The sequence below is a fragment of the Pinus tabuliformis genome, chromosome 2_2 (genome assembly GCF_031772625.1).
Source record: "Pinus tabuliformis cultivar Carrire ecotype Pingquan chromosome 2_2, CPIR1, whole genome shotgun sequence".
In the NCBI taxonomy this organism is placed as follows: Eukaryota; Viridiplantae; Streptophyta; class Pinopsida; order Pinales; family Pinaceae; genus Pinus; species Pinus tabuliformis.
This window is the reverse complement of record NC_142300.1, coordinates 4,580,740-4,652,828: the sequence shown is the minus strand read 5'-3', so window position 1 is coordinate 4,652,828 and position 72,089 is coordinate 4,580,740. Positions and strand designations below refer to the sequence as shown.

At 38.5% G+C, this 72,089-nt stretch overlaps 2 pseudogenes; both read left to right on the top strand.

Moving 5' to 3' along the window:
- Nucleotides 1-40,259: 40,259 nt before the first annotated feature.
- Nucleotides 40,260-40,844, top strand: LOC149191263 (inositol hexakisphosphate and diphosphoinositol-pentakisphosphate kinase VIP2 pseudogene; annotated as a pseudogene).
- A 1,074-nt stretch (nt 40,845-41,918) lies between these two features.
- LOC149191262 (inositol hexakisphosphate and diphosphoinositol-pentakisphosphate kinase VIP2 pseudogene) lies at nt 41,919-42,550 on the top strand (annotated as a pseudogene).
- Nucleotides 42,551-72,089: the final 29,539 nt, after the last annotated feature.

Here is a 72,089-nt window from a genome sequence, read left to right as displayed (position 1 = left end):
CTACCCCCACCTCTGCCAAACTTGCCTACATCAGTGCCTTTGACTCTGAGTTCTGTTTGCTGTTGAGAGAAAGAAGATGTGCCACCCTAGCTGAAATGTAGGATGCGGCACTAGAAGTCGAATCTAACATTATGGCTGCAGAAAAGCTCAAAAGTCACGCTGATAGAAGGAGGCCGAGAGGGGAGGCTTCTTCTGCTTCATCCTCAGATACCAAACTTGATAAAATGACTAGAATGATCGAGTCACTGTCTGCTAAAATTTCTAAGCTGGAGATTGAGCAGAACCTTGGGAAGACAAGGCTCCCAGGCACATTTGCACCAAGAAATCCGAATCCATTCAGAAGAGCCAACGAACAATCACAAACCATTCAGAGGGGTAAAGAAACTAACGAAGATCAAAAGGTTAAGGCTCCTTTCCAGAATGTGGTCATGGAGGAGGAATAGATTGAAGATGAGGATGAAATTCTTTGTATGGAAGATAAAGGCAGTGATGCCTTTTTGACATTGGCTGCATACGAAGAGTCTTTGCTGCAGGAGCAAGACAGTCAAAGGTGGGACAGAGGGGCTGTTCTGCAAACGGGGGAGCAGAAAAGATATAATCTAAGGTCAAATGCAAATAATATCAAGGAGAATCCTGCCCAAAAAGTTGTCGTCCAAACAGAGACCCAGAATAGCATACAAAGAAGACCAGCAGCTGATCCAGTCACCCTCAAAGCACCAGTTCAAGAGGTAAAAAGTCCTGACAAGCTACCTCTCTCTTTTAGCTTTGAATCAGAAGTTCAGAAGTTAAAAATAATCGTGCCTCTGACAGAACTGGTAAAGAGTGAGATGTTTAGAAAGCCTATCCTTGAGGCTCTTGAGCTGAAGATCACATGAAGCTCCACTGACTTTGTCAATTTGCAAGACGATAGGCCTGCAGTTGTGCTAAGCCCAATGACTGAACCTGCCAAGGATAATTCCCCATATTTTTATGTCTCCTTGACCATTCATGACAAAATTCTCCACAACTGCCTCCTAGATACAGGTGCCAGTCACAATCTGATGCCTAAAACCATCATGGAAGAGTTAGGCCTTGACATCACCAGACCATATCATGACCTATTCTCGTTTGATTCAAGGAAGGTGAAATGTCTGGGATTGATTAAATATTTAGCCATTTCCCTAACCCAGCTACCCATGAAGAGCATGATAATGGATATTGTGGTGGCAGATGTCCCTCCTAAGTTTGGCATGCTGTTGTTCGGAGGGTGGATTAAGAGACTAGGTGGAACATTGCAGAACGATTTATCTTATGCAACTGTCCCAGTGTTCGGAGGAGAGAGCAGGAGGTTATATAGAGAAGCACAGCTGGCATATATCATTAGCGCTGAGAAGAATCCTACAAACCATCCCATATATGCAGTGGACACTCATTTTAGAGCTTGCATTCTCCAAATAGAAGAATCTCAGAAGGCTGCATTGCAAATCAGGAAACCAACAGCTCAGGCTGAGCATAATACAGGAGGTCAGATTTGGGAGATGTTCTTTGATGGAGCATGTACCAAGGAGACTGCAGGAGCAGGGGTGGTGCTAGTGTCTCCACAACAAGAAACAGTTCAATTGTCTCTAAAGCTGGTTTTTCAGGTGACAAACAACATAGCAGAATATGAAGCACTGTTGTTGGGCCTTCATGCCGCCAAAGACAGAGGAATAAAGAAGCTGAAGGTATTCGGAGATGCTGATGTGATAATTCAGCAAGTGAACAAAACATTCCAAGCAAAGCACCCAAGGCTAAAAGTGTACAGAGATGAGGTATGGAGAACCAAAGAGTTCTTTGAATTTTTCTGCATTTCATATATTCCTAGAGCCCAAAATCAGCTTGCCGACTCCCTTGTTGTTTCAGCTAGTTTGTTTATACCTCCTGTTGAGCCTCGAACCTGCACTTTCCTACACACCCTCTCAGCCTTCTTCTTCCACTCATTTCATCCACCTAGCTGATTAAATCATTGTATTTTAGTTTAAAAAGGAGCTTTTGACATGATTTTCTAACTACGCTAATGACTGTTGTTTGGTTTAGAATTTTGTTCAGACAGCTGCGGAAGCTTCTCAGTTTCCGCAGCTGACACAGGTTTCCGCAGCTGACCCAGGATTCTGCAGCCAGCACAGGATTCCGCAGCCGTTTTGTCAAACACCATGCTACAGGTGTCCTCTGAAGGGATGAGCCACATGGGCAAGTTCCAGGAGTCAAGGACATGGATCGTGTCCCTCCAGATCATCCAGCACAGCCATGAAAGCCCGCGGTCAAACAGGGGGCAAAGGATGGTCAACGGAAGTGTCCAACGGTGGCACGGCTCTGCGTAGCTCTGTTTTTGAGCACGTGAAGCTACGTGGCACAATCCTTAGCCACGAAGACATCCTGGCAGCACAAATCCAACAACCATACCTCTCGGATTTAATAAACATGATGATAGTTACCTAGATCCGGGCTGAGGAGGATTCACGTGTCTCTGGCAGCGTGGTTAATAGCGTAGATTTAGTTAAACTGTTTAGCTCTCTTTCCTTATAAATAACGCGTCCATGAACGTTGTAAAGTTAATCGTTGTTAATGTAATTTGAAGACTGTTGTATTTCCCCAATGCACTTTTACGTTGCTGTTTAATATATGAGAAGACTGGTTTAAACTTCCGCGTGTAGCTATTCGTTGAATTGGTTGAAGTGGCAGAGGGACCCTGCTTACTGAAACCTTGTACAGTTGTCTTTTAACTTTTGCATTGCTTTATTTCTGTTCATGTATATTAGCTGTACAGTTGTCATTTAAACTCTGCGTTTTATTTCATCATGTATATTAGCTATACATAACAAAGCTTTTGATTTCTGTTGATTTACATTTTCATTGTTGCTCTTTCATGGTTACAACTGATCAGTGTTTTTGCAGCCCGGGGCAATTTTTCACCTTTTCTTTTTATCACTATTGGCATACGAGATCATCTTGTCTTTGTCGCTGACTTTTGTTTTCTAAAGTTTGATTTTCAAGTACTGTCATTTCCTTGAGGAGTACATTTATTTTCTGTTCTTAGATATCATGCTATTCATCTGTTAATGGTTCCTTTCTATAATCAAATAACTGTATTAGGAAACAGAATATCACTCTTTATAGCTTGATTTAGTTTGCTTTAGATCTCACATTGCTTGACTTGTTCATGACTGTTTCTCACAAGGTAAATTAAGTTGAAAGGCAAAAGGTCAAGAGAATTAAAGTAGTGTGATTAGCTTCTTTTATGCAGTTTAACTTCTTTTAGATTTCACATTGCTTAACATTTCATGATATCTTTTCATAAGGAAGATTGAGTTGAAAAGTTGAAATAGTGTGGATTAGTTGTTCTTACTTTTAGTTGAGTTTAGTGTAGATTTCACTTTCATTTTCATTCAGCAACAAAGATACTGGGCCGATGTCATTAGTTCATTGTTTGATGTCTTTATTTCTTTTTAAGAATTGAGTTCATTTCAGTCATTTTAAAGCTTGCTTTCTTTTAAGTTTTAGAGATCACCACAATCATCCATATTTCACTTTCTTTATCACCTTTTCATCATCTCACATTAGGGAAAGATAAAACCAAAAACAAACTTTAAAAAAAAACTAAAAATGACAAAAGACTAAGGAAATGGTTATCTAGTACATATAGTACACTTCACTTCGTCAGTTTACGAACCCCGGGTTGACATTATAAATAGAAATTTAGATCACACTAAATTGACCAAACATTTTGGCACCGTTGCCGGGGAAGTGAAATTAGGTAGCCAATTTCTAAAAAAAAAAAAAAATTCAAGAAAGGAAAATTGATAACCTCTCAAAGTATGCTCTCCTCTTGCACTTAGTGTGATCTGGAGGATCAGAAAAGAGAAAGTTATTGGTTTAATAGTTTCTTGAGTATGCTCTCTTCTTGCACCTAGAGTGACCTGGAAGATCAGAAAGAGAATTATTAGCCTGACTTGAAGAAAGAATAAAAAAAAAAATGACATGCATAGAGCAAGAGATTCTAGGGGAAGGTTTTTAGCTAGAGCCAAAAGTTTGATTTTTACAACTTCCAAATCAAAATCCACAACTATCATTGCCATTTCCACAACAACCTTCTCAACAGAATCCAAATTCTCAACTCTTGCTTCCATTCCAACAAAAGTCAAATCAACTTCCCTCTTAGCCATTGCCAAACCCCAATAATAAAAACCCTCAAAATGCTTACATGATGGAAGGTCAACAATTTCCTACCTATATGATTGTTCCTCTCAATGATGTACAACTCATATCAGGTAGAGTCCTAGATAAGCCTTCTATAAATGCTCAAAAGCAAAGCATTTTTGAGGAAGATTCTCTTGAAGCCAATAAGGGTTCTGAAGCATCTCTTCAAAACCCAAGTACTCAAAAAGAAAAAGAAAAAAAATTAACCCCCACAACTCCCATAGTTGAGCAACCTGCATCTTTATCCACACCTCCTTTTCCTGAAAGATTACAAATTGACAAAGGAGTGGAAAAACAAATTTGGTTGCCTGACTATAATTTTATAGATGAATTGAAGAATGTCTGTATCAAGATTCCCTTGTTACAAGCCATTAAAGAGATTCCTATTCTAGCAAAAACAATAAAGGAGTTGAGTCTTAAAAGACCAGGAAGGAAACCAAGAGATACCAGAAGAATCCACCTGGTAGGGAAAATTGCAGATATCATGATGGGAAAAATTACTATGCAGAAATATGTAGATCCTGGTAGTCCAATTGTCAAAACACATATCAATGGGGTAGAAATACCAAATACTTTGATTGATTTAGGGGCTGCTATCAACATCATGAGTAGACAAACTATGGAACAGTTAAAACTTCCTAATCTTCTTTTTACACCTACTTTATTGCAACTTGCAGATCGATCAATTATTAAACCAGATGGTGTATTAGAAGACATTCCAGTCTCCTTAGACTCTTGGGAATATCCAGTGGATTTCATGATTTTAACTCCCAAGAGTAATCTAGGAGGACATCCTCTTATTTTAGGAAGACCTTGGCTAGCCACAGCTGATGCTTTCATAAGTTGTAGGTCTGGGGATATGTATATTTCTGATGGTAATTCGACAAAGAAGTTCAATCTGTATCCTCCAGCAAAAGCAATTACAGAAATAGGAGATAATGAGTGGGTTGATGATGAAGATACTATACAACCTGTCTTTACCATTTCTGAGATCAGTGAAGATAGTCAAATTCTGAACACATTAGAAAACTTTGAACCATCTTCAGAATATGGCCACACACAATTTCAGTTGGATTCTGACATCGAGTGTCTATCATCTAGACAAATGTGTCTTTTCTCTATGGAAGAGTTTGGTAGTTTTGCCATTGAGATTTTTCCAGGAAAAACATTGAATATCAACAAAAACTTGGAAAAATCACAACAGGAAGAGCTAACCAAAATCTTGCAAAAACATTCTACTGCATTTGCATGGGAGTATACCGATATGAAAGGTATTGACCCTAAGACTTGCATTCATCACATCTACATTGAGGAAAACAGTAGGCCAATCAGACAACCTCAAAGAAGGATGAATCCAAACCTTAGGGAGATAGTGAAAGAAGAGATCCAAAAGTTACTTAATGTAAACTTCATTTATCCAATTTCAGATAGCCGATGGGTTTCTCCCTTGGTTATAGTACCTAAAAGGAATGGTAAATGGAGGGTTTGCATTGATTACAGGGAATTAAACAAAGCAACTTTGAAGGATCACTTTCCTTTACCCTTTATTGATCAGGTATTAGATACTTTAGCAGGCAAAAAGTATTTCTCATTTTTGGATGGCTTTAGTGGTTACAATCAGATTCAGGTAGCACCTGAAGATCAGGACAAAACCACATTTACTTGTCCATTGGGAACTTTTGCTTACCGAGTACTTCCTTTTGGATTATGTAATGCACCCGCAACATTTCAAAGGGTAGTACTAGGAATTTTTTCTGATCTAATTCATGATTGTGTAGAGGTCTATATGGATGATTTTACAGTTTATGGTAATTCATTTGAAGAGGCATTAGAGAATTTGGAAAAAGTCCTTATAAGATGTAAAGAAACAAATCTTTCATTAAGTCATGAGAAATGCTTTATGATGTTTACTGAAGGGATTGTTTTAGGACATCATATTTCAGGAGATGGGATTAAAGTTGATAGATCAAAAGTTGAAGTCATCTCCAAGTTACCTATTCCAAATTGTCAAAAAGATGTTAGAAGTTTTATTGGATTTACTGGATATTATAGAAGATTTATTGAAAACTTCACTAAGATAGCATCTCCGCTCTTCAAATTACTTACAAAAGACTGTGAATTCAATTGGGATCCTGACTGTCAATCTGCATTTGAAACTTTAAAAACAAGAATATCTGAAGCACCCATTTTGAGAGGACCAAATTGGAAACTTCCTTTCCATATTTCTACAGATGCTTCAGATACAGCTCTAGGAGTTGTGTTGGGTCAAAAGGATTTAGTTCCTTATGCCATTTACTACACCAGTAAAAATTTGACTCCCACTGAGTTAAATTATATTGTGACTGAAAAAGAGTCCTTAGCTGTTGTGCATGCAATCAACAAGTTTAGACATTATATAACAGGCTATGAAACTTTTGTCCATACTGATCATTCTGCAATTAGATATCTCATGAACAAACCTGTTACTAATGGCAGCGTTACAAGATGGATTTTACTTTTACAAGAATTCAATATTACTGTATTAGATAGACCAGGGAAACAAAATACAGTAGCTGATTTCTTGTCTAGAATCCAAAATACTAACGAAGATTCTCCTGTAGAGGATAAGTTTCCAGATGAATATTTGTTTGCAGTAACTACTAAAACTCCTTAGTATGCAGATATTGCTAACTATTTGGTTACAGGGAAGCTACCTCCACATTTATTTCCTAATGAGAAGAGGAAAATTATTCAGGAGAGTTCAAATTATTCATGGATTTCTAATGAATTGTTTAAGACAGGGCTAGATTGTGTGATCAGAAGATGTGTTCGGGAAGATGAAATGCCTGACATCCTCAGGGCATGTCATGATGAGCCATACGATGGGCACTTCGCTGACAAGAGGATAGCTTATAAAATCCTTTCTTTAGGATATTATTGGCCTTCTCTCTTCAAAGATGCAAAACAATATGTCAGGAGGTGTGACAGCTGCCAAAGAATTGGGAGACCAACTCTTTCAAATGAAATGCCATTACAGCCACAGGTACTCATCGAACCCTTTGAAAAATGGGCTTTAGATTTCATTGGACCTATTAATCCACCATCTAAACAAAAGAAATATATATTGGTTTGCACTGATTATGTTACTAAATGGGTAGAAGCCAAGGCATTGCCTTCTGCCACTGAAAATTCAGTTGTTCAATTTCTTTTTGAGGATATTTTTACTCGTTTTGGTGTCCCAAGAGAAATTGTAACAGATCAGGGAAGTCAATTCACATCTAATTTGATGGAGAAGCTGATGGAGGAATACAAAATCAAGCATAGAAAATCTACTCCGTACCATCCGCAAGCAAATGGTCAAGTGGAATCCACAAATAAAGTTCTTGAGAGCATCATCACCAAAACTGTTCATCTCCATAGAAGAGATTGGGCAGAAAGGCTTCCTGAAGCCCTATGGGACTATAGAACTACATGGAGGAATACAACAGGACATTCTCCCTATGAACTTGTTTATGGGAAAGAAGTCCTGCTCCCCATTGAGTTTCAAGTCAAGACCTTCAAGATGGTAGTTCAGTTGGGGATGAATCTATCAGAAACCCAAAAGCACAGAATGGAGCAGCTGAATGAGCTAGATGAAATAAGACAAGATGTAATTTTAAGGACTGATCTAGTTCAGCACCAAAGAACTAAGTGACATGACAAATATATCAAAGAGAAAAAGTTTCAAAAGGGAGATTAGGCGTTACTGTTTGATTCCAAGTTTAAAGACTTCAAAGGAAAATTTCAGACTCATTGGCTTGGACCATATGAGATTGACGAAGTCTTTAGCAATGGAGCAGTTTGAGTCAAGACCATTGATGAGTTTCAAACTCCTCTTATTGTGAATGGCCAACGATTGAAAATTTATCATAAGCCACTCTCAAAAGAGGACTTTGTCAAAATGTTTCAAGAAATTTCTGCAATGAGGCTGGTGGAGAGGAATCCTTCTCCTCCATTAGCCTAGTCTTTGTTTCTTTCAATTGAAAAAAAAAAAAAAAGAGAAAAAAAAAAATCTTTTGTATAAGCCTGAAAACCAATCATAGATTGGCAGTCTTATACAGAAAATGTAGAGTGAAAATCAGGGACACCTGACACTCTATATTTTCCAAAAAAAAAAATCTTTCTTTCTTTCCATCTTCACTCCACCTCACTTGTCATTTCCATCTTCACCTCCATCTCATTTTCATCTCCATTCCACTTCACTCCACTTCATTTCCATCTCATTCCACTCATTTCATTTCATTCCATCAATAAAAGTCCCTCTCAGGACTATTTTATTTAGTTAGTTCTTCTCTAACTATCTTTGTGCAGTAAAAAGGGGTGTTGTCTTAGTTTCTGCAGCTGGAAACCGTTTCCGCAGCCAGAACCAGTTTCCGCAGCTCGAAACGATTTCCGCAGCCAGCATCACTCTGTCTTTACAGCCGGCATCACTCTGTTTTCAAAAAAAATCACAGTCAAAGGTTAGTGTCATCATCACCAAGTGCAGCAAAGGCATGGGGCATCCTCAAGATCAGAGAACAACAATGGGTCAGAAACCTTAATCAAGAAATGATAAACTTCCAAAGGTATGATAAAAAATCTCTACCAAATAGCAATTTAATGTCATTATTTGCATAGTTATTAAACCATGGCAAGTTCCACTAAATGCAATGATTTGATACGGCAAGCCCCATACCACTCCTCTTCCACGATGTCATTCCATATACACCCTATTCATTTCTAACGGTCCCATAATCATTCTAAATCTATGGACTGCTCTCCCATTTATTGGCCGTACTTTGGAGACGTGACCGACTGCACTACGACTCTCCTTCACCATAATTCCCGCAGCCGTCTGCTGAGACGTGTACGCAAGCCAGCCGATCCAAAAGGACTCAGCCGTTATTCTGCCCATTTATCACTTCACTCCCGCATGCATTCGATGCTAAACCCATGACTGTTGCTTACCTCGGTGCTCATACCATTCCCTGTTCTCCATTTCTGCTGCGTCCACTACAGCTTACTCCAAACCCTAGCCACAGTCACCACATACATTCTGAACTTTGATTACGGCCACTCCAGTTACCCTAAGAATCCCATAATCAGCTGTTTTTTTTCCTGAACTATCACACGCAGTAGAATTTCCAGTCGGAATTTGAAGCCGAGAATGGGAAAACTGCTAAGAGCTGAACCGAAAGGCCCAAAATATCTGGAGGGTTATCCTCAAACAAAGGAGTCGTTGAAGAAAGCAAGGTGGCTGAAATTCATTCAAAAGTTCAGGGGCTATAACAAAGAAGTGACTAAATCTTTTGCGAGGTCTTTTAATGGACAAACAGCGGAGGTTGGAGACCTGAAATTTACAGTGACCGAGGCCACAATAGCAGCTGCAACAAGTCTTCCGCAAGAAGGTGAAAGGTGGTTCAAGAACAGAGGTGTAGAAGATCAAATATGGAAAACAATACTACAAAACCCAGGTATGGATACCTCTATATTTACCAAAGGAATCCCTGTGCATACAATAAAAGAAGAATGGTCCCCTCTGCTATTACTTATTCAGAAATTTATCACATGCGAGGGTCGTTTTGGCTCCATGTACATGTATCATGCCAGGCTTATGATGAATTTTATGGAAGGTTATACCCTTAATTTGCCTTATTTTCTGTTATCAAGCTTGAAGAAAATGAGTTTTACTGTTCAAAAACACGTAGGTAATATTGAACCCCATCTTTACCATCACGGGTTCATAAAAATCCTTATTGAAGAACAGTTGAAAAGCACTAAGGATACTTGGGAAAAGTTTTTGACAAGAAACCACTTCCAAGAACTGACTGAAGCCTCTGGAAGCAGTCCCCCAAAAATTCCCAAGAGAAGTAGGAGGAAAGAAAAGAATATTACAGCCCAAGACTCTCCTACAATAGACATTCAGGAAACTATTCAGGAAGAAGAAGAGGGAGCTAAAAACAAGAAACAGAAGAAGGACAAGGGCAAAGTAATCATTCAAGAAACCTATCCATCCACTGAACCATCCATAGAGGAAGAATCTCAAACTTTGGCAGAAAGATTAGCACATCTTCAAGCTGCTGCCTTAGCAAAGAAACAAAAAGAAAAACAGAGTGCACAGAAAAAGAGCACTAGTCCACATGTGAGGAGGAGCAGTAGGCTAAAAGGAAAGAAAAGTGTAACCCAAGAAAAACAATCACACTTTATTGATTTAGGTGAAGGAACACCTGAAAAAGGTCCAGCTCAGCCAGACATTGAGTCAAGTCCTCCACGTGAGGAAAGCCCTTTTCAGCTAGAAAGAGAAAACAGTCCTCCTTTACCAGAATTTGAGTTCAGGCCGAGAAAAACACCTGAGGTAGATTCCACCCAGAAAGAAGCATATAACTACCTAGAGTCCTTGGAACAATCAGCTGCAGGACCAAGCACTACCTTGCCACTTGATGCACAAGTACAGTCTTTAAAACAGGAAGTGTTCGAATTGGAAGTCCTAAATAGGCACATTAAACAAGAAAACGAAGCACTCAAAGAGCAGAGTAAGGTAGACAAGATTGTCCATGATAACACTATGCTCCATTTAGGACTGTGGCAAAAGAAGAACAGGAAGCTGAAGAGAAAGTGTAAAAAGTTGAGCAGGGCATTGATTAATCTTAAGTTCAAATGTCTAGTCAGGAAACCAAGGACTGTTTTAGCATCAAAGAGGAAAAGAAGAGGGCTAGATGTTCTTGCAGAAGCCTCAGAGCACATGGATTAAAGAAAAAAACTAAGTTTTGGTTGCATGAGGACATGCAACACCTTCACAGTGGGGGTATGTTGAGCCTCGAACCTGCACTTTCCTACACACCCTCTCAGCCTTCTTCTTCCACTCATTTCATCCACCTAGCTGATTAAATCATTGTATTTTAGTTTAAAAAGGAGCTTTTGACATGATTTTCTAACTACACTGATGACTGTTGTTTGGTTTGAAATTTTGTTCAGACAGCTGCGGAAGCTTCTCAGTTTCCGCAGCCGACACAGGTTTCCGCAGCTGACCCAGGATTCTGCAGCCAGCACAGGATTCCGCAGCCATTTTGTCAAACACCATGCTACAGGTGTCCTCTGAAGGGATGAGCCACATGGGCAAGTTCTAGGAGTCAAGGACATGGATCGTGTCCCTCCAGATCATCCAGCACAGCCATGAAAGCCCGCGGTCAAACAGGGGGCAAAGGATGGTCAACGGAAGTGTCCAGCGGTGGCACGGCTCTGCGTAGCTCTGTTTTTGAGCACGTGAAGCTACGTGGCACAATCCTTAGCCACGAAGACATCCTGGCAGCACAAATCCAACAACCATACCTCTCGGATTTAATAAACATGATGACAGTTACCTAGATCCGGGCTGAGGAGGATTCACGTGTCTCTGGCAGCGTGGTTAATAGCGTAGATTTAGTTAAATTGTTTAGCTCTCTTTCCTTATAAATAACGCGTCCATGAATGCTGTAAAGTTAATCGTTGTTGATGTAATTTGAAGACTGTTGTATTTTCCCCACTGCACTTTTACGTTGTTGTTTAATATATGAGAAGACTGGTTTAAACTTCCGTGTGTAGCTGTTCGTTGAATTGGTTGAAGTGGTAGAGTGCCCCTGCTTACTGAAACCTTGTACAGTTGTCTTTTAACTTTTGCATTGCTTTATTTCTGTTCATGTATATTAGCTGTACAGTTGTCATTTAAATTCTGCGTTTTATTTCATCATGTATATTAGCTGTACATAACAAAGCTTTTGATTTCTGTTGATTTACATTTTCATTGCTGCTCTTTCATGGTTACAACTAATCAGTGTTTTTGCAGGTTTTCTTAGGCAGCCCGGGGCAATTTTTCACCTTTTCTTTTTATCACTATTGGCATACGAGATCATCTTGTCTTTGTCGCTGACTTTTGTTTTCTAAAGTTTGATTTTCAAGTACTGTCATTTCCTTGAGGAGTACATTTATTTTTTGTTCTTAGATATCATGCTATTCATTTGTTAATGGTTCCTTTCTATAATCAAATAACTGTATCAGGGATCAGAATATCACTCTTTATAGCTTGATTTAGTTTGCTTTAGATCTCACATTGCTTGACTTGTTCATGACTGTTTCTCACAGGGTAAATTAAGCTGAAAGGAAAAAGGTCAAGAGAATTAAAGTAGTGTGTGTTAGCGCTTGAAATTTCACCTCAGGCTGAGAAAGGTAAACCTCAAGGCAACATCAAACCACTTAGCCTCGTAGCTAGCCCTACGGGACAAGAGAGGGCTCTCTCCGGTCTATCTCGGTAAGGATCTTCAATTGGTGAGATGAACAATAGGGTAACACTGATTTTAGGCTAGTAAACTGATCAAAAGGGTTGATTTGGGGTTTTTAGGGTTTTTGGTGGCAAATTGGGGAGATGGAAATTTTGGGTGCGGGGATTGGACACAGTTTCTGCAGGGGGTTCTTTGGGGCAAGGTAGGAGACAGTATTGATGCCTTTGATTGAGGTGGATGATTAAGAATGACAGATGAGGAGTTAAGGAGAGCAAACAATAATTTTGAATTCTCCTTAAACAGTAGAAAACATTGAAATTAAGCAAACTTAAAAGCGGAGCATGACAGTCATGAGTTCTACTTTAAAACTTCATTTGCCTAATGTGCAGAAGGAAAAGTAAGGAAATGATTCACATAACACACTTACAAGTACAAAGAGAAACACACCATCAATACATGTGACCACAAGAATCCCAAAAAGGACTGCAAAACCCTGGTCTTCCTTTGCCAAAAATTGCAGAGATACAATGAGTAATACAATAAGAGCTTCTCCCTCAAGAGTCCAACCATGAAAATGAGCAAGAGAGTACATAATATAGATCATCTAACATCTTTCCCTGCCTCTAGGGGTCGAGCTCACTATCCTAGGAGCTGTTTCAACCAATTCTAAACTAAGCACTGAAAACTAGGCAGTCAAAACAACTTGCCTCTATAAACTAGGAAACCAATTCATTCATTTAATTTTCACCTGTCTCATGAATGAATCTTCCAGAAGAGATACATAAGTGTAAAAGTGTCATAAATTTACATCATTTACAACAAGAAGGATAAAAATCAACTCCAAAAAGTCAAACATAGTCAAAACTGCGTTTTGCTGAGCTGTAGGCTGAAATCCTGAGTAATTTGACTGACGGGTCACGCGCCTTTGAGAGCACTTTTGGGGCACTTTCAGGTGTCCAAATGAGGCAAGAGTAGGCTTGTTGGAAAGGTCTGTGAGTCTAATTTCCAACCCAACTAGAATTTCTGAATTTGGTTGTCATTTGCCCCTCCAAAATTGCAATCTCCCAAGACTGCTTTCTGTGTGTCAAAAATGTGGCAGAAAGTCATTTTTTGCTTGTTTTTTGACTTTCAGGAGGCCCAAAACTTCATAAAATCTCTTGGAAATGGGTGAGCATGTGTAACTTTTCATGCCAAATCCAGAAATGTTGAGTTTTTTGAAAATAGAGTTGCCAAGTGAAAGGGTCGCGCGGGGGGTGAGACCCGTCAAGCGGAAAAACCTGTTTTTTGCCTTAAAAACCAAAAATCACCCAAAATGCTCAAAATTTCTTGGAATTTGTGCTGGGGCTGAGCTATTTAGTGCCATGCTCCTTCAAGGAAACCTCAGCCAAGATGTGGAGGGGATCGGGCCTTTTTCTCCGTTTTTGTGCTTTGACCAACCGCCTTTGGAGCACCTTCATCTTTGCCTTGCACACATGCATCTGTGCCCAATAATGATTCTTCATGTTTCTCAGCAATTTCTTATCTTGGTTGGCCTTAGCCAACAGCCTCTCTAAATGAGCATTGAGCCGGATAAGCATAGCCTCTCGCTCAACTGGCACTAAATCACCGGGTCTTCTTCGATTCAAGTTGTGGTCACTACGAATCCTCCACAACTCATCAAGAGTTTGCTCATCCTCCAACTGCTTGTTGCACTGTTCTAGATATGAGATTGTCCATTCTGCCCCTTCTAATCTCTTCTGCAATGCATCATTTTCAGCTCTAAGGTGCTGAATGATCTCCTTTGACTCTAGGCTAGGAGAACTGACATCAAGATCAACAAGCTCTATATCCGGAACACCTGATGGCCCCTCATCAATCCTAGGCTGCTTGCCCCTCTCTGATACCTGTGCTGATGTCGGAGACGAGGCCCCTTCCACCTGGTGTGGAGATAACACTCGTGGTGCTGATGAAGAAGGCGAGACCCCTTCCACCTGGTGTGGAGAAAATACTCGCCTAGCTGCTGCAAATAAGGCCCTGTGGCCTCTCTGATAAGTGACCAATGGAGAAGAGCTGACATGGCTAGTCCCGGGGATATCATGCTGCTGTGATGGTCCTCCCTCCTCATGAACAATCTCCGGATGTGGTGGTGGTGTTGTAAAGAACTCACGAGAGATGAACTCCTCCCATGTGATGCCCTGCTGAGCCAACTGATGTCTGACCACAAGCTGAATCAAACTGTAATGATAGAGGCTCCTATACTGCTGTGCTGGGCTCTTCCTCTGCATCAAGGGCACCATCCTCTCAATGTTCTGGCACATGAAAACAGGGATGTTCATCATCTGTACCCGTGTGAAATGCATCATCAAGCGAATATGGTAGGAATATATCTGTGAAAATCTGCCCTCACAGGTGAAAAAGAGCATGATAAGCCTCATCATGGGAGAATACTCACTCCTCAAAAATCTGAAAGGAAATACACCCGTCAAATGTCTCATGAATGCAGGTCTAATGAAAGGCTCAAACTGAACACTGTCCAACATCCTGCGCTTGTTCCACACCTCTCCGACATTCGGTATCCCTGTGGCTTGAGCAATCATCTCGGGTGTCAATGTAAAATCCACCCCAGCAAGGTTCACATGTCCATCATGCAAATGCAAAACAAATAAGCGAGCCAACTCCCTGTGATGCTGAATCCGAGAGATCCTCTTGCAAAACTCATAACAAGACATATAACGGAAACATGATACTGCTATTGGACAAGCATGCAAATCGGTCAAAGAGGTGGGCTCCTCTCTCCTATGATGACCACCCTTTCCACCCTTATGAGGCCTCCTCTGTACCTCAATCTCTGAAGCTGATGCATGGTCATCACTTTTCTCATAATTGGTTTCGGTTTCTAACATTGTTTTAGGAGCAAAGTGGCTGAAATGTACTGTTGTTTCTGCTTTGCAAACTGCTGATTAAAATGTTGTTTCAAGGGGACAAGGAGCACAAGGGAAATGTTAGGGAAGGGATATTTTAAAGGGAAACTGGGAATAATAATGAAACAGGGAGTTTAGGGAAAGGATTATTGCATATACATTATTTTCCAAATTTATTTACAATAATGATATGGGAGGAAGGGCTAGGGTTTAATTTTTCTTTTGATTTCTTGGGAAGAAGGGTAGGGTTTAGGGCTCTTTAACAAATTTGGAAGGGAAATTTACATAAAATGATAAGGAAAATGTAATGGGAGGTGGAAAAAATGAGAACAATGGGATACCTCAAAACAGCATAATAAACCCTAGCAATTTTTACAACTTCAAGCCAAAGCATAATAGAGACTTCTACTTGCAAATGGAGACCTTTACAAATATAATCATGACCTTCTTGAACTGTAACAAGCAATAATTTTTTATGATGGAGGGCCTACCTTGCACAATTTAGCAATTTGTGGCTGCTTGGAAAATTTGCTGGCGGTTTTGCAGAGAGAGCGCTGATGGGTCGCGCGACTCACCCAACGGGTCGTGCGCCTCTGCGGGTCGTGCGCGTTGTAAATTAACACTGGCGGAGGGTGCCTGACGGGTCGCGAGCCTGGTTCGGCGGGTCGCGCGCCTTCCCAACTCACACAATTCACTCAAACTCTCTTGGAAACAATTGCTATATCACTTGAATGCATAATGAGGCTTGATGGAGGGAGATTAGGGCTTTTATAGCCTTGTTTGAATTAATTTCATGTCATAACCCACTTTATAATGTTTTTCCAATGCACTTTATAAACTTGACTTTTTTAGTTTCCTTTTGTCCTGAAATTGATTGATTTGATGCTTTTCTTTGATAATTTTTGCAGGGATAGCATCTGAGGGATCTTGACAAGGGAGCCAGGGTTACATGTTGTCCTTTGAATCATTTTGAATTTTTACAGTTTTTACAAAATTTTGAGAAATGACCTTGGCAAATTTTGAGAAATGACCTTGGCTTTAAAAAACAGGGTTTTTAAATCCAAGGTGAAAATTAACTGTACAAGATAGAATCTTTTGAAAAAACACTTTGAAAATCATCCCTCTGGCTTGCTGGGCGCTTATTGACCTTCAGAGACGTGACCTTGAAGATAAATTTGACCTAAACCCTAGACCTAGAAATTTTGACCTCAAGACAAAGACAAGTAACCTTGAACAGTTTAATGACTGAAACAACTTGATCTAGCAGTGCCAAGAGGGGGACAAAATACCAGCTCCTCCATCAGGGTTATGGCATGCCTAACGGAATGCAAAGAATGACACTGATGAGACACCTATTTATGCAAATGCAAAGAGCTTTGATCGCTGATGGAGGGCTACTAGACCGACTCTAACATTGGCTCCAATGGGGATGGTGGCTCCTTGGAGGTACCAAGAACCTTAGACCTCTGGGAGAGCAGACTAGTGCTTTATAGTCATTGGGTGATGGAGTCATTATTTCGGCAAATGACACAAGACTTTAACTCATTTATTGAATGAAAACTTGATTGAAAACTGACTGAAGCTTAATTGAAGCTTGACTCAAACCGACTCGATGTCAAACTGAAATAACTTGAAAAACTCACTCAACAGACCAAACACAAATGACTCATGACTGACTTAACTAAAACAAGAACTTACAAAGCTTTTTGAAGGGCAACAGTCCATCAAGATTTGAAATCATGATGACAACCACCTGTGTTTCTTACAAGACAATATACATCAAACTATATCAAAATGCCAATGCAACCAATCAAGCAGATGCCTTCTTGATTGATTCTCCTGATTAGATCTTCTGGTCAACAATACAAACCTATCACTGGGCATCCAAAAACATAGCTGACCATGATCTCCTTCATCACTGAACACAACAATAATCACTTTCACTGCTGTCTGCAACAAACTTGCTAGAGGATCGTAAAAAGCATGAAGATTTGCCATTGCCACCTCTTGCTGAAAGATCAAGGTGTCCTTTGTTTCAATTTCTGATCTGCCTTCCTCATGTGCTTCGGTGAAAGTATGCTCATGGGCTTCAAAAAACTCTAAACAGGTAGATGAGCAGATCTCCTCTTGTAAAAACATTTCAACACATGAGACATATGAAGAATCTGAAAGGTAATCCTGTATGCTATGATCTTCTGTAGTCTGACAATATGGTAGGTCATCCTCATAGGATATGACAGCCAGATTCTCATTACATTCATCAATCATGAGAAAAGAATTTTCAGATGTTTCGTAAAACCCAACACTAACATTTCTATCAACTACCATAGATTCATCCAGAGAAACCTTTTCACTTACTTGAACGAAGATCTTGTCTTGTTTTTCACAGAGGCAATGAACTATCTCCTCATGAAGATCTAGTGCTGGTGAGATGAGAGCATTTAGGTCTGCTACTTCATTTTCTTCATTTGAGGCAGCCGCGACAATAGAACTCTCTTTTATGAGATCCGGAACAACATGTTTTGCCTCATCACAATTTATCTCCCGATCTGATTTATCATCATCACTTTCTGAGATTGGAACATTACTTTCCTGCGTTACCTGCATGCTGTCTTCTTCTATGGATAGAACTGAAACAACATTTGCTCTTTCCTCACTTTCAGCCATATGGAAATCTTCAGCCTGCTGATCTTGACAAGTATCCTCTAAGATTTCTGTGTGCTGCTGAAATGGATTTTCATACAGAGCCTCCATGATCTCAACGTCTATAAAATTATCATCTTCATAATATTCCTCAAGGCTTTCAATAAAACTATAAGCATGCTTGCAATAGTCATGAACCAAATTTAATGATGGATAAGATGCTTGATATCTTTCAATGAACAAAGCATGAAAATCCTTTAAACAGTAAATACAGGCCTGCGGCAAACTTTCATACCATGATTGGGCTTTACCTTCCAGAGTGGCCAGGAATATCTTCATCAAGCAATCTTCAGGAAAATCCACCTTCAACTTGCGAATATGCATATGAAATCTAACTAGATGTAAAGCAGCATCCTTCTTACCATCATCATTAAATATAGGCAGATTCCTTAACCAATCTACCTTTGGAATTTTATTTGGAAAACCAGGGATGTGATCTCTGCTCAAGGGAGCATATCTTCTTGCGATCCGATCCATCTTGAAAAGCTCAAAGCTATTGATCTCTCTGCAGTGAAGTCACCATGAAGCATTGATCTCTGGAGTTTTCAGTGAAGGAGTCGCCAGTGAATGATTTCAGCCTTGTCAGTGTCTGATCGTTGTCCACTATCAACAATTAGATCTGAACTTGATACATGTACTGGGGTAAAATGCAAATGAAGTGCTATATTCACAAGCTCACGTAGATGGACTGAAGCAGCGTTTATCTACTTCCGCTTATGCAAAGCAAAAGCGTTTCGAAGGCTACCTGGCATAACTTCAGGCTCCGTCTAAGACTTATGAAACAAACACATCAATCCACAGACAAGTTTGTTCTCCCCAGTATGGTCACCAGTATGTTAGCGCTTGAAATTTCACCTCAGGCTGAGAAAGGTAAACCTCAAGGCAACATCAAACCACTTAGCCTCGTAGCTAGCCCTACGGGGCGGGAGAGGGCTCTCTCCGGTCTATCTCGGTAAAGATCTTCAATTGGTGAGATGACCAATAGGGTAACACTGATTTTAGGCTAGTAAACTGATCAAAAGGGTTGATTTGGGGTTTTTAGGGGTTTTGGTGGCAAATTGGGGAGATGGAAATTTTGGGTGCGGGGATTGGACACAGTTTCTGCAGGGGGTTCTTTGGGGCGAGGTAGGAGACAGTATTGATGCCTTTGATTGAGGTGGATGATTAAGAATGACAGATGAGGAGTTAAGGAGAGCAAACAATAACTTTGAATTCTCCATAAACAGTAGAAAACATTGAAATTAAGCAAACTTAAAAGCAGAGCATGACAGTCATGAGTTCTACTTTAACACTTCATTTGCCTAATGTGCAGAAGGAAAAGTAAGGAAATGATTCACATAACACACTTACAAGTACAAAGAGAAACACACCATCAATACATGTGACCACAAGAATCCCAAAAAGGACTGCAAAACCCTGGTCTTCCTTTGCCAAAAATTGCAGAGATACAGTGAGTAATACAATAAGAGCTTCTCCCTCAAGAGTCCAACCATGAAAATGAGCAAGAGAGTACATAATATAGATCATCTAACATCTTTCCTTGCCTCTAGGGGTCGAGCTCACTATCTTAGGAGCTGTTTCAACCAATTCTAAACTAAACACTGAAAACTAGGCAGTCAAAACAACTTGCCTATATAAACTAGGAAACCAATTCATTCATTTAATTTTCACCTATCTCATGAATGAATCTTCCAGAAGAGATACATAAGTGTAAAAGTGTCATAAATTTACATCATTTACAACAAGAAGGATAAAAATCAACTCCAAAAAGTCAAACACAGTCAAAACTGCGTTTTGTTGAGCTGTAGGCTGAAATCCTGAGCAATTTGCCTGACGGGTCGCGCACCTTTGAGAGCACTTTTGGGGCACTTTCAGGTGTCCAAATTAGGCAAGAGTAGGCTTGTTAGAAAGGTCTGTGAGTCTACTTTCCAACCCAACTAGAATTTCTGAATTGGGTTGTCATTTGCCCCTCCAAAATTGCAATCTCCCAAGACTGCTTTCTGTGTGTCAAAAATGTGGCAGAAAGTCATGTTTTGCTTGTTTTTTGACTTTCAGGAGGCCAAAAACTTCATAAAATCTCTTGGCAATGGGTGAGCATGTGTAACTTTTCATGCCAAATCCAGAAATGTTGAGTTTTTTGAAAATAGAGTTGCCAAGTGAAAGGGTCGCGCGGGGGGTGAGACCCGTCAAGCGGAAAAACCTGTTTTTTGCCTTAAAAACCAAAAATCACCCAAAATGCTCCAAATTTCTTGGAATTTGTGCTGGGGCTGAGCTATTTAATGCCATGCTCCTTCAAGGAAACCTCGGCCAAGATGTGGAGGGGATCGGGCCTTTTTCTCCATTTTTGTGCTTTGACCAACCGCCTTTGGAGCACCTTCATCTTTGCCTTGCACACGTGCATCTGTGCCCAATAATGATTCTTCATGTTTCTCAGCAATTTCTTATCTTGGTTGGCCTTAGCCAACAGCCTCTCTAAATGAGCATTGAGCTGGATAAGCATAGCCTCTCTCTCAACTGGCACTAAATCACCGGGTCTTCTTCGATTCAAGTTGCGGTCACTACGAATCCTCCACAACTCATCAAGAGTTTGTTCATCCTCCAACTGCTTGTTGCGCTGTTCTAGATATGAGATTTTCCATTGTGCCCCTTCTAATCTCTTCTGCAATGCATAATTTTCAGCTCTAAGGTGTTGAATGATCTCCTTTGACTCTAGGCTAGGAGAACTGACATCAAGATCAACAAGCTCTATATCCGGAACAACTGATGGCCCCTCATCAATCCTGGGCTATTTACCCCTCTCTGATACCTGTGCTGCTGTCGGAGACGAGGCCCCTTCTACCTGGTGTGGAGATAACACTTGTGGTGCTGATGAAGAAGGCGAGACCCCTTCCACCTGGTGTGGAGAAAATACTTGCCTAGCTGCTGCAAATAAGGCCCTGTGGCCTCTCTGATAAGTGACCAATGGAGAAGAGCTGACATGGCTAGTCCTGGGGATATCATGCTGCTGTGATGGTCCTCCCTCCTCATGAACAATCTCCGGATGTGGTGGTGGTGTTGTAAAGAACTCACGAGAGATGAACTCCTCCCATGTGATGCCCTGCTGAGCCAACTAATGTCTGACCACAAGCTGAATCAAACCGTAATGATAGAGGCTCCTATACTGCTGTGCTGGGCTCTTCCTCTGCATCAAGGGCACCATCCTCTCAATGTTCTGGCACATGAAAACATGGATGTTCATCATCCGTACCCGTGTGAAATGCATCATCAGGCGAATATGGTAGGAATATATCTGTGAAAATCTGCCCTCACAGGTGAAAAAGAGCATGATAAGCCTCATCATGGGAGCATACTCACTCCTCAAAAATCTGAAAGGAAATACACCCGTCAAATGTCTCATGAATGCAGGTCTAATGAAAGGCTCAAACTGAACACTGTCCAACATCCTGCGCTTGTTCCACACCTCTCCGACATTCGGTATCCCTGTGGCTTGAGCAATCATCTCGGGTGTCAATGTAAAATCCACCCCAGCAAGGTTCACATGTCCATCATGCAAATGCAAAACAAATAAGCGGCCAACTCCCTGTGATGCTAAATCCGAGAGATCCTCTCGCAAAACTCATAACAAGACATATAACGGAAACATGATACTGCCATTGGACAAGCCTGCCAATCGATCAAAGAGGTGGGCTCCTCTCTCCTATGATGACCACCCTTTCCACCCTTATGAGGCCTCCTCTGTACCTCAATATCTAAAGCTGATGCATGGTCATCACTTTGCTCATAATTGGTTTCGGTTTCTAACATTGTTTTAGGAGCAAAGTGGCTGAAATGTACTGTTGTTTCTGCTTTGCAAACTACTGATTAAAATGCTGTTTCAAGGGGACAAGGAGCACAAGGGAAATGTTAGGGAAGGGATATTTTAAAGAGAAACTGGGAATAATAATGAAACAGGGAGTTTAGGGAAAGGATTATTGCATATACATTATTTTCCAAATTTATTTACAATAATGATATGGGAGGAAGGGCTAGGGTTTAATTTTTCTTTTGATTTCTTGGGAAGAAGGGTAGGGTTTAGGGCTCTTTAACAAATTTGGAAGGGAAATTTACATAAAATGATAAGGAAAATGTAATGGGAGGTGGAAAAAATGAGAACAATGGGATACCTCAAAACAGCATAATAAACCCTAGCAATTTTTACAACTTCAAGCCAAAGCATAATAGAGACTTCTACTTGCAAATGGAGACCTTTACAAATATAATCATGACCTTCTTGAACTGTAACAAGCAATATTTTTTTATGATGGAGGGCCTACCTTGCACAATTTAGCAATTTGTGGCTCCTTGGCAAATTTACTGGCGGTTTTGCAGAGAGAGCGCTGATGGGTCGCGCGCCTCTGATGGGTCGCGCTCATTGTAAATTAACACTGGCGGAGGGTGCTTGATGGGTCGCGCGCCTGGTTCGACGGGTCGCGCGCCTTTCCAACTCACACAATTCGCTCAAACTCTCTTGGAAACAATTGCTCTATCACTTGAATGCACAATGAGGCTTGATGGAGGGAGATTAGGGCTTTTATAGCCTTGCTTGAATTAATTTCATGTCATAACCCACTTTATAATGTTTTTCCATGACACTTTATAAACTTGACTTTTTTGGTTTCCTTTTGTCCTGAAATTGATTGATTTGATGCTTTTCTTTGATAATTTTTGCAGGGATAGCATCTGAGGGATCCTGACAAGGGAACCAGGGTTACATGTTGTCCTTTGAATCATTTTGAATTTTTACAATTTTTACAAAATTTTGAGAAATGACCTTGGCAAATTTTGAGAAATGACCTTGGCTTTAAAAAACAGGGTTTTTAAATCCAAGGTGAAAATTAACTGTACAAGGTAGAATCTTTTGAAAAAACACTTTGAAAATCATCCCTCTGGCTTGTTGGGCGCTTATTGACCTTTAGAGACGTGACCTTGAAGATAAATTTGACCTAAACCCTAGACCTAGAAATTTTGACCTCAAGACAAAGACAAGTAACCTTGAACAGTTTAATGACTGAAACAACTTGATCCAGTAGTGCCAAGAGGGGGACAAAATACCAGCTCCTCCATCAGGGTTATGGCATGCCTAACGGAATGCAAAGAATGACACTGATGAGACACCTATTTATGCAAATGCAAAGAGCTTTGATCGCTGATGGAGGGCTACTAGACCGACTCTAACAGTGTGATTAGCTTCTTTTATGCAGTTAACTTCTTTTAGATTTCACATTGCTTAACATTTCATGATATCTTTTCATAAGGAAGATTGAGTTGAAAAGTTGAAATAGTGTGGATTAGTTGTTCTTACTTTTAGTTGAGTTTAGTGTAGATTTCACTTTCATTTTCATTCAGCAACAAAGATACTGGGCCGATGTCATTAGTTCATTGTTTGATGTCTTTATTTCTTTTTAAGAATTGAGTTCATTTCAGTCATTTTAAAGCTTGCTTTCTTTTAAGTTTTAGAGATCACCACAATCATCCATATTTCACTTGCTTTATCACCTTTTCATCATCTCACATTAGGGAAAGATAAAACCAAAAACAAACTTAAAAAAAAACTAAAAATGACAAAAGACTAAGGAAATGGTTATCTAATACATATAGTACACTTCACTTCGTCAGTTTATGAACCCCGGGTTGACATTATAAATAGCAATTTAGATCACACTAAATTGACCAAACACCTCCATCGCCTCCCAAACTAGTTTATGAGGTACAAATGAAGTATAGACCCTCCGTGCCTGATAATGTCCACCATTGGAGGGTTTTTGATGATGATGATGAGCGAAATAGGTTTCTTCAAGTCATTGATGAGTTTTCTGAAATGCAAATTGACCAAAATAATGATGCTTTGTTAGAAGATCCCGAGTCCAAGCTTAGAAATAAGATTGGCAAAAATAACATAGTCCAACTCCCTAGCAACCATATTCCTAAGGGTCTAATTCCTCTTGAGAGATTGTTTGATCACAATGATGTGCCTTACAAAGCTGCCCAAAAAGAAGATCAAACTGCAGTTTGCAAACATGATATAGGAGGTCCAGGCCACCCTAAATTCATAAATCTGTCCACCAATCTATCTGTTGACCAGAGTGCTGAATACTGCAAATTAATGAGGCAACTTGCTGATGTGTTCGCTTGGGAGTACAGCGATCTGAAGACATATGATGAAAATATAATTTAGCATAAAATTCTGCTTGAGAAAGACACTATTCCTTTCAAACAGAAGCTGAGACCAATGAATCCTATGCTCCTTCCTCTGGTTGAGAAAGAAATTAAAAAGTTGTTGGCTGCTAAGATCATAGTGCCTCTCAGATATTCTAAATGGGTGGCCAATCTAGTTGTTGTGAGGAAGAAGAGTGGAGAAATCAGACTATGTGTTGATTTCAAGAATCTAAATAAATGTTCCAAAAAGGATAATTATCCTCTACCAAAAATGGAGCATTTGTTGCAGCAAGTCTCAGGTGCCAAAGTAATGTCTTTTATAGATGGTTTTTCAGGTTATAATCAGGTTGCTGTGCATCCGGATGATCAGGAGAAGACTGCATTCACCACTCCTTGGGGTACCTTTATGTATTCCAAGATGCCTTTTGGGTTGATGAATGCTGGAGCCACCTTTCAGAGAGCTATGGATATAGAATTTGTGGGAGAAAAGGATAAATTTGTCCTTATCTACCTGGATGATATAACAGTATACTCCAGTAGCCATCAAGACCATGTGCAACATTTGAAGAAAGTGTTTTTGAAGTGCAGAAGGTTTGGGATTTCAGTAAATCCTAAGAAGTCACAGTTTGCGTTAGAAGAAGGCAAGTTGTTGGGACATATTGTTTCTACTGCAGGTGTCCGAATTGACCCAGAAAGAGTAAAAGCAATACAGACCTTGTCTGTCCCGAGATCGAAGAAGGACATCCAGTCTTTTCTAGGCAAGATTAATTTTGTAAGGAGATTTATCCCAAATTTTGCAGAACTTGTGAAGCATATTACCTCTATGTTGAAGAAGGGGTCAGAGATCAAGTGGAATGGTGTAGCGAGAAAGTCATTTGAGTCCATTAAAAGGGCAATTATGGAGGCCCCCACTTTAATCAGTCCAGATTATAGCAAGGAGTTCCACATATTTTCTTTTGCCTCTGACGACACCCTTGCAGCAGTCTTATTGCAAGCAGATGAAGAAGGCTCAAAGCATCCGGTGGCATTTTTCAGTAAAACCTTAAGGGATGCTGAGCTGAGGTATGATATTATTGAGAAACAAGCATACGCTCTTATCAAATCTTTGAAAGCTTTCAGAATATACATCTTGCATTCCAAAATAGTTGCATATGTGCCTTCTGCTGCAATAAAGGATGTCTTAACGCAACCTGATGCTGATGGAAAAAGAGTGAAATGGATTGCAAAAATGATAGAATTCAACATAGAGCTGAAGCCTACCAAGCTGGTAAGAGGTCAGGGGCTTGCCAAACTGTTGGCTAAAGAAAATTGCAAATCTTTGGACGTCGATTTCTTGTTCAATGTAGAAGGAAATGGTCTAATGAAAGAGCATGAAACAGCTGAATCGCAGAGAGGGCAGTCAGTGGTTGAGAACCTAGCTTCATGTAATTGGTATGCTGCAATAATTAAATTCCTTTTAGAGTTAGAAGTTCCTTCAGAATTTTCTCAAAGTCAAGCAAGAACGTTAAAGCTCAAGGCAATGAAATATTGCATCAATGATAGCTCGCTTTATTGGAAGGATCCATCTGGAGTGCTTTTAAGATGTCTGGACAAAGAACAGTCAATAGAAGTTATGCAGCAGTTCCATAACAGCATGTGTGGAGGACATCATTATTGGAGAACTACAGCCCAAAAGATTCTCAGAGCTGGGTACTATTGGCCATCTTTATTTTTTGATGCATTTGCTTTTGTTAAATCTTGTGACAGGTGCCAAAGATTTGAAGGAAAGCAGCAGTTAAAATCCCTGCCCCTAAAGCCAATAATTGCAAAAGGACCTTTTCAGCAATGGGGCTTGGATTTCATTGGTGAAATCAACCCGCATTGTAGTGGCCAGCACAGGTGGATATTAGTTGCCACTGATTATTTTACAAAATGGATTGAAGCAATCCCAACAAGGAAGGCTGATCATAATGTGGTAATGAAATTTTTATCAGAAAACATTTTTCGCAGATTTGGTTGCCCACATAAGCTTATAACAGATAATGCAGCAGCCTTCAAGGCAAAAGAGTTGGTGGAAATGTGTGATTCAATGGGCATTAAGCTTGTTCATTCTACCTCCTATTAGCCCCAAGGGAATGGTCTAGCAGAATCCTCTAACAAAAGTCTGATCAGGATTATTAAGAAGCTGTTAGAAGATAATAAGAAGAATTGGGATGCAAAGCTCAAATATGCACTATGGGCAGACAGAGTGACCATCAAAAGATCTACAGGTTGCTCTCCTTTCAAGCTGGTATATGGTACTGATGCTATTTTTCTAATTCAGCTTACTCTTCCTGTGGCAAATTTGCTCCAAACAATGCAAAATGAAGAAGATGTTATGGCCAATAGAATCACTGATTTAACAGAATTATATCAGATCAGAGAGCAGCTGATTGAAAAAGCTACAGCACATCAGCAGAGGATCAAGGAAGTCTTTGACAAGAAGGCAAAGAGAGACAACTTGCAGGTTGGGGATTTGGTTATGAAATGGGATGCATTTAAAGAAAAGAAAGGCAATCATGGGAAATTTGATGCTCTCTGGACGGGCCCTTTCATCATTTCACAGATTCAAGGGAACAATACCTTCATACTGAAAAGTATGGAGGGAGAACCAGTTTTTGATGGCCCAATTAATGGGCGGTTTTTGAAAAGCTATGTGATTTAAGGTCTTTAGGCCTTAAAACTGTAAATATTTTATTTTTTCAGTTTTAGTATAAGCAAAGTAGACTCCATGCCCAATGGAACACTAGGAAATTTTGGCTAATTTGTTTTCTACAGGAAAGGCATTGATCTGCAGTTCTTGAGACCTCACAGGGAGGATCTCATCCCTAGAAGGAGCCAGTGTTAGCTTTGCTATGAAAATGGATTAAAAATAGATTCAAAAAGCTCCCAAAGGCTGCAAATATGCTTATAGTCATGCCCAAAATCCATGTTTGCTGTTCAAATCATCAAGACATGACAAAAGCTACCCACCGATCAAAGAGGTTGCAAGAGGGAAGCCCTTTGGAGGGTAGAATTACACTATTGGAAGGTGAAAATACCCAAAAAATTACATAAAAACCAAATTTGCAGGCTTAAGGGTCCGAAATCATATCAGCCATTGGATCTAGCCGGTCAACGGTCCAGATCGCGTCGGCATTTCGCTATCGGTGATTACGAGGGGCAGGCTTTAACATAAGTTATGCGCCGATGCAATGGGCCGAACCCGATGGCCCTTCAACACTCCATTTTATAAAATATCGGGTCCGCGGCAATATCGGCGATCGGCGGGTCGGCGGTATCGGCAGTCGCATTGCGATTGCGGTCTAGCGATTTGATCAGGGCCGTTAATCGCGTGCACAGATCAACGGCTCGCATCACGTTGACATTTCACTATCGAGGCTGCCAAAGAGTACAGGGCCTTCACATATGTTATGCACCGATGCGATGGGCCGTACCCGATGGCCCTTCAACACTCCATTTTATAAAATATCGGGTCTGCGGCAATATCGGCGATCAACGGGTCGGCGGTATCAGCAGTGGCATTACGATTGCGGTCTAGTGATTTGATCAGGGCCGTTAATCGCGTGCACAGATCAACGGCTCGCATCACGTCGGCATTTCACTATCAGGGCTGCTAAAGAGTACAGGGCCTTTCACATATGTTATGCACCGATGCGATGGGTCGGACCCGATGACCCTTCAACACTCCATTTTATAAAATATCGGGTCCGCGGTGATCGCCGATATCGCATCGACACTTTCAAAGGGGCGGGGCTTTAACACAAATGATGGTGCATGCCGATGGGCCGGACCCGATATATGCACAACACTCCATTTCATATTTTTTAAAGTCCGCGCCCATATCGTTTTCAATGTATTTGGTGTATTTTCTTTGTATAAAGAAAATATAAAGGGAAGCCCTGGGCAGATGCCGATTATGATGGGTTTTGGATCCGATGGGATTCGAAAGTAAAATATATATATTTTTCAAATCCGCCAGAGCCATTTTTCATGATTTTGCAGTTGTTTTATGTATATTGTTCAAATATTAAAAAAACAAGGGACCGGTGCAGGGATTTCATAAGAACGGCAGCCACTCCATTGCAGGTTCAAGCGGCAAGCCATCCTTGAAGGAACCGTGTAGTTATGTTATATACCAGAAGAAGGATTCGGCGGAGGGACAGCGGTCGGCAAACAGAACCCAGAAAGGGAAGGGGAAGGGCCACTACACACCTCAACCCAAATCAAATAAAATCATGTAGCATTAACAGCCCTGCCAGTGCAGCAGTCATCCTAACGAACTTAATGCGGCATCTTTGGCACAAGGGAGCTCCTATGCATCACAGCAGGCCACCCAAAATATCTGAGTATGGTTATTTCTCTGTCAGAAGAGGAAAACCGCCGAGCCATGCCTACCTATTGAGGGAATCAATCAATCAAACAAGACAGAAGGATAGATTAAGACACTTGAAGCCTCAAAAGGCTGAGGACCATTGTAAACAAGCTATAAATAGCTGAAAACAAGATGTAACAAGGGTTCAACTTTTGGAGATTATTCCTCCCCTGTTTTCTCAAGCTTCTCATCTATAGTCTTTAGTAATACAAGCTTCTTTTGCTGCTACATGTTTAATGTCCATTTCTCTTATGTTCTATGCTTGCACCTGAACAGTTTGTTCAGGTTTTCTATGTGTTCGAGGCCAGATAACTGTCATCTTATCTCTGCTTTGATATATTAGATTTGCAAGTTCATTTGCTGCCTGTAGCTAGCCATTCGTATAGGTCCATGTATGCAACCTGCTGGCATAGTCAGTGTTCTCCATCTATCCATTAAATCTACAAACTATTGAGCATTAGCAGTCTAAAGCCTTGTGTTATTAGGGGTGTTCATGCATGCCTTGAGTGTGAATAGAGCTAAAATGGTTATCCGACTTGATCCAAACCATCTTTCATTCCAATATTTCAGAGAACAATATTAAAATTTATATGTTACCAGGCATCTCTGATTTACAACCTCGGAGAGTTTCCGGGAGTGATAACACTTCCATCAACGAATTAAGCTTCTTCTGACCCGATAGAAGTCGGGCTTGGAACCCCTAGGGTCTCTTGCCAAATGAGGAGTGACAATAGGTATGACCTTCACTTTTACTTGCGCATATAGCACTGTCACCTCCAAGTTTGTACGAACCCCGGGTTGATAAGTGAAGTTCGTAGCCCTGGGAGTTGCAACATTATTGTTGTAATACCTAGGCTCATCACTTTTTGGCATCGTTGTCAGGGAGGTGTCTAAGTAGAATGTGATTACTTCTTTCTTCTATTTCTAGTCTCCAATTTTCTTCCATTAGTTTATTTATGCAAAAGTAATCTAGTTTCTTCCTTTCTTTCAATTGTCATTATCTGCTTTCCTTTCCATTCTGCAAGTAGAATTTCAATTCAGCAAGTAGTTTCTTTGTTAGTAGCTTCCTTTCTTTCATTTGTCATTATATGCTTTCCTTTTCATTCTGCAAGTATAATTTCAATTCAGCAAGTAGTCTTTTTCTGTTAGTAGTCTTCCTTCAATCAGAAATTTCATTCTGTAAGTAGAATTTCAATTCAGCAAGTAGTTTCTCTTGTTAGTGGTTTTTCATTCAATCCACAATTTCCTTTCTGCAAATTACTTTCCATCTTAAAAAAAAAAAAATATTACAAAAACAAACCCAAAAACATTTCCTTTCATGCCTCATAGGAATAGGGACAATTCAGGGAAATTCTTGTCAAATAACCCTACTACATCCAATAGTCAACCTTCTTTCTTCTTCAATGATGGTGAATTAGAAGACCCTTTAGGTGAGAAACCTTACCTATTTGAGGAACCTACAGGGGAAGAAGAAGAGGAAGAACCCATTCCTACTGAACCAATGGCTGAAAACTAAAATGATAGAGGAAATAGAGAGAGAATTGAGGGTGCCTTCCCTATCAGGGAGACCAATGAGGACACTAAGATGAAGAATATAAGCCCCTCTGCTCTACCTCATTTCCATGGCCTGACCACAGATGAACCTGACACTTTCCTATTTGAGTTTTTTGTTATATGCCAAACCTATGACTATATAGATGATGAGAAAAAGTTAAAATTGTTTCCATCTACCCTCAAGGATGCAGCATTGCACTTGTTCATGGGTTTACCTAGAGATAACATCACAAATTGGGTTCAGATGCAGCAGGCTTCTAAAAACAAATATAGGGACTACTGTAGGTTAAAGGATACTAAAGAAGATATTTTTAGGATGACCATAGGCAAGGATGAACCCTTAGAAGACTATGAAGAAAGATTCCAGCTCAGTTACAAAAGGGCCAGGTGCATAGTTGACCCTGAGTCACTGAAGTTGGTCCTGCATGGAGGAGTAAGGGAGGATCTTCTGGATACCTTACATATGATAATAGGAGGATATATCTACCAATTACCCTATGAGGATATTAAGGTTGTCTTTCGAAACCATTCTAGGGAAACCAGGAAAAAGGGTAGGTGTAGTCAACCTATGGCCAGTACATCATCCTCCAACTCATCCATCAAGGGTGAAATTGGAAATATGTTGGAAGATTTCAAAAGTGATATGTTTCAAACCCTTTCCTTGTAATTGGACACCATGAACATCAAAAGGAAGCAATAGGAAACAAAAATAGCCCTGGCCATCTTTTGTCCTCTAGGAACGAATGTCCATTGAAATGTATTAAGATTTGATCAGTTTGTGAAGAAAACCACTCCAAAAACAATTTCCCTTCTTTACGTGGACTCAAAGTTGTATATCAAAGAGCTGAAGGGGTCACTGAGCAGCTTTGCTACATCAACCAAAGGAGACCTCTTGGGCCTAGACCATACCAACAGGGTATGCAAGGGTCATCCCATGCATATTACAACCCCAACCAAACCACATCTATACCTTCTTAGGGACCCCCTACTCATCCTTCCTAGTCTACACCCCTTCCTTGGTCCTATACATCTCAGTATCATTCCCAGCCAACTAGCCAGTCATTTCAACCTTATGTTCAACCACAACATAAGTGGAATACCCCACTCCAGGGGTGGAGGCCCCAATTCAACAATGTGCCAGCCCAATTGCCTACACTACCTACCCAACCATAACTCCTGCACTCTGCTCCACCCAAGAAACCCCATATGCGTGCCTAGCCAAATCCGAACCCAAACAATAGGCATGTTCAACAAGTCTACAATGGAGAGATATCATACCTAGCTTATGTTGTATAAATCCAGGAGATCAACCTAAGATCTGGGAGAATTCTCCATGATAACCAACCTCCCTCTCCACATAGGGAGGTTGAGGAAGAAAGAGAGGAAAGAAACCTTAAATTAAATCCACCCTTTCCTGAGAGATTAGCCCAACCACTCCAGCCTACCGGAGAAGAAACTGAAATTCTCAAAGAATTGAAAAATCCATGTGTAAAGATCCCCCTTCTCCAGGCAATCAAGGATGTTCCCATTTCAAATAAGTTGATTAAGGACAAGTGCTTCAAGCATCCAGGAAGAAGAAAAATGGATACCCCTACCATTAATGTCATTGGGCAGTGGTATGACTTAATGCTGGGGTAGGTAATATGTCCAAAATATTTGGACCCCGGAACCCCTGTAGTAGATGTGCACATCAATGGCAACATTGTCCCACACACTCTGATTGACCTTGGGACTGCCATTAATGTGATGACCAAGGACACCATGCTCAAGCTCAACCTCCAAGGGTCATTGAGGAAGACCACAATAGTTCTACAACTTGCAGACCATTCCACAGTCACCCCTGAGGGAATTGTGGAGGATTTGATGGTATCCATTGACTCTTGGGAGTACCCTGCAGATTTCCTAGTTCTCCAACCTAAGGCTAAGCTTACTGGTTACCCTCTCATCCTTGAGAGGCCATGGTGGGCCACAGCTAATGCTTACATTAGCTGCAGAGCTACGAATATGACCATTAAGAATGGACATATGTCCAAGCAATTAGTCTTATACCCTCCTGCTCAACCTTCTCTAGAGCATGATTTACCTTTATGGTTGGAGGAGGAGGAAAAAGATGAGGTTAATTCTGCTCAACTTTATGTTTTGGAAGCAACCATAGGAAGAGGACAGCAAGATGAGGATGACCTAATTGAACACTTGCTCCAAAGTCCAAGTCCTAGTTCACTACCATTAGAAGAAGAAGTAAGGGAAACCTAGAAAAATAATCCAATTGACTTATGCTTGGCCAATAAAAACCCACTCCATGTCAAAACCATAGAATTTGGCCCAGACAAAACTTTGAAAATTAATCCATCTCTGTCTGCTCTTGAAGAGGAAGAGTTATGCAACATGTTGAGAGCAAACCCAGAAGCCTTTGCTTAGAGTTATAAGGAAATGAAGGGAGTACGCCCCTCTGTGTGTACTCACCACATATACATCAAAGAAGGTTGCAATCTAGTCAGGAAACCACAAAGGAGGATGAATCCAGCCCTTAAAGACATAGTCAAAGAGGAATTACAAAAATTGTTAGATGCAGGGTTCATTTACCCTATCTCTGATAGTGAGTGGGTCTCTCCTTTAGTGTTAGTTCCCAAGAAAAATGGTAAGTGGAGGATTTGTGTTGATTATAGGGAGTTGAACAAAGCCACAAAGAAGGATCATTTTCCCCTACCCTTCATTGACCAAGCACTAGATGGCTTGGAAGGGAAGAAGTTTTTTTCCTTCCTAGATGGATTCAGTGGATACAACCAAATCCAAATCTACCTAGAAGACTAGGATAAGACCACATTCACCCTTCCTTGGGGTACTTTTTCCTATAGGGTCTTTCCTTCTGGCCTATGCAATGCTCCTGCCACTTTCCAGAGAGCAGTCTTGTTTATTTTTGCTGAATTAGTACATGATGCTGTGGAAATATATATGGATGACTTTACACCTTATGGCTATGATTTTCAAGAAGCCCTGACTAACCTAGGCAAAGTATTGCACAAATGCACTAAAATGAACCTATCTCTCAATCCAGAAAAATGTGAATTCTTAATCATTGAAGGGGCCATGTTAGGTCATTCAATATCTCAGCAAGGACTGTAGGTGGACCCAAACAAAATAGCAATCATCCAAAGGGTCCCACCTCCACAAAAGCAAAGAGATGCTAGGTGTTTCTTAGGGTTAGTTGGATACTACCGATGGTTCATAAAGGACTTCAGCAAGTTGGCCTCTCCTTTGTTTGGGTTGTTAGCCAAAAATTCTGAGTTTATATGGTCAAAAATCTACCAAGAGGCCTTAGACATTCTAAAGGGTAAGTTAACCACTACACCAATTCTCAGAGGCCCTAACTAGGCCCTCCATTTTCATATTCATGATGATGCCTCACGTAAAGCCATAGGAGTAGCCTTCAGTCAGGAAGAGAAGAAATTTCCCTACGCCATATATTTTACTAGTAAGAACCTGTCAAAGGATGAGCTAAATTATACTATGACCAAAAAGGAACTCCTGGTTTTTGTGCATTCATTAAACAAATTTAGGCCTTACATTATAGGCTATCAAACATTTATGCATATTGATCATGCTACAATCAAATATTTAATGAAAAAACCAGATGTAAATGCTAGAATTATAAGATGGTTTCTTTTATTACAACAATTTGATCTAACTATTTTTTATAAGCTTGGTGAGGAAAATGGTGTTGCAAACTTTCTATCTAGGATGAATCTTCCTTCAAGTGAAGAAGAAATGGTGGATGACCACTTACCAGATGAGCATTTGTTTGTGATTTTAGTTCTCTCCCCATGGTTTGCTGATATAGAAAACTATTTGGTATCAGCACAGTTTCCACCAAACTTGCCCTCCAAAGAAAAGAGAAAGATAGTCAGGAACAACACTCCCTTCAACTGGATTGGGGACAATCTTTTCAAACTTGGACTAGACCAAATCTTGAGAAGGTGTGTAAAGGAAGAGGAAGTCTTTGACATCCTTCTAAACTGTCATGATGGACCTTGTGAAGGTCACTTTGAAGCAAAGAGGAAAGCATTCAAAGTGTTGCAAGTAGGCTATTATTGGCCTAGTCTTCATCAGGATGTGAAAAGGTACATTAGTCAGTGTGATCAGTGCCAGAGGATGGGAAAGCCTACTTGAAGAGATGAAATGCCCCTACAACCTCTAGTGACTTTCGAGCCATTTGACAAGTGGGGCATGGACTTCATTGGGCCTATCAACCCTCCTTCAAAGAAAAATCAGTACATTATTGTGTGCACTGATTATTTGACTAAGTGGGTTGAAACCAAGGTAATTAAGGTAGCAACAGAAGAGAAGGTGGTTGAGTTCCTATGGGAGAATGTATTCTACAATTTTGGGTACACTAGGGAGCTAGTCATAGACCAAGGTAGCCAGTTTACCTCCAGCATGATTGAAGAATTTCTCAGCCATCACAAAATCAAGCATAGTACCTCCACTCCTTATCATCCACAAGCTAATGGGCAAGTGGAGGTGACTAATAGGGCATTGGAGAACATCTTAACCATGGTAGTGAGCAGCAACAGGAAGGTTTGGGCAGAGAGACAAGTTGAGGCCACCTTGGCCTATAATACAACATTGAAGACCACCACTGGATTTACACCCTATGAGCTGGTATATGGGAAAAAGGCTTTGCTATCCATTGACATTAGATATAACACATTGAGGATGGCAGCCCAACTAGTTTTGGATCTTAGTCATGCACATAAAGAAAGATTGTTACATTTGAATGGCTTTGATGAATTCATAATGCAAGCCCTCCTACATACATAGATACTTCATCTTTAGAGGAAGATTTAGCATGACAAACATATTAAGGAGAAGCAATTTCAAGAGGGAGATTGGGCATTGTTATATGATTCTAGGTATAAAGACTTCAAGGGCAAGCTAAGGACAAGATGGCTCAGACATTATGTGGTGGAAAGATGCCATGATAATGGTTCAGTGCAAATCAGAACTATAGATGAAGAAGACATTTCGTTTCTTGTTAATGGACACTGATTGAAAATGTATAAGAGGCCTTTATCAAAACAAGAGTTCATTGACAATATCAATAAGACAGTGATGATGGTGGAGCAAGTTCCAGCTCCTTCCTCATCAAGGCACTAAAAAAGAGAAAAAAGAATAAGGATTTAGGTGAAAACCTCCATGAGGCACCTGAGTCCCATCTTTGGGTTGAAAACATTGTGAGGCATCCCAAGGATGAGAAAAAATGAAAAGGAGTAAGAAGATCCCTGGGTGCAAACCTTCCTTGAGGTGCCCAGGGCAGATATCCAAAATGAAAACCTCTTTGAGGCAACCTAGGTGATATATATATATATATATATAGAAAGAGAGAGAGAGAGAGAGATAATAAAAGAAAAATAAACATAATTGTTATTTGTAGGTGGGTGAGAAAGACAATCTAGGAGCAACGAGAGATCAAAAGGGAACCCTGCCTCACATATATTCATCTCCTCCACTCCTTACCATGCATCCCTCCATCAATTCCCTTGTTTCTCACTTCATTGCTTCAATTCAGGTAAAGATTGTGTTTTCTATAGGATCCTGTGAATAGTAGATTGGTTAGGTCCCCAAAATTCATACTAGACATGATCTAACCAATCACCTCATCCATTACCATCATCCCTGCATCCACACACACTCCTACTCCCTCTATCCATTCATTACAGCATCCTCACAACACCAGCCAGCAACATGAATAAGAAATTCTAAGGGAGACACCAAACTTTGCCAAGTGGTAATCCAGGAGCTCCACAGTAGTAGCAACATCAGATCTCCAGTCACAGACACCTCCAAAAGCCAAGAAACCATCAGCAGACAGAAAAAGAGGAAGAAGAATGACCATGCAACAAATAGACAACATAGCACCTCTGATCTTTGACAACTGCAGCATGACATCAAGACCACAAGTAACTATCCCACTCAGTCACTCATATGCATCATTTGATCAAAAGTTGTAAAGGTTAAGAGGTAGCTGGTTTGTAAGTGAAAAGGTGGCCAGTTAACTTGGCCACCTTCGTTCAGTCATCACATACAAACAAGGATGTCCTCTCACACATGGTTGCAGTAAACTCAAAGAACAAAGGAGGAGTAGGACAAGAAGTGGTTAACTATGGATTTAACAACTACGGGAGTTGATTACAAGAAGTCGGAATGATGAGGTGGTATAAAGGGAAACAATACATCATTTGCATGCATTCATGCATTCCAACTCCTTGAAACTCGCTCACTCAAGTAGCTCTCATAACTCTGGCCACCCACTGAAAGCAAGGATCCATCATTCTGTAAGAGAATTCCTATAAGAACAGTCTATAGGAGCAGTGTACAGGATACGCAGAAGCAGTCTACAAGATAGGTAGAGAGGTGTTCAAGAGGGAATATCAAGAGAATTGTCCACTGCCACCATTCTAAAGAGGTAGGATCTAAAAATCCATCCCCATTTACAATGAAATGAACTAGAAGTCCTCTAAAAAACTAGTGGATTACATACACAGGAAACTCTGTTTTCTCAAGAATTTTCTCATTCCCTCACTCCAAACAGCAAAATCCATGCCACAATTATAATTAGAGGGATCACTATAGATCTCACCCCAGATTTCATCAGTAGGGTCACCACACTTCCCCTAGGAATTGCATGGAGAAAAGAAGACAAAGCAGACAATCAGGTGGAAAAAAGGAAATTCTCTTTAGAAGGTGAAGAACCCACAGAGGAACATGATGAAGTAGAAGAGAAGGGGGATGATGCTAAAATAGAAGAAGAAGGCATTGAAACAGGGGAGAAAGAGCAACAAGAGGAAGAAGATAAGAAAAATAGAGAGGCAGAAGGCACAGAAACAGAGGAGAAAGAACAGAAAGATGCCATCTAGCGTAGGATGCCAGCTAAATCCTATGCTCTTTACCTTAGAAAACAATGGCTGCAATTTCAAATTAAAACACTAGCACAAAGGGGCACCATGCCATCTTAGGACTGCAGGCAGTTTATTGATCTTTGTGATCAAAGTGCACTAGAGGATAGGGCCAAAATGGCTGAGTTGTACTTGCACAACATGGCCCTCACAGACATGAGTATTTGAGATCCTAATGCAGAGCTAGGAGATCTACAATCAATGGCTTTGGCATCATCAATGAACCATGAGAAGTCAAGGGCTACAGAGATGAAAATAATATTGGCCAGAGAGCAAAATGAACCTTTCTTTTCATCAAAGCTGAACAATCAAATCCCATGGCTCTAATCAACACCCATAATCTAAGTGCAAATGATCCTCAACTGGCACCTAGATATCTTGCTGCCCAAGAGTAAGAAATTTCACATTTTGAGGATATGTTTACGCTGCTAAGAGATGATAATATACATGCCTGCTAAAGGAGATGGAACACACTACCACACAGCCTGAAGATCAATCCATATCACTCACCTCAAAGGTTGAGAGAGGCACTCAACAAGACACCTATGTATAAGAAATCAATGCAAAGGTTGAAGGTCAATTGGATAGGCCTAAAACTCAGTCCACCACTACTCCTAGGGATGCTAGAAGGGAGAAAAGAAGAAGAGGAAAAGAGGCAATGGGAAGAAGTAGAAAGGAAAGAAAGCTTCTATAAAAAAGAAGAAGATACCATAATAGAAGCATGGGATGCCAGAGAGGCTACCACAGACATGAAGGACATGGACATTGACTAAGATGCTTAGAGGATCAGCAACACTTTCAATACGGGGGTGATGATGAGCCTCATCATCGGGTAATTATATGGGCCTTAATTGGGCTTAATTCACCTCCTAGCTTAGTCAAACCAACTATTCACACAATTTATTGCATACTTTTGATTATATTTTGTTTACGAGATGAGTTAGAGTTAGATATTTTGCTTTGTGGTCTAACGTGCATGTAATGCAGGAATAAAGGTTAAAAGCAAGAAAAAATGTAGGAATAAAGGATAAAAGCAAGGAACTGTGGCAAAGACCTTGGTAAAAACTCGAATGGGACAAGGGAGAGTAATTATAGGAGGTAAATCCTCCTAATTTACTACCCCTCCATTCGAATATTCCTCCATCAGCTCAAGTGCAAATAGCCATCACTTTGAGGACTAGAAGCGAATTGAGCAAGTGAAAGGGATAGAAAGAAGTTTATCTTAAGTTGGGAGCCAAACCTCCCTAATGGGAAGGAAGTCATTGGAGACTTTAGATGTATAAGTAGAGAGGCTTAGGATCTCAGTAGGATTCAAAACTTCTATTGTAAAACTCTACTTTATTCCTGAGCTGCAAGAGTTGTGACAGTTGTTCTGTAATACATGGTTTCATTTTGAGCCAACACTGAGTCAACTCAGAGGACTGAAGCTCTTGGGTTAGGGCCCAACCCGAGTAGCCAAAGCTCCTCTTTACTAGACATGCATGCTAGCATAGATTCCTGGTTTTCATTATTCATTTGCTTAAGTAGCATAGATTTCTATTCTATTCATTTGCTTAAGTAGCTTTCTGGTTCTGTTCATTTGCTTAAATAGATGCATTTTCATTACAGTAGTGTAGAGTAGATCGGTTGTGCTTAAGTTTACTTCCATTTGTGCCTTCTTTTAGTTCACGGGGTAGCTAGAGGAAAAAGATCACCATAAGGTTGTGCGTAGGTGTCTCGGCCTCATCCCCTCCCTCTGGGAGCATGACTTAAGGAAGAGACCCTTCAGCAACCCCAAAAACACAGGTTTTTGGTTCTCACATGAGCTATGGAGTTTTTAGTTTGATGCAGTTACTTGTCCACCCTCACTGGTTTTTCTGTCATTTTCCATTTGAAACTGCCTTCAACACGTTCTTCATGCATCATTTCATTATCGTCTGATCCACAAAAAACCTTCCCAATCACTGTTTGATTCATTTGTTTATCCAACTACCACCTCGCGTGAAGTCTTCCACTTAATTTATGCACTTTAAGTCCCCACTGTCAATTTCTATTGCTTGATTCAATGGCTATCGCATCACCCGATCGCCAACTAGCTTGGCCGATCTCCAACGTTGATCTGTCTAGCCTGATCTAACAGCTATCACGCAATCTCGCGCGGATTCTTGCATGACCATTATCTGCCTGAGAGCACGCGAGAAAAGTGGTTTTCTTGTGCTACGTGTCATGTAGTTAGGCTAATTGTGTGAAATTTCAAAATATATCTTACAACCTTGAGGGTGCGCGAGAAACTACTTACCGCCTTCGAAACCTGCTCCATCATTTCCCCATGTTTCTTTTCTTGTGATATGATCTCCACCATCCATCCTTCTATTAATCCTATTCATCCATCTCTTGAATTTATCTCCATGATAAGATCCCTGTCATTCATCCTGTTCATTTGTCTGATATGTCCATCTATCCACTTAAACTCCACAATAAGACCTCAGCCATTTGTCTTGTGCATTCAACCTATTCATCCATCTAGTCACTTAAGCCTTCACGATAAGATCTTCGTCGTTCATCTTCTGTTCATTGGCTGATCCAATGTGATGCAGGAGCATCGGGACACCTCAATGAAAGAAAATTGGAGAAAGAGGACAGGTGGCCAACCACAACCGAATTCTGTTCAATAAACTAATTTTAGTTAAAAAAAAATCAGTTATGACTGAATGTATGTATAAAGAACTTAAAGATTCCTGAGTGAATCAAGAAGAAAAGAAGAGAGAAACCTGTGCGTATGAGAGAGGGCAATATGTAGTTGCTGGAGAAATTCTGGATTAAGGCTGAGATGCCTTAAATTGTAATCTGAGACTGTAATTAATGAAACCGCATTTGTGTGAATTGTGTCTTTATATGTTTTTGTTGTTTTCCGGTTTTCTTTTCTCTTGAAAATGAAAATGTAAATGCCACAGAACAGGCATGTAGTACGCAGGGTTTTTGGTAGAGTTTTGTGAAGAACTGAGTGTTGAATCCTGGCGGTATATTATGAAGAGTTAAATTACATGCAATTACAGAGAAGGAGGGCCTAAGGAGAGCCACCTCCAAATTGTGTTGAAGCTGCGATATTTTCACCATGGACAGTGCTACAGAGATTGCAATCGACCGACGATGTGGAAAGCGAATTATGAAGCCTTTTGTGGAAAAACCAGTTCAGGGAGATGATCACAGTGTTATGATTTACTACCCAAGCTCTGCTGGTGGAGGAATGAAAGAGTTATTTCAGAAGGTTGGAAATCGTTCGAGTGAGTTTCATCCAGATGTTAGAACAGTACAAAGAGAAGGGTCATACATATATGAAGAATTCATGCCCACTGGGGGAACAGATGTCAGGGTTTATACAGTTGGGCCTGACTATGCTCATGCAGAGGCCAGAAAGTCTCCCGTTGTTGATGGTGTTGTTATGAGGAGCCCTGATGGGAAAGAGGTGAGGTATCCAGTTCTATTGACACCGACAGAAAAGCAAATGGCAAGAGAAGTTTGCATAGGCTTTGGTCAAGCGGTATGTGGATTTGATCTTCTACGTTGCCAAGGAAGATCTTACGTTTGTGACGTAAATGGATGGAGCTTTGTAAAGAATTCTTATAAGTATTATGATGATGCGGCATGTGTCTTGCGCAAAAAAATTGAAGGAAGAGGGGCAGCAAGAATCTGCAGATGATCAGCAGCTGAAGAATATGAATGAATCGTTAGCCCATAAGGAAAATTGAGGCTGTGAGGAGTTCCTGGAAGGCTTCATGGGCCCATAACCCACAGACCCCAAGATCGTACTTGTGAAAATAGTGAAAATGAAGAACACCCAGTCTTCGTTTTCATCAAGTGGTATCGGAGCGGGAAAGATTTCCTGTGGAGAGGAGTTTTTTTTTGGATGCGAAGAAAGGAGGTACGAAGGAAAAAGAGGTATAGTTTGTTTGTGAAGGTGAGAAGATTGCAGCAAACCTGGAGCAGGAGTGCTCAATGGGTTCGAGAGGAGAGAACCGCAGAGATGCCGAGAGGACTAAGCTCAGTCGAGAAGCTTGGTAGGGCATCTGGTAGCAGGGAGGACTTGCTATTGCAGAGGTTTGATTGCAGTGCTCACGGAAGGCAGTTCCACTGAAGAAGGGAAACAGTGGGTAGAATTGCTAAGGAAACGCATATGACCAGGAGGTCATAAATTTGTACCTCGGGAGCATATGACCAGGAGGTCATAATTTTTTGTACCTCGGGAGTCTGATGCAGGAGCATCGGGACACCTCAATGAAAGAAAATTGGAGAAAGAGGACAGGTGGCCAACCACAACCGAATTCTGTTCAATAAACTAATTTTAGTTAAAAAAAATCAGTTACGACTGAATGTATGTATAAAGAACTTAAAGATTCCTGAGTGAATCAAGAAGAAAAGAAGAGAGAAACCTATGCGTATGAGAGAGGGCAATATGTAGTTGCTGGAGAAATTCCGGATTAAGGCTGAGATGCCTTAAATTGTAATCTGAGACTGTAATTAATGAAACCGCATTTGTGTGAATTGTGTCTTTATATGTTTTTGTTGTTTTCCGGTTTTATTTTCTCTTGAAAATGAAAATGTAAATGCCACAGAACAGGCATGTAGTACGCAGGGTTTTTGGTAGAGTTTTGTGAAGAACTGAGTGCTGAATCCTGGCGGTATATTATGAAGAGTTAAATTACATGCAATTACAGAGAAGGAGGGCTTGAGGAGAGCCGCCTCCAAATTGTGTTGAAGCTGCGATATTTTCACCATGGACAGCGCTACAGAGATTGCAATCGACCGACGATGTGGAAAGCGAATTATGAAGCCTTTTGTGGAAAAACCAGTTCATGGAGATGATCACAGTGTTATGATTTACTACCCAAGCTCTGCTGGCGGAGGAATGAAAGAGTTATTTCGGAAGGTTGGAAATCGTTCGAGTGAGTTTCATCCAGATGTTAGAACAGTACGAAGAGAAGGGTCATACATATATGAAGAATTCATGCCCACTGGGGGAACAGATGTCAAGGTTTATACAGTTGGGCCTGACTATGCTCATGCAGAGGCCAGAAAGTCTCCCGTTGTTGATGGTGTTGTTATGAGGAGCCCTGATGGGAAAGAGGTGAGGTATCCAGTTCTATTGACACCGACAGAAAAGCAAATGGCAAGAGAAGTTTGCATCGGCTTTGGTCAAGCGGTATGTGGATTTGATCTTCTACGTTGCCAAGGAAGATCTTACGTTTGTGACGTAAATGGATGGAGCTTTGTAAAGAATTCTTATAGTATTATGATGATGCGGCATGTGTCTTGCGCAAGATGTTGAAGGAAGAGCGGCAGCAAGAATCCGCAGCTGATCAGCAGCTGAAGAATATGAATGACTCGTTAGCCAATAAGGAAAATTGAGGCTGTGAGGAGTTCCTGGAAGGCTTCATGGGCCCATAACCCACAGGTCCCAAGATCGGACTTGTGAAAATAGTGAAAATGAAGAACACCCAGTCTTCGTTTTCATCACAATGGTTCTTATGCACTACTGCTTCCTTACATCCTCCTTTCACTGATTTTGACCTCCAATTTCTCTTCCGCTTGAAAATCAATTTAGCTTAAGTTTCTTTGCTTACACCTTAGTATAGTTTGATGCTCTTTACCTCTGCAACTTAGACAACAACATTAGATTAGTGATTGATTTATTAATTTTTCTTAGCATAGTTGTTTAATTGGTTAATTAGGTTATGGTGTGCTTTAGCATTACATGTTGTTTTCTTCATTACTGCAGTAGAGTAGATCTCTCTTAGAATAAATTTTCTCTTCTTCCATCAAAAAATTAAGCTTCTTCTGACCCTATAGAAGTCTGGCTTGGAACCCCTGGGGTCTCTTGCTAGATGAGAAATGACAACAGGCAGTACCTTCACTTTTACTTGTGCATATAGCACTGTCACCTCCAAGTTTGTAAGAACTGTGGGTTGATAAGTAAAGTTGGTAGCCTTGGGAATTGTAGCATTCTTGCTAAAATACCTAGGCTCATTAAAAGACCTAAGGACAAAATCATCTGTCAAGCCTTATGTTTTTAAATCTAAGAATCAATGTGTGAATGCAGAATATGTTGTTGATATTGACTATGTATAGTAATGATGAAGAAATGAAGTCTAAGGATGTTGAAGATGGACAAATAATGGAAGTTGTTGATAAAATATAAAATGATCATCAAATAAATGGGTCAAATGTCAACATGAGAGATATCGCAGTAGAACTAAAGTTTCTAGAAGAATGGTTGGACAATTTGAAGCTAGGGGAAATTATGGTGGATTACAATAGGCATTCAAATCAACAAATCTGGTGCAGGGGAAGCGTAGAGATGAACAACAAAGTTCAACAAAGAAACAATAATGCACACCAACTAGAAGACAAGTTAGATATCAAAATTAAAAAGATGAAGAAGTTGGTGTTGGAAGAATCGAAGAATATGTTCATTAACCAAATAAAAAGCAAGGATGAAAACATATTATTAATAACTGAGCAAGTCTACATTAGCAAAGTAGGAGGAGAATTAAAACAGAAAGTTTGGAAACCTGGAAAATAGAAAAGGACAACCACAGAACATCAACAACATGACAAAGTAACTGATTTACTGCAAGTGAAAATATGGGATCCAAGAGGATGTATAATTAGTTATGAAAACATATGGCCATGAGACCATGAATTCAGTTTACCTGGGGAGTCTGATGCAGGTGCATCTAACCTAGGTCAAATTTTTACCAAGGGAGTAAGTTTACAAAGTTAATATTTAATTAATTAATGTATGTTTTCTATATTTTAGGAGAAAATGATAATTCTTGTAAATAGGAGAAGATTCAAGAGTTTTTTGGAAGGTTTGAGAGATTTAAGGGATAGTTAGTTCTTATCTAGGGATAAGGAATTGGATGAGAGATTTTAGGGATCAAGAGAGATATTTGGTAGTTTAGGGATCTAGAACCTACCTTGGGTTCTAATCCATTTGTATAAATTGAAGTGAGCTCATGAAGCATGAATGTATGTAAAGTATGTGAGTGAGTGTGAGGAATAAAGGCCAAGCATGAGACCAATATTTCTCTTGTAGTTATTTTATTTATTAATTAATTATTCTGAGTTTTATGTGCATATGCTTTGTGTGTGATTTTCAATTGAGTTTGATATGATGTGTGTGTAAGGCCTATGGTTATTTTACCTGCGTCACTCTCTGCCAAATGGATTGTCGTTACAACAATTCCCCTCGAGCCTTAAGGTTCCCTTTTGTTAGAATTGATAACCAATACATGAATTCCCCCTCCTTCGACCCTAGCAATGTCTTGCGAGTTAAGTGTCTAAATCCATTGTTTTCTTCTTCTTTTTTGTCTAGTACTTTTTCAATGGAATCCTTTTCTTCCCACAAATTTTTTCCATTCTCTCCCACAATTCTATTTTTTCCTCCATCTTGCGAACATCTTTCTTCAGTCACACAAATATTGGTGATTAGAAATCTTGGAAATGTTAAAAATTCATATTATAACATCTATCACTTCAAAACTACACACTCATTGGGTTTTGACTTATTTAACCATTTTTTTACATCAAAGTTTCCTAATCACTCACGTGATGACTCCCATTATTTTTTCAAATAAAAAATATTGTATTTGTAATGACATGTTAATGCTTACTTCTTTCACTAAGAATATCCACATTAAATTTGGGCCTTGCGGCCAATATTTTAATTAACATACTGACAAATAGTATAAAGCCATAAAATATGATAAAGAATTATAACAAGGGAACTACATTGACTTCACGTAATATTTATTAATAAGGTGCCCTTAATAGGTGTAACATTCTTTGTATCAAGTTGATAGGCGCTTATTAACGGTGAGTTTCGCTGGGTGAAACTCATGAGATGAGGATTCAAATCTCATTGAGTATATATTTGACCTGTTGTGTCTTGGCTAGAAGAGTAGGCGACCCCATAGTGGACGTCTCGGCTCTTGTTGAGGCATAAGTTTTGTGCTATTGTGCGGCTTGCAGGTTGTTTCACATATCCTAGATTTATAGTGCCAATCAGTTAGATTTGATCCTGGGTCTGTTCAGGATAACTCTCACCAGTTATCAATTATCCTAGATTCAAAAAGAAATAAAGCATAATCCATTACCTTATTTGAGAAATATTTATAGAACATTTTCAATGACTTATTTTAAGCATAATTTATGAAAGATTCTATAATTTTTTAATACGTATTTTTAGAAAAAGAAAAATTACCATATTACTTTTAGAAGAAAAGATAAAGTTCTATAAATTTAATGGTGCCATGCATAAAAAACAAAAACAAATATTGAAATAATTGAAAAATTAAAATGAATATCAATTAGATTCATTATTTCCTTACATATTATATAGTTATAAATATGTACAAAATTGCAAGAAAAAAGTCTTGTCACGTGTAAATAATGGTGTAATAGTTTTCAGTAGAATTGATGAACATGAAAATAGGAGAGTAGATATGCATCATAGGGAAGGAAAATAAGGTTGCCACCAAAAATTATAATAATATATGAGGTTATTTTTGAGTTATATATTCTAAATTATAATATAGAATATGGCTTTGTTAATAGTGTTAGTGGAATATGCATTAAAACAAAATAAACAAAGAAAAACGAAAATGTAGATGTCGTTTAGATATTTTTTTGTAAATTTGAGCATAAGTAAATTGCAAAAAAATAAGTATTATAGATTACATCACAAAAATATGTCATTAAAATAAACTTTAATACTATCTATTATAAACAATTTGCATTTAATAACAAAATAAATTTAGATTTACATTTGAATTGAATGATATATTTGACAGACAAATACGTGTGGTAATTATCTGTAAAAAAAAGATTATTATATTTTTTATTAAATATATATGAGGAAAAAATTTCGTTTAACAAAAAATAGTAAAAAAAATACTTAACCACAAATAAAAATATTTTATTAATTAAACTTTAATACTATCTAATATAAAACAATTTGTATTTAATAACCAACAAAATAGATTTACATTTGAATTGAAGGATATATTTGACACATAAACTAGTATACATGTGGTAATTATGTGTCAAAACAATGGATTATTATATTTGTTATTAAATATATACACAAAAGAATTTTCATTGTAACAAGAAAATAGTAAAAAAATGAAATACTTAACCACAAATAGAAATATTTTATTAATTATACACTTGAATAAGTGAAATCTAAAAACTTATATCAATAACATTGTATGTGATTAGGATATAATCATTAAAATGATTATGTATATTTAAGTGTGATTAGGATATAATCATTAAAATGATTATGTATATTTAAGAAATACATAACTTCACATGAGCAACATTGAATTTTCCAAATTCAATTTTAATATAAAAATTATCTTCATGACATATTTACGTACATAGTATTAAATTTACATAATAAATACACATAATGTACTACTAATATTTGTTAGAGTAAAGCCACATATTGGTTCGAGATTTGATGGAGGAGGGAAAATGGAAAACAAAGTTAGGTTTTATCTATTCAACAATGGGGTTTGGGGCATCAACGCCATATTTTATCCCTTGAACAACTCGTTGGGCAGTAAGGATGTTGATGCTCTGGGACAATGGCGACTCTAGTTTTTCAAATGGGGTTTATATAAGGAACTAGTTTAGTGGGAACAAATAGAGATGCTCTGTCGCAATGTTTTCGCTATCTCTTTAAGCCCATAGATGTTAGATCCTTCATGATGGATTGGCTACCACGGCTGTGTTGGATGGTTTTATGCTTAGCAAAGACTGTATTTTCCTCTGGGCACCAAGCATTTGAATGCCGCCACATTGGTGAAACACTCCCCTGTTGTGGCCTGCCTCTGACTGAGGAATTTGTCAGGGGGAATGGATCAACTGGGGGTGCGATTTGGTGGATGGATCACTGGGATCGTGGTGCCAAGGTGGAGGTTGGACCATCCAGCTAGTCTTTCCCTGAACTCTCTACAATCGTTGACTACTAAGACTACTCACTATTTCAGCGATTAAAGATCAAAGACCAAACATACTCTCGTGCCTTGGTCGGTCCTACTTTATGGACCATATTTGGGGGCACAAATAATTCTCCCCACCATCACGCGATCACGAGGATTTTCTGCGTTGTTCGGTCTACCTGTCCTTGAGTGTTCTATTGGTCGAGAAAGGGAGAATGGCTACTAGAAACAAGGCAACAGATTCCTGAAGGAGTCCACAGAGACCTAAATGCAATGTGACACCCATCACGCTGCTTGGCCTAGCCACCTCCAGACAGAAACAGAACCCCCACCTCTGGTAAATTTTCTTCGATTTCGAATTTCAATTAAAACCCCTTTGGGGATCTCACTTTTAGTTTGGGTTCACGCAACAAACTGTGTGTTCCATTTGAATAATCTCATCTCCCATCATATTGGATATCCTGTTGGATTAGAACATCTGAATTTTGGGAGCAGAGCACTCCAGAACCCCAAACCCCTCACAGACTACAATATTTTACCTGTGTCTACTATAATACTCAATCTGAAGCTGAGAGGTGACGCAACAGACTACAGTAAAACAAATCATACAAGAGGAGGCATTAGGAGAATTTCAACAAAAAATATAGAAACACATCAAAAGCACAAAAATGGAGGACTTTCTTTCAAGAACATCCTCCAAGGGAAAAATACACCTTTAGTGACACCAAAGCAAGCTAGAACCCAACCCAGTCCATATATTGTGGAGAAACTGAATTTTATCCCAGAATTGAACATATATATACCAAAGATAAATGAGCATTGTAATACATTTGAAAAATAAGTTATTAACTATCGATTCAACTATTTATGGCCAAAGCCTATTGAGCTCTTTCATTGTATTTTCACAAATTGGACTACTCACTGTGAAATTCACCTCCCTTCCAAGGGGTTCTTCATTGTGAATTTCCCTTCAACAGAGGCTAGAGACATTATATTACGGGAAGGACCCTGGTTCTGGGGATCCACGAGTCTCTTCATCACACCATGGTTTCCAGAATTTGATGTAAATACTATGGTTGTTTCCAGGGTGCCAGTTTGGGTTTGTTTGCACAATCTCTCATTACATCTTTGGAACCAACAAGTCCTTGCAGGTATAGGCAACACCATCAGGTGATACATTAAAATGAACACGCAAAGACTGGAGGAAAGAATTTTCACATTCGCACGAATTTGTGTGGAAGTAGATCTCAGCAAAGGCTTGCCAGACCGCATACAATTGAAGCACAAACATAGGTGTTGGACATAGATACTAGATTATGAAAATACAACATTTAGATGCAGAATCTTCCGGCAAATAGGACACCTACAAAATACGTGCCCTGAAGATAAAAAAGATACCCGAAGAAAGAAGAAAATAGGGAAACAACCCAAGGGATGGACATTTCCCCCACGAGTCTCTGATGAGGAGGAGGAAGTTGGTGTGGAACATCCCATACCCAATGAGAACAATAAGATGAATGAAGAACTAGAAGTATAGGAATTAAATCCATAAGATCCGATCGACTCACAATCGACAAAGATACAAGATACAATAGATAGCAGTGGATCCAAACGACTACATACATCAGACAACTCTGATTCTGATAAAGACAACCTTTGACCTGAGGCTGACACTTCGCTTGCACTTGTATCTTCGATGTCAACTCAAGGGGAACGACGCAAGGTTGAGAAGAAAAAATAGATAAAAGCATGATTTTTCTCCCCATTTATACATTATTTTTTGCTTTCATTGAATTTATGATCACTTACTGATGAAATAAATCACAACATTTACAACATATAATTTTGTATCGGGAAAAAAACATGTATTATAATAATTATCAAAATACTTCAATAGAAAAATCATTGTTAATTCATATGAGTTGAGAAATTAGTTCAAATAGTAAAAGAAGAAAACAATAATTAGATTATACACGATCAAAACAATTACCAAACTTAATAAATAACTTTGTCCCAAACAAAAAAATTGGTGTTTCTACCTTTTTAACAATTTTTCTAATTAATATTTAGATATTAAAACAATTTACAATTTATATAATTTTGTTACACAACAATTTATGATAATAATTTGCATTTAGTTATCAATTATTATTAATTTAAATCGCGATCACAAATAATATAATAACAATATATTAACTATACATTCTATTTCAATAGTCATTATTTCTTATATCTCAAAACAACTTAAAAAATGTCTACACGTTCATCTTACTTTTATACTAAATATGGGAATAGAAATATATCTATTTCGTAAAACTATAAATTTAAATAAAAATTAAAGGGATAAAAAATTAAATAATAAAATAACTCTAAATTCATTTATGTGGTGTATACTATCATGAGTATATGAATAGTTACATAGGTTTCTAAATTCATTTAGGTTGCGTATACTATCATGAGTATATGAATAGTTACATAGGTTTTGTTTGCAAATGCAAGGAAAAAAATTTGTATATGTAACCCCATTATATTTGCCATGTTTTAACATGTATGTGGTTATTAGTCCTGCCTAAAGGGCCGGGCAGGGACTCGGGTAATCGAAATGCTTTGGAAAATGCCTGGATATTAAAAAGCTTGAGGTTTAAATTCAAATTAACTAAAGTTTTGTGGTATATATTGTAAATTCAAATTAACTAAAATTTTGTTGTATATATTGTAATTCACTTTTTGTTGAACTTATTAAACACAAACACAGTTTCTATTAGCCAATCAAATATTTGGAGTTCTTATTTGGCCTCTCCTGGCAGAGGCATGTTTCCCAAAAACTTAACTTAAAAATACATGCTATCAAAGTCATTTTTCCATAATCTAATAATGCTATGAATAACTTTAAATGTCAGGGGGAATGTTATGGATAACCTAAAAGTTAACTTAAAAATGCATACTATCAAAGTCATAACGCTATGGATAACTTTAAATGTTAGGAGGAATGTTTGGATAACCTAAAAGTTTCGAGTTTGCAATTGTTGCCATGCTGCGAGTTTGCTGTTATTGCAATACTGCCACGAGTTTCCAATTGCTGCCACGTTCATGCAATATTGCCACCTGCACGAAGCAAACACCTTATCAGAAATAACGGTTAATGCAAACAGTAGTGAATGCAGATGCTTGGCGAAGTTTTTTCTACCAATTCCTCTGAGGCAAGCCCCCTAGGGTCGGTTCTTCCAATTCAAAGCAACTAAGTCTGAATCTTTAAATGCATCAGTTTCTGGCAGCTCTTCGAGGCACATCCCGAACTCTATGGATAATCCAGTCCTCTATTTTCCCTCTAGGGATTTTTTTGCATGTTCGATAATCATTATTTTGTTTCACTCGAACGCACTAAGTAATATCAATGACTGTAGAGCATGCAGTCCCACCTTCTCTGGATAATGAACGACTGCCCCTGAAAAGAAAGCAACGAACATTCAAAGATGCCACTGAAATAATGGTAGGTAGCCACAGGATAGAGTCCTATCGGTAAAGTTGAGAATCCTATCGGTAAAGTTGTACACATCGGATCCAGGAAAAAGCATCAACTATTTAATACTTATATTTACAGCAAGATTGAGCAACAAGCAGCAACGCACGTGTAAAAAATAGGTATGTACCATGCCCAGTCTATAGATTTATAGGTTATCTCTTTGAGCCTCATAGATAGGTGGTTTTAGCCGAAGCCAGGTGGTTTAATTAAGCCAGGCACCTTAACTACCCCACCCCAGTGGCAAAAACTAGGGTCTCTTCCTAACCTATCTCATTAAGAATTTTCTTAATTTTTGAGAGAGAATTTTCTTGAGATTCCATTTTTTTGACGATGGTAATTTTTGTACAAAAGGGAATTTTCAAGTTGAAATACCTGGTTCTGTTGTGAACAGTCGCAGTCAGGCTCAGGGAAAGCAGGAGGTGGGGCAACTCGTCTCCGTTGTGTCAAGAGTCTGCTCTGGCCAAGCAGGATGTAGGGGATACAGGGATGAGATTTCGTTTAAAATTTCAAATTGGTGGAAAATTGGCGCGGTCCCAGGTTGGCTAGTTAATGAGGGGAGCTCATCACATTAATGGATGTAGCGGAGCCAACCAGCAAGTGAGCAAGGGGAGAGGATCGGTAGACGATGACGGGAAGTAACGAAGTTCTGGCAACTTGACAGAGGGGACGGAGGAGCTAGCACTTGATGGAGGAGAGGGGACCAATCGAATTCTTCTTGGATTTCTCCAATGTTTTATAAATCACTAGCTCTGACCTAAGAGTCTGTAAAATTTAGTGTTAAGAGGGTTTCAATTTAGCAATAATTTCAAATATAAATCTCTGAATGTCCAAAAATTTAAGCTCTGGGTCTTCCTTTAAAGCTAATTTTACTGTTAATTTCATTCTCGATTTCTGGGTTTGGATAAATTCACTATGTAAGGGATTGAGGGAATTAGAAATGAGAACCTGGACACCAGCTGAGGCCTGAAGCAAGATCTTTGTCTGCCAAGAAAAACACTTGAGGCTTGAAACATGGTCTTTGTGCCTGGATGGATTCAAAGGCGGTGGAGAAATTTTCAGGAGTTGCATCAATCTGAGTAAAACCCATGGTTGCTGCCCTATCTGCAATATTCCCACCCAAACAATTCTGAAGGTTTCTGTTAGCACGTCGTATTACTTACTCTTGTTGATGCGCTCATGATTTGGTTATCTGGTTTATAACAATGCTTCTAGTAGCTTTATCAATTCTTTTGAAAGGTGTCGTTCACGGATTAAGCAGGTGATTTTAATAGATTTACTAATTTGTTTGAAAGGTGGTTTTCCATGCAGCAGGGAACGTTGCTGGCATCCAAGCCCACATGTCATCCAACTTGGCCATATATTTATTGTTTGAAAGGTGGTTTACCATATATTTATGGTTTGAAAGGTGGTTTTTCATCCAGGGAACGTGGCTTGCATCCAAGCCCACATGTCATTCAAATGTTTTTTGCTGGGCCATATATTTATTGTTTAAGAAAAATAAACTATATATATATAACAATTAAAAATTAAAAGTAAAAAACAATAAATAGTCAACTTTGATGTTTTATATTTCTACATTGTAACAATGATTATTATTATCAACTTTGATGTTTTATATTTCTACATTGTAACAATGATTATTATTATTCGTTATGAAGACCTTCTACCTCTCGCATTTTTGCTAATCATTCACTTATGTCTTTGTCAAAACAATACATAGTCAACTTTGATGTTTTATATTTCTACATTGTAACAATGATTATTATTATTCGTTATGAAGACCTTCTACCTCTCGCATTTTTGCTAATCATTTCACTTATGTCTTTGTCAAAACAATACATAGTCAACTTCGATGTTTTATATTTCTACATTGTAACAATGATTATTATTATTCGTTATGAAGACCTTCTACCTCTCGCATTTTTGCTAATCATTTCACTTATGTCTTTGTCTTTGCCTTTCCTAGAATCCATCTCTATCCAGAGATGACTTCACTTATGTCTTTGTTTCTGGATAACTTCGCTTATGTCTTTGTCTTTGCCTTTCCTGGAATCCATCTCTATCCAGAGGTAACTTCACTTATGTCTTTGTTTCTGGATAACTTCGCTTATGTCTTTGTCTTTGCCTTTGCTAGAATCCATCTCTATCCAGAGGTAACAAGTTACACAGTAATATACTGTCTAATACCCATATCTTTACATGTTCTTTGCCTCATTTCCATCTCTTTACATGTTCTTGGCCTCATTTCCATATCTGTCTACTGTTTTGTCTACTGTTTACATGTTGTTTCCATCCTTTCTTTTAAATTTAGCACAACATCATGTTTCCATCCAAGTCGTACTTATATTTGTTTACAAGTTGTTTCCATCCTTCCTTTTAAATTTAGCACAACCAAGTGAAGTTGTACTTGTATTTGTTTCAAGCTGTTTGTATCATTTACTTTAAATTTAGTGCAAGCAAGTCAACATATAAATAACCGAGATTTTTGGTTTGTATTATTTATTTTAAATTTAGTGAAGCAGGTCAACATATAAATTGGTGAAGTTGTACTTGTATTTGTTTCAAGTTGTTTGTATCATTTACTTTAAATTTAGTGCAAGCAAGTCAACATATAAATAACCGAGATTTTTGGTTTGTATTATTTATTTTAAATTTATTGAAGCAGGTCAACATATAAATTGGTGGAAAATTGAGATACCGAGATTTTTGGTTTGTATTATTTATTTTAAATTTAGTGCAAGCAGGTCAACATATAAATTGGTGGAAAATTGAGATACCGAGATTTTTGGTTTACCGTTTTAAATTTAGCACAACCAACTGAAGTCGTACTATTTGTTTACAAGTTGTTTGCATTAGCGCAACCAACTGAAGTCGTACTATTGTTTACAAGTTGTTTGCATTATTTATTTTAAATTTAGTGCAAGCAAGTCAACTTAAGTCGTACTATTTGTTTACAAGTTGTTTGCATTAGCACAACCACCCCCACCTGAAGTCGTACTATTTGTTTACAAGTTGTTTGCATTATTTATTTTAAATTTAGTGCAAGCAAGTCAACTTAAGTCGTACTATTCGTTGTCAACTTAAAGTAGCACAACCACCCCCACCTGAAGTCGTACTATTTGTTTACAAGTTGTTTGCATTATTTATTTTAAATTTAGTGCAAGCAAGTCAACTTAAGTCGTACTATTCGTTGTCAACTTAAAGTCGTACTATTCGTTTACAAGTTGTTTGCATTAGCACAACCACCTGAAGTCGTACTATTTGTTTACAAGTGGTTTTGCATTATTTATTTTAAATTTAGTGCAAGCAAGTCAACTTATAAATTGGTGGAAAATTGAAACACCGAGATTTTTTGTTTACCATTTTAAGATTTTATGACTCTATGACTCTAAAGCCGAACTAGACATTTCGGTGTAGATTTTATGACTCTGAAGCCAAGCTAGACATTTCGGTGGCAAAATATAAAATTACCACTTCAGCAAACAAGCAAGCGTGCTCTATTAATAAAAAAATCAATATTACTATATCATATTATATGAATAAAAAAAATCAATATTACTATATCATATTAAATTCATATTAAATTCAAGCGTGCTCTATTAATAAAAAAAATCAATATTACTATATCATATTATATTAAATTAACAGATTCAATATTACTATATCATATTAAATTCCATGCTCTATTAATAAAAAATCAATATTACTATATCATATTAAATTAACAGATTCAATATTATTATATCATATAAATTCCAATAACTTTCTTTTGACTAGTCACATAAAATCATCATAATTAAATTAACAAATTCAATATTACTATATCATCTTACTATATCATATTGGAATATATTAAATTCCATGCTCTATTAATAAAAAATCAATATTACTATATCATATTAAATTAACAGATTCAATATTACTATAACAAATTCAATATTACTATATCATCTTACTATATCATATTAGAATATATTAAATTATTAAATTAACAGATTCAATATTACTATAACAAATTCAATATTACTATATCATCTTACTATATCATATTGGAATATATTAAATTCCATGCTCTATTAATAAAAAATCAATATTACTATATCATATTAAATTAACAGATTCAATATTACTATATCATATTAAATTCCAATATCTTTCTTTTGACTGATCACATAAAATCATCATAATTAAATTAACAAATTCAATATTACTATATCATATTAAATTCCCATATCTTTCCTTTCACTGATCACATACCTTTGACTGATTACATAAAATCATCATGACTGATCACATAAAATCATCGTAATTAAATTAACAAATTCAATATTACTATATCATATTAAATTCCAATATCTTTCCTTTCACTGATCACATAAAATCATCATAATTAAATTCACATAAAATTATCTTTCCTTTCACTGATCACATAAAATCATCATAATTAAATTCACATAAAATTATCATAATATAAACAGATTCAATATTACTATATCATATTAAATTCCAATATCTTTCGTTTGACTGATCACATAAAATCATCATAATTAAATTAACAGACTCAATATTACTATATCATATTAAATTCCAATATCATCATAATTAAATTCACATAAAATTATCTTTCCTTTCACTGATGACATAAAAATCATCATAATTAAATTCACATAAAATCATCATAATATAAACAGATTCAATATTACTATATCATATTAAATTCCAATATCTTTCCTTTGACTGATCACATAAAATCATCATAATTAAATTAACAGATTCAATATTACTATATCATATTAAATTCCAATATCTTTCATTTGACTGATCACATAAAATCATCATAATATTAACAGATTCAATATTACTATATCATATTAAATTCCAATATCTTTCCTTTGACTGATCACATGAAATCATCGTATAAACAGATTCAATATTACTATATCATATTAAATTCCAATATCTTTCCGTTGATTAATCACATAAAATCAAAATCATCATATAAACAGATTCAATATTACTATATCATATTAAATTCCAATATCTTTCCGTTGATTGATCACATAAAATATGCTGATTCAATATTACTCTATCATATTAAATTCCAATATCTTTCTTTTGACTGATCACATAAAATCATCATAATATACCAATACACTCATGGAATTTAATGCTCATCAGATCCTTTATAAGCTGGATTTTATGACATTGGAGATTTAGATTTAACGGTGTTCCAATAGCACTAGAAATATGTCTCTCTGACGGTCATACATGCAGGGCACAACTATCCTGGTTAAGTATAAAAAAATAGTATATTCATATATGTATTATTTTTTTATCAATTTTATATATTTAATTTAAATATTTAATAAAATTAAAATTATAGAAAAAATTCAAGAAATATATATATATAATTCATCAATTCATAAATTATGTTATATTCGTATATTATGTTATATTCATTATTTTTCCATTACCAATGTATTATTATGATAATGTCTTATCTAAGTCATATTAATATATAATTAAAAACAATAAATAATCTCGTTTCTCAAAATATATATATATATATATAATTGAAAACACACATCATCATTTAAAACAGAAATCAATAACCTTAATTATAAATTTAAAAAATAATACATAAGAGGTTCGTAAAAACCTTAATTAATATCCCCTTATTAATGTTTCTATAATCTTAAATCGAAATCGTGACTATTTAATTTTGTATGTATTGATTTCGATATTAGTGACTTTTGATGTCATATATATATCTCCAATATTTTCTGTTTTTTATTTTAATAACCTTCAAATTCGAATTTTGTATTTTTAAAACTTTTGGCTTTTGCAAGGGAATCTTTCTATTGTTTTTATTGGCTTTTGCAAGGGATTATAGAATTTTGTATTTTTAAAACTTTTGGCTTTTGCAAGGGAATCTTTCTATTGTTTTTATTGGCTTTTGCATGGGATTATAGTAATTAGTTGGCGATGTTAAACAATTAAATCATCTATTTATTATTACTCATGATCACTTATAAACCAAAGTTTACCAAAGTTTTCTAGCGCATATCGTTTCACCATTTTATTCCGCTTCTAGCGCATGAGTTGAGCTAAAGTCATTAAAGGAAGTTGAGATTGCCTTGAGGTTGCCAAGTGCTGAATGCATTGAGATTGCTAAGTGTTGAATGCCAAGTAATGAATACATGTTACTGCGGTGTCGAAAACCAGATGATCAAATGTTGTGTGGTGTATGCATGTTGTTGTTATGTTGTTGTGGTGTCTAAAACCAGTGAATGCAGCACATGTTGTTGTGGTGTCTAAAACAAGAGGATCATAAGCCGTGTTTCCCCTGCACAACCAATGCTTCACCTTCCTACCCTGCACAACCAATGCTTTACCTTCCTAGCCACTGTAGCTTGCAAGGGACTTTTGCTCAAGAAAGAGCACCAGAATAGATCCAACTAGACAGGGTTGGGGCTCCTAACCACCGGAACAGATCCAACTGGACACTGCTGGGGCTCTTAGCTTTTTATTCCTCTATTAGCTTTTTGTTCCTTTCAGACTAGAGATCATAAGACATCAAGGTAAGCTTACTTCTGATACTTCTGATACAAACAGAAACTTAGTTCAGTTCCATATAAATGTATGCTATGTAAATACTCACGGGCTTCCTTCAACCAGCTCTGGATGTTGCTGTGCAAATCTTTAAATCGACAAACATATAAATGTACGCTATGTAGATACTTCTATATCCGGTTTTTCTTTATTTTTCTTCTTCAAAACCTGCAGAAAAAATGGCATGGACTCAATTTATAATATTCTATATGTTGATCAATTTTATTAGTTCATCACGAATTTGAGATCGAAAGAAGAAAACAGCACAGTAGAGTCATACCTTTCCAGAGGAACCCAAGCGAAGATAAGACATGATCTTAGCAATACACTCAAGCACGGATGCATCCACTCCAATTGTGACAGATTCCTGCATCAGAAGTCAAATTTAAATTGTTTGCTAAAATAATTGTACAACAGAAAAGTGAAATCAACCTGTGGAGGTGGGAAATCAAGTTTATGTTGGTCGCTTTAATTGTTTTCACAATTCAAGCTCCACATAAATTGTCAACCCGAGAAGGTCTTTTTATTCCAAAGATAATCGCGCACTGGATATGCTCAATTTCAAAAGCAGAATCAATGTTGTAGTAAAAGAAGGACACACGATTATTAATCTCATCAATCTACTAATTCACACTCTACTTACTCAAAGCTGAAGTCAATTAAGTTATAGCAGAAATGATTTCTCTGTTGCAGTTACAATCCAAACAAAGGAAAATCAATCTACAAGGAAAGAAATCAATCAACTACAGCAGGAACAGGACCCTATTCCTTAGTGAGGAACTTCAGCACCTGATGCCTGACACTTAATCACACTGTAAGAAAAGTAGCTTCAAGAGATCAAGACCCTATTCCCATGAACAGGAACCTTCAGCACTTGTTCTCTTGTTCCTAATCACACTGCAGGCAAAGGAAAACAATCAATGGGAGCAAGACCCTATTCCTTTATGCAGGAATCTTCAGCACATGCTTCCCAACATCATTCATTCATGCATTCGATACATGTAGTGCTAAAGAAACAGAGTATTACTAAACTGTGTAACTAGTGTCCAACAACAGAATTAAGGGAAGTGAAAACACACAAAGAATTAAACAAACTACAGGAACCAAGAGGGTGAATCTTGTGAGTAAGGCGGGCCCTTTCCTTCTCACAAGATTCCCCAAGAGAAAGAATTAAACTGGAACGCTCAAAAGAAGATTTTATTCATCTGTCAAAGTAACTGATACATTACAGATGGAGACTAGCTCCAGTTCTCACACAATACTCTCCTGTAGCTTTTACAAAAAGATAACTCCCTTCTAATGATGATGTCTCCTCTTTTTAAAGAGGAGACATCTTTTACAATTTACATGAGAGCGAATCTACATTATCTCAATTATGTTCTCTTTCCCAAAACAGGACTATTCTGTTCTTCCAAAAAAAAGATGCTGTTACAACAGAGACCATAACAGTGCTATCTTCAGAATAATCCAGGTAGCCGTGTCTTCGTGCTGCTGCTTCTATTCCACAAAAAGTTCTTCCAGAATCGCAAATTACGCATAACGGGATTTGCGTGCTTGACGGTTGTTTGAGCAACTGAGTCAACTGTTTCAGCAACGGAGTCAGTTGTTTTAGCAACAGAGTCAGCTGTTTCAGCAACGGAGTCAGCTGTCTCAGCAACGGCCGCTTGTTCCCAACAAGGCATATAACTTATCTGCGATCTTTGGACTTGTGTTAGCAACAATACACTTCAATTATTGATAAAATATAAGAGTATTGCGGAATTAAATGTAAGACAGATTAAACATATAATAAAGAAGAGGTTTCTATATACCTTGGGATAAAGTAGATGAAAAAGACAATGAGGTTCATGGTTATAAGAGTAGAATGGTGTCAAAATATATAGCAAAAATGATACATAGTGGAGTCCTAACATCCCCCCCAGCTAAAAATGTTGCATGTCCTCAGGCAACCCCTAGTCTGAATCAGAGTCTGAGTACTGGGACTGAGCATGCAAATTACTCAAGCAGTAGCTGGAGAAGGTGGCATCTGTAGGAGCTCGGAATCCGCTATTGTTCTGCAAATGTTGCCATGCCAAGGCTTCATCTCTGTCAGTCAACTGGTAATGACACTGATATTTGTCTGAAGGCAGCCATAAAATTGGAAAACGGAAATGATACCCGATCCAGTTTACTCCACAATGTTGAATGCAATCAATGTACTTAGGGACCCTGGATAATGCAGCTTGAAAATTGAGAGGGTTAAAAGGGTGATAATCCTGTCTTTCCTTACATGACTGCTGCCAAAACATATCATTGGCCTTCAATGCAGCAGTACCCTTCATTCTAATGTGCTGTTGACACTTAAAAAGTATTGAAGCCTGTAATTGCTGCATGTACTCGTTCATTCCTGGCTTCTGCAAGAATTCATAATATTGTGCGATGAACATGGCTGGGCTTAAAGGCTCTGGCCTAATCCACAGGAGTTTATTCTCCTCATTATGACTGCTTGCAGTGAACGCAGTTTGCCAAGTGAGCTGGTTAGACAAAAATGAAGCAAATGCCCTGATTTGTATATCTCCTGCAATTGGAATAATATTAACTTTCCTATTTTCGGGAATGGCCTCATTATGCAGGTAGAGTTCGCATAGCAAATGCTGGTCACTCTCAGGGGCCTCCTTAAAGGTCTCAACAAATTTCTCTGAAGTCATTAGTTCATATGGTCTGCCATTTGCTATTGCTTTTAATTGGAAATAAACTAATCGTTCAGAAAGAAAGAGAGAGTAGTTTACAGAGGGTTTGCGCGTAGCCATCAACTTCTGGACTAATGAAAACATCAAGGCTATCTTTGCCTTAGATTCTCTGGCTTCCTTTTTATACTCCCTGTGCTCTTGCATTATTTGGTCCCAACTATCCCAGTTGGCATATACATGGTTCTGCCATTGTAACTTATGCTGTCGTAATATTATATCTTGTTCTTCAGCATATTGCTTCTTCCATTTGTTCATCTGTTCCAATTGATTCCATGGCAGAGTCTGTGTCTTAGCATCCGAAGTAGTGGGTTGGGACGTTGTTTCCTCTGTCTGGATGGCTGCATCAACCTGCAAAGGACGGGATATCTGAGGTTTGATTTCTTCTTCTTGCTTTATAGAGGGTCCTACTGGTTCTTGTGGAGCAGTAGGGCGTCCCTCTCTTATTCTCGCTGATGTAGATGCCTCAGATAATTGAACTAGTTTGTAGCCTGCATTCTGGTAAATGTTGCCACACTCCTGGCACATGTATTCTTTGCATGGCTCCTTATTTTGCATTGAGGCTACGTGTGCTAATGTATGGAGATTCAGTTCTCTTTCAAAAGCCTCTCGAGCCATGGTTAGTTCATTCTTGTAGGCTTCTAATTCAGACTTCAGGAATTCATTCTCCTCCAATAGAGATGTCATAGTATGTAACCCTTGTGTGCTGGTTGACTCTGTTGGGGTATTTTGTTGATGCACAGTCGTAGCCGGTTCTTGTGCCGCAGTGGCTGGTTCTTGTGTTTCATCCACTGGGCAAGTGATGGGTTCTTGTGCCACAGTGGCTGGTTCTTGTGTTTCAGCCACTAGGCAAGTGACTGGTTCTTGTGTTTCAGTCACTGCTGATTTCCCACTATCGTCCTGCTTGGTGTATTCTTGTACCTCAGTGACTGGTTCTTGTGTTTCAGTTACTGGGCAAGTGACTGGTTCTTGTGGAGCAGTCACTTCTTGAGCCATAAACAATGTCGTATTATCCCGGGGCGCTGGTTCTTGTGTGGCAGTGCCTCCGGACGAGACGGGTTGGGAGGTTTGAGATGGGTATAAAGGTTTTAATAGAATAGTGGCAGGGTCAGGGGAAATGGAGGTGAATTTTGTTTCAACAGTCGTTTTCCTTTTTCTTTTTGGTAGGAAGGCAGCAAGATTACTGCCTTTCCTTTTCTTTGAAAGGGAGGTTTTCTTTCTGGGGACAGGGTTTTTCGGAGAGGTAAGAATTTGAGATGTGGACCTTGTCCGTGGTCTGGAGACTGCGACTGTTGGGGTTTTCTTCTTTTTATTAGCGGGTGGGGAAGGGGGTGTTAGAGAATCGTCACTAGGGACCGAAATAGTGGGGGCAGTTGGCTCTGCTAAATGAGGCGAGCTCGGGGTTGGGTCAACTGGGGAATGTGGAATCTCTTCCTATTGTTCTTCATGAGGAATTTCCGGAATGTCATGAGAACTTTCGAGTGATTGGGGCGTTTGGGCCTGCTGAGGAATTTCCTGCGGCTGGGGAACAGGGAGTGGGGCATGCAGAGGGGGATTTTGCTGAGCAAAACCCCTCTGTATCAATAGCTGGCATAAACGGTGATGGGTAAGGGATAACATTGGGAATTTAGCTTGTTTACAATAATAAGACATGTTTTTAATACAACCAAGCAGATAATAGGGGATATTAATCAGTCGTCCATTCCTCAAATGATTCATCAAAACAAAATCATGATTGTACACTACCTGATAACGCCCCTCACACGTTAAGTAGTGTTTGATGAACTTTGCCACTGATGGCCATGGTTGAGGAAGTGAGTGCAGACTAACCCCGCAGCCTCTGGGTTCCACTTGCTCATCTGGGTGCAGAAATTCTTGCTGCGCGTTGAGAACAACCTGCTTCCTGCTGAACCAGCGAGTACCCTCAGCTGGCAACCCTGATACCTGAACTATGTCATCCTCTGTCACTGAAATGCGAACCCCTTGGACCATTGAAAAATCGTCTTGAAGGTTTTGTGCAAACTCTAAGACTTGTTCCTGGTCAAATTCCCCCAACCTTTCAAAATATACTGTCCATCCCGCTTGTTGGAAAATCTGATAGACTTCGGGAAACAATTGAAGAAGATTTACGGAGCCGGGCTCATGTCTAACGGCCGACCCTCCCATGGCTGTAGCTTTGAGTTATACGCAGAGGCACAGACACAGTGAACACAGACCCTGATCGCGCTAGTTGTTGCAATAGAGGCTGCATGGTCTAAATGCCGGCGGAAATAGATATGACAAGGGACGGAAGTTTGGTTAATGCGAAATGATTGTTCAATTTTCGGAATTCCCCCCCCTACGTATGGTGTAATAATGATTGGACGTGTGAAGATCCGTAATCATTATGAATGAAATCCTCTCTTTAATATAATTTAACTGAATTACATTAAGACCTCATACCTTACATTTTTACCTTTGGTTTAATACTTCGAAGTGTCGGTTGCTTCAAAATAGCTTAATGTACATGGAAGAATCTGTAGATTTCTCTGAAGTTTAGAACAGGAGTGTAATTGAATCTGGTACGTGCTGAATAATTCTTCGCCAAAAGGGTCTGAAGTATAATCGTGGAGAACCAAAAAGCTTATATAACAGCAAAGAAAAATATTGTTTTGATGATAACAAGTTGCTGAAACTGGTGTTTTAGCAACAGAAAAATGAACGATACGTTGCTGAAACAGGTGTTTCAGCAACGGGAAAAATCAATGATACGTTGCTGAAACAGGTGTTTCAGCAACGGGAAAAATCAGAGAAATGGGATAAATGACTTAGGTCTGTAAATGGAGAAAATATTTGATAGGGGATAATTTCAGTAGTAAGGGATGGGAAATACTGACTAAAGGAGGATATTTCAGGGATGGTGGGAGTGGGAATAATGGAAAAAATGGAAATAATGTGGATATGGAGGGATATTGCTTAGAAAAAAGGGTAAAATGATGGGAACAATCTTCTGTGATTAAAGCTTCAGATCTTCTCATGAATCTGTCCTCCTTATTGCTTTTCCAGAATCTGCAAAATTCAATTGTAATATGCCAATCCTTGACAGGGATTATTAGTGCTAAATCTAATCTAATACTAAAAATATAGTGCAGAAAATTAAGTGCTGTAAGGAGCAGGAGACTCCCCTAGAAAAAGATAATGAATATCAGTCATGCAAGCAGTCTTGAAATCCTCTTTAGAAACAGGGCGCTGATATAGACGGAGCCTATGGCCATTGACTAGTAGAGGTGTTTTAGCATCATCAATTGTTACAAGTCTTACCGTTCCGTTTGAAAAAACATCATCTACTTCATATGGTCCAAGCCATCGTGTACGTAGCTTACCCTGGAAATTTTCAAACCGAGAGTCATACAACAAGGCCCAATTACCTTTTTGGAACTGCTTGTGTTTGATAATTTTGTCATGCCACTTCATCCTTTGTTGTTGTATCATGTTTGTTTGATGGATGGCATCTAATCTCTTTTCATCTAACTCCAGAAGCTGCTGCAATCTAGCTGTCTGCACATCAGTCAAATCAAGATTAACAGCTAAAGCAGTCCTTAAAGTTTTAATTTCAAATTCCACAGGAAAAACAACATTTTTACCATAAACCAATTCATAGGGAGAAAAACCTGTAGTGTTTCTCCAAGTAGTTCTGTAAGCCCATAATGCCTCAGGGAGCCTTTGGGACCAATCCTTCCGGTTGTCCTTCACTGTTTTGGTTAGAATGGCTTCTAAAACTTTGTTTGTACTTTCCACCTGCACATTGGCCTGGGGGTGGTATGGTGTAGTCATTCTATGTTGAATATGATATTTGTGAAGGGTAGATTTAAAACCATGAGAATTGAATGGAGGTCCTCCATCAGTAACTAGCTCTCTAGGAATTCCAAATCTAGTGAAAATCTCTTCAAATAAGAAAGCTAGGACAGCCTCCTCATTGGCTCTAATAAGTGCTTTGGCCTCCACCCACTTAGTCATATAGTCTGTACAGACTAATATATAGGTTCTTTGATTGGATGGAGGGTTAATGGGTCCTATGAAGTCCAAGGCCCATCTTTCAAATGGTTCATAAACTACCTGGGGGTTTAATGGCATTTGGTCTCTATGATTGGGTTGACCCATTCTCTGGCAGCTGTCACAAGCCCTTACATATTTCTTTGCATCCTTGAATAATGAGGGCCAATAGTAACCCATCCTCAGAATTTTATGTGCTGTTCTCTTATCAGCGAAATGGCCTCCACAAGGGCCATCATGACAAGCTTTCAATATGTCATACACTTCATCTTCTCTAATGCATCTTCGGATCTCCTGATCAAGCCCAGTATAGAAAAGACACCCGCTTATCCAGCTGTACCTGGCACTTTGTTGAACAATTCTTCTCTTTTCTCTATATGACAGGTGTGCTGGTAGTTTTCCTGCAACCAAATAATTAGCAATATCTGCATACCATGGAGAGTGAGCAGAAACTGCAAACAAATATTCGTCAGGAAAACTATCATCTACTGGAATATCATTGTCAGTTTTTAACCGTGAAAGGAAGTCAGCCACCACATTTTCTTTACCAGGCCGATCTACAATTGTGATATCAAATTCCTGCAATAGTAATAGCCATCTGGTAACTCTAGCATTTGTGACAGATTTGTTCATCAAATATTTAATAGCTGAATGATCAGTGTGCACAAAAGTAGAATAACCAGTGATATAGTGTCGGAATTTATTAATGGCATAGACTACTGCAAGAAATTCTTTCTCAGTAACTGTATAGTTAAGCTCAGCAGGGGTCATATTCTTACTGATAAAGTATATAGCATAAGGAAGATGATTTTCCTCTTGTCCCAAAACCGCTCCAATAGCAATGTCTGAAGCATCAGAAGATATATGAAAAGGAAGATTCCAATCAGGCCCCCTCAAAATAGGAGCAGTAGACAACTGATGCTTCAGTTCTTCAAAAGCTTTCTGACAAGAATTAGTCCACTTAAATTCAGCATTTTTCATAAGCAATACAAATAATGGAGAAGCTATTTTAGAGAAATCTTTAATAAATCTCCTGTAATAACCAGCATGTCCTAGAAAACTTCTCACATCAGTTTGAGTTTTAGGAACAGAAAGATTCTGAATGACCAAAATTTTAGATGGATCTACCTGAATACCTTGAGATGAAATAAAATGTCCAAGCACTATTCCTTCACTCATCATCATATGGCATTTTTCGGTACTTAAGGAGAGGTGAGCTTGTATACATCTTTGAAGTACTTTCTCAAGGTTTTGTAATGCCTCTTCGAAAGACACACCATAAGGGGTAAAATCATCCATAAATATTTCCATAGAATCATTCAGCATATCGGAAAAAATTCCTATAACAGCTCTTTGAAAAGTTGCTGGTGCATTGCACAACCCAAATGGAAGAACTCTATAGGCAAAAGTTCCCCAGGGGCTGGTGAAGGTGGTCTTGTCTTGGTCTTGGGGTGCAATTCTTATCTGATTATACCCACTGAATCCATCTAAAAAAGAAAAGAATTTCTTCCCTGCAAGACTGTCCAACACCTGATCAATGAAGGGTAAGGGAAAGTGATCCTTTTGAGTAGCTTTGTTTAAAGCTCTATAGTCGACACATACCCTCCATTTCCCGTTTTTCTTAGGAACAATTACTAATGGGGATACCCATTCACTGTCAGATATGGGGTATATAAACCCTGCATTAAGCAATTTTTGAAGTTCTTCTTTAACAATTTCTCGTAAATTAGGATTCATTCGTCTTTGGGGTTGACAAACAGGTCGGCATCCCTCTTTAATGTAAATTCGATGAGTACATAATTCAGAAGAAATACCTTTCATGTCTGTGTAATCCCAGGCAAATGCCTCCTTATATTCATGCAATAACTTCATTAATTGATGTGTTTCAGCATCTGTTAGATCAGGATTTATGTTTAATGTCTTGCTGGGTTCAATTTCGACTGTTATGCTTTTAGATGAGATCGTGGTTAAAGTCTGAGATGAATCTTCAGATTCAATCTTTTCTTGTGCATCAGTTTCAAAAATTGCGGTTAATTGATTGTGTGTTTCAGCAATGACAGAAGAAGGTTCACAAATAAAATTATTGATTATCTCATCCTCTGTATTGTCTTTAAGAGTTAAAGCTTGTCCTATAGTTAGAATAGGCTGAACAGCATTATCATCATAATCCATCCATATAGAATCTTCATTATTAACTACCGGTGTAGCATGAGGATAAAGAGTTAACTGTTTTGTTTCATAACCATTAGAAATTGTCATTGAGCCAGATCTGCAACTAATAAATGCATCAGCTGTGGCTAGCCATGGCCTTCCTAGAATTAAGGGATGTCCCCCCAGCTTTGTTTTAGTCTGCAATACAACAAAGTCAGCTGGATATTTCCAGGATTCAACTGAAATAAGTAGGTCTTCAACAATTCCTTCTGGTTTAATTGTGGAACGGTCAGCTAACTCTAAAATGGTGGGTGTATCTCTGATTGTATTATTCAGCTGTAACAATTGTGAAGTTTCCAGAGTCATTATATTAATTGCTGCACCTAAATCTACCAGAACTCGGGGAATCATTGTTTTACCAATCTGAACTGTGACAGTAGGATGGCCAGGATCACCATATTTTATAGGAGGAGCTTTTCCGGACATTAATGCAGACAAGTCTCCCATCACATGTACTGTAAGGGGATCCTTGGTTTTCCTACCAGGTTTCTTAACACAAATATCCCTTAATGTTCTGGCATAAATTGGTACATCTCTTAATGCTTGTAAAAGTGGAATTTTAATATACAAATTTTGCAATTCCCCCATAAAATTAAAAGCAGGTGTTTCAGCTGTTTTGGTTAAAACCAAACGCTCAGGGAATGGTGGTTCTGTTATTTCAACATTTTTGTTAGGAGGTGGTTGAGCTTCTTTTTGTTTCTCAGTTTCATTTTTATCTGAATCAGAAGAAGTTATGTCATCAATAATAGGCTCTACTATTCTTCCAGATCTCAAATGGATATCATTACATTGCATAGTAGGAAATATAGACTGATTCTGAATATCAATAACTTGCACAACTTTATTATTGGGGTTAGGATTTGGTTGCACAGGTAGTTGGGGTCTCATTTGATTACTTGGCGGAGCATTTGATGGCAGAGGGAGTGGTTGTTGGAATTGAGGCAATTGATTTGGATACGGGAGTGATTGACTATTCCAATTTGGATTCCAAGGATTGAAAGGAGGTGGCTGCTGTGGAGGCCAAGGAGTCCACATTGAAGGATCAACAAAGGGAGGGTTTTGCATTTGCATGGGTGGGAAATTCATTTGATTGAAGGGTGGGTATTGCATTTGGTTAAAGGGGGGGTAACTTGTTTGGCCAAAAGCAGAATAATTGTTCCAACGATTAAATGGCATACTAGAGTTCATACCTTGTCCTTTTGGTTGCCATTGTCTTCTTTGAGTTAGCAGGTAAACTGCTTCAGCTTCTTCTTCCGTTGGCTGCAATGCTGCCTTTATTCCTGGTAGAGATGGACATTGTTCTGTCTCATGATCTTTCTCACAAAGGGTGAAAATTGGTATTTTGTCTCTTGGGCATTCCCTTAGTGGATGTTTGTCTCTGCATTTCGGGCAAAAGACAGCCAGAGTTGCTTCTGCTTCGGCCTGCTTCTTTTTAACCTGCGAAGTGTCAATCTGCGAAGCAAAAGAACTTAACATTTCAGTTTTAAATTCTTCAAGTAGATTACCTATCTCAGCTCTTGTTGCTCCTCCATTGGCTGATTTCTGCACTCTTGAATAGGTGGAATCTCTTATTCTGTTTCTTGCAGCTCCCCTAGAGCACCTCTTAGCAAGTTCACAAATCTCATCATATGATTCCTTAGATATATCCCCCTTAGCAAGCATATTTAACATATTTAAACAATCATCCCTTAAACCTCTAAGTAATATTGTTTTACGAATTTCCTTACTTATATCCGGATGATCAGATCTCTGTATGTTGTACTGCAACCTTTCTATGTAGTCCTCCAGACTCTCATCCGACTTTTGTGCCATATTGAATAGTTCATCCTTCTTTTCTCTCGTCCGGCAGTAGTCTTGATATTTAAGCAGAAATTTTTGTTTCATCTGCTCCCATGTTGTGACTACCTGACTTCCAAGGCTCATGAACCATCTTAAGGCATTCCCTTTTAAGGTGGCTGGAAACAGTTTCAACTTTTGAGCATTAGTAACATAATCATAACTTCTACATAATATATCAAATTCAAAAAGAAATTCATCCGGATCCTCAGTGGATAAACCATGAAAGTTAGGTAAAGCAGACAATGGAATATTTTTCATTGTTCCTGCAGGGAGATCACTGATAGGAAATCCCAAAGTAGAGAGGAAATTTTCATCCCTTCTTTCTTCTTCAGGACCTGCACGTCCTCCACCAAAGAAACCATCATTGTTATCTTCCATTGTTGGCCCTCCTACTGCACTTTCTCGATCGTCAAGATCTTCTATTGGCTCTTCAATGTTCTCTACCGGTCGTCCAACGCTTTCTACTATTTCCTCAATGTGTTCTACTGATCTGCTAACACTTTCCTCTGACTCTTCAGCGCTGACTGCTGGTTCTTCTGTATTTTCAGGACCCACAACTTCCTCTGTTCTGTAATCTGACTGAGGGGAACGCTGAAATTTTGATTTTCGAGAACTTAATCTTTGTGATGATTCAGCCTTTGATACAATCTCGTCGATAAAAGTTTTTTGTCCTCCCCAGCCTTTGCCACCTGTGCGGTTATTTTTCTTCTGGTTTCCGCGTCCTCTCATACAATCTGCACATTAAAAAGAAAAAAATGAATGCTTTTGAAATCTATAATTACCTTCCCCGGCAACGGCGCCAAAATGTTGGTTGCTTTAATTGTTTTCACAATTCAAGCTCCACATAAATTGTCAACCCGAGAAGGTCTTTTTATTCCAAAGATAATCGCGCACTGGATATGCTCAATTTCAAAAGCAGAATCAATGTTGTAGTAAAAGAAGGACACACGATTATTAATCTCATCAATCTACTGATTCACACTCTACTTAATCAAAGCTGAAGTCAATTAAGTTATAGCAGAAATGATTTCTCTGTTGCAGTTACAATCCAAACAAAGGAAAATCAATCTACAAGGAAAGAAATCAATCAACTACAGCAGGAACAGGACCCTATTCCTTAGTGAGGAACTTCAGCACCTGATGCCTGACACTTAATCACACTGTAAGAAAAGTAGCTTCAAGAGATCAAGACCCTATTCCCATGAACAGGAACCTTCAGCACTTGTTCTCTTGTTCCTAATCACACTGCAGGCAAAGGAAAACAATCAATGGGAGCAAGACCCTATTCCTTTATGCAGGAATCTTCAGCACATGCTTCCCAACATCATTCATTCATGCATTCGATACATGTAGTGCTAAAGAAACAGAGTATTACTAAACTGTGTAACTAGTGTCCAACAACAGAATTAAGGGAAGTGAAAACACACAAAGAATTAAACAAACTACAGGAACCAAGAGGGTGAATCTTGTGAGTAATGCGGGCCCTTTCCTTCTCACAAGATTCCCCAAGAGAAAGAATTAAACTGGAACGCTCAAAAGAAGATTTTATTCATCTGTCAAAGTAACTGATACATTATAGATGGAGACTAGCTCCAGTTCTCACACAATACTCTCCTGTAGCTTTTACAAAAAGATAACTCCCTTCTAATGATGATGTCTCCTCTTTTTAAAGAGGAGACATCTTTTACAATTTACATGAGAGCGAATCTACATTATCTCAATTCTGTTCTCTTTCCCAAAACAGGACTATTCTGTTCTTCCAAAAAAAAGATGCTGTTACAACAGAGACCATAACAGTGCTATCTTCAGAATAATCCAGGTAACCGTGTCTTCGTGCTGCTGCTACTATTCCACAAAAAGTTCTTCCAGAATCGCAAATTACGCATAACGGGATTTGCGTGCTTGACGGCTGTTTCAGCAACTGAGTCAACTGTTTCAGCAACGGAGTCAGTTGTTTTAGCAACGGAGTCAGCTGTTTCAGCAACGGATTCAGCTGTCTCAGCAACGGCCGCTTGTTCCCAACAAGGCATATAACTTATCTGCGATCTTTGGACTTGTGTTAGCAACAATACACTTCAATTATTGATAAAATATAAGAGTATTGCGGAATTAAATGTAAGACAGATTAAACATATAATAAAGAAGAGGTTTCTATATACCTTGGGATAAAGTAGATGAAAAAGACAATGAGGTTCATGGTTATAAGAGTAGAATGGTGTCAAAATATATAGCAAAAATGATACATAGTGGAGTCCTAACAGTTTACTTCTATGCACTGTTGTCAGAATGTCTTGATAAAACTCCTCCTATAGGTAGCACCATACGGTAACACAATTATAGTTAATTTGATTCTTTGACAAATGAAAATTCAATGAGTCACAAGCAATGCCAATATCACGCCTCATACATATGTGACAAAGATACAATAAAATATTTCCTGATGAGGTTACACTATGCTTTAACTTGCGAAAGTATCACATAATGGAAAAACTCAATAATGGCACTAGGTACAGCAGGAATACCTAGTACAGTGTAGGAAAATAAAACTAATCATGTAGTGTTTGTGCAAAGAACCCATAGATTACAGAATCGGAAGATAAATAAATAATAAAATCGGTAGCTTTATATTATTAAGTATTTAAGCGATGAAAAATCTTCAAGTCTGGTTCCAGATTGATGGAACGAAATGCAATATGGTTAGTGTGATAAGGTTGGTTCGATAAGCGAGGATCCATAAGCGAGTATGCCTCGACCCATGAGCTAGACTAAATCGTTCCCCTTGCGATTATCCCATTTCAACTTGACAAAAGAACCTACCCATGAGGGTTGGAAGGAACGATCAACACAGTTTTCCCCTGATTGCCATCACTTGCCCCCATGAGCTTTTAGCTAGCTAAACCCTAACCAGAGCAGAGCTTGTACCTTCCAATTCTTCTGCGACTCATTACCTACGACCCTAAACATCACATAATTCGGTAAACCGTCTCCTCTTCCATTTCGAAACCTGAGGCTAGGTTTAGGGTCTGGCACCAAGGTCAATTTCTGGATGCCATTCACCCTTCTCCAACTAGCCCAGATGCGCGCATGCTCAATGTCATTCTAATGCGTGCTATCACCACTTCCAATTCTTCTGCGACTCATTGTGTACGACTCACGCTCTAGCTACTGCGGAACCAAATGCTGAACTAATAGAAGTATCTGAAAACTTCAGATTAACTGCACAAAATTAAATTTCAAGTTGTTCGACACTGTACATTGTTTTCCATTAAATCTAAAAGGAGATAATATCACTACAACCTGCTCTGAGCAGATCAAAATAGAAGCAGCTCTATGCTTTGTGGTTATAGTACTCATCAGAAGGTTGTAATCTCCAACGGGAACAAGTGGTGACCATGCAATGTAAAAAGTGGTGACCATACAATGTAACTTCCTTTTCTTGATGGAAACGTGTGTCAATCAGTACAATATTCTGGAAATTTTAAGATAATGTGTCAACTTTTATAATCTGTACATGGAATATTTTATATTACTTATCAGCTGTAAGGTTATTCAGCTTGTAGTGTAATCACCTTTGATCCTTAGCGATAACATAGTTGTCATATTACTAATACTTGTAATTAGCGTATTTGACATAAGATACCATACCATCAGTTAAGTTGTAAGATAACATCAAGTTAAGATAGCATCAAGCTGAAGTGAAATCTTATAAGCTAGTACACTCATAACATATGATCTAATATTATGTTCACCTTTCTATATAATATGGATAATATGTATGAGCTATACTTGGTATAGATGTGATCAGTAATCTCTGTTATTCTTTGATCAGTGTCATATCGATTGTATACCTTGTCTCATCTTATATGGGTTTCATTATCTTATCTAATATGGATCCTATAGGTTAAGCTATTTATTCTGACAAATACATGGTGTTCACAGAAGCTGATATAAAATGATGTATTCATTATACATAATACGTGGATGCATACAGAGTA